The sequence below is a fragment of the Quercus robur genome, chromosome 6 (genome assembly GCF_932294415.1).
Source record: "Quercus robur chromosome 6, dhQueRobu3.1, whole genome shotgun sequence".
Classification (NCBI taxonomy): Eukaryota; Viridiplantae; Streptophyta; class Magnoliopsida; order Fagales; family Fagaceae; genus Quercus; species Quercus robur.
In genome coordinates this window covers 1926980-1999068 of record NC_065539.1, presented here as the reverse complement: position 1 = coordinate 1999068, position 72089 = coordinate 1926980, and the positions used below count along the sequence as shown (strand labels likewise).

Sequence of the window (72089 nt, the reverse complement as noted above, 5' to 3'; positions counted from 1 at the left end):
CACATCCACTTTGAGCTTTTTTTTTTTTTTTTTTTTTTTTTTTTTTTTTTTTTTTTTTTTAATGTCAAAATTCAAATTCAACTATGTAAAATTATATTTTTGGTAAAATACATCTATGAGAAAGGTTTGGGCTAATGTTTGAAGGGTTTTACTGATGTATGCTTAGGTATATGTTAGTAAATTATTTTAAGAAATTTTTTATGAAAAAAAGCAAAATAATTGATTTGATAATTTTTTTAATTTCTCATAAAAAGTTTCCTATTATGAATGATTAATGTATACATTAACCTCTTACCCATGTTTAAAAGTTCTCTTGCTCATGAAAGTTTTCATTGGCTTACTTTTCCATATTTGGATGTTATTCCTATACTATTTATTACCAAATACTCGTTTATGCATTTAATTGTCATAAATCATTATATAATTACTATATAAGACTGCATTGTGGTAGTTAAAATTACCACAAATTAATTTGTGTGAAAAGAAACGTAGTTTGAGCTTAAGGAGCAAATTGAATAATTTTAAAAAATATCTAGGTAGTGTATAGTATTAACCCCAACTGAGAGTGATTTTTGAATTTTGGTATGTTACTGTTAAAATTAAAATTAACTAAAATAATATTTTACTTTATTAGATAATACCGTAATAATTTAAACCAAACTAATAATTTTATTTTGAACACAAGTCAACTTGAGCTCATCAACAAATAATTAGATAATATGTTTAAATTTGATTCTTTTTTTTTAAAAACAAATTCAAATTTATTCACAAGTTATCTCATAAACTTTTTTTTTTCATATATAATAAACATTATGACTAAAAAAATTTATCCTTTAAAAAATCTATGCTAATATTTAATGAATAAAATATAATTGAAATATATTATTTGAGTTAATTAAATAAAATATTTTTTGTTTATTAACTTATAAAATTAGTTGTCATAGTTGTCTCCTTGCAATCGAAAAATTATTCAATTTCCAAGCATATTTTCCTCTAATTCCACAAATAAATTTTTTTTATACAAATAAAATTGAAAGAAGAAGAAAGCCACAAAATTCCCCTTTAAGTAAAAGGGCACCCTTATTATGTTCAAAGTACAAACTAAAAAGGCACGAATCTCCTTCATGGACCATCCTTAAAGAACTGAACAGATTGATTTTTTTATTTTATTAAATGGAAACAGAAATACCATCCCATCAATTAACAAGTACGAAAATGTTTCCATCAAAAAAGAAAAAAAAAAGTTTGAAAATGTTAATTTTTAGCAAATAAATAAAATTTTTGAAAATGTTACAAACAATTATGGAGTCAGCTTCAGTTAACATGGCTTTTTGACTAAACTATACATAATGATTAATGACTACAGCTCATTAATTCAGTCAAACCCAGAGAAAGATAGAGTGAGAGTACGCAAAATTTAAATTGAAGAAAAAAAAATTTTGAATCCAATCATAGAAATTTCTTACATCTAGCAACAAATCCTTCACATCTGCCTAGTGAATAGACACCAAATCAATTTCTAACAAAAAAAAAAAAAAGATCGAACAGCTAAAAACAAAGGAGGACAACAGAGGATGAGACCATAAATCCATAGATCAAGATCAAGAAGCCAAAATGCAAAGCCCAGTTCCTCTTGAACTTGCCAAAGTAACTCTCAGGAGGCTCTTGGTAGTGAATCTCAAACTCATCGTCACCAACACCTTCAAAGTGGTCACCACCGCCGGCAGCACCACTCGCTCTAATCTTCATCTCCCTCAGCTTCTCAGTGGCCAGCCCAAGCGTGAGCTTGTGGCAACGCCTCTGGTACTTGAACCCATTGATGCACCTCAGGGTTTGCGCCACAGACACGTAGAAGATCAGGTGGGAAAGCGAGAGGAGTGTGATGGGTACCCAGCAATGGCGGCACTGGAGACGAGGGGACTGAGCTTGGGCCAAGAAGACAAGGCCCAAAAAGATGAAGAATAGCTGGAAGAGCTTGTGGAGCTCCTTCTTTTGGAGGTCTATGGAGCGCTTTTTCTCGAGGGTCTTCTCGAAGTGGAGCTGGATTATGGTGTTTAGAGCCTGGAAGGCTGTTTCTTTTGGGATTGCTTGGTGGTGGTGGTGGTGGTGGGTTTCGTAGTCTGCCATAGATGGTTGAAAGAGAGAGAGATTTGAATGAGTGACTGTGAGACAGTGAGACCTAAGAGAGTGACAACGCAGCTGTTTCACAGCCTGTTACTACTTGTGATTGGTGAAAAGAGTTTGGCTCGGATCTCAGTGATCGATGTTTCTTTGTTCGGTGTATACTCATCGAACGGTCGGGAGGAGTGAAATGATGGGTGCTTTTGTAACTTTTTTTCGCATTTATTTTTGGCAGTTCCTACCGCCTAGCCAGGTTCACTCATCGCTAACAACATTAAATTATGATAAAATCCCTCTGGCCAATATGAATTTCATAAACGGTCGTTTTTACTGTAATAGACGTTATAGACTAATAGTATATTTTTATTAGGGTTCTACTCATCCATTTAAAAAATCTTTTTATAAAAAAATAAAAAAGTGATTAGGTCCGGTAGAATACCTTAAACATATATTTTCAGTTTTTAAATTTCATTACATGTATTTTCATACACTTTTCATTAATATATATTTCAAAAAAATATAAACAATATTACTCAAGCTCCTCTACCAAACGGCTCTAACTTTCTTAACAATTTTTTTCAATTTTCAATAATCAATTTTCTAAACATTAATCAAACCTTTTTTTTACTATGGGTAACGCTAACTAGTTGACTCATGAGGAATTGGTTTATGTCAATTTTTTTTTTTTTTTTATCAGTTTTTTGACTGGTTTTATAGGGTGCGGGCTAATAGAGCAAAATCGGCTGAACGGTAGAAGCAATAGAGGCGCCTAAGGCCTCAAGTAAAAAAAAAAAACTCCCTAAATTTTAATAAATAGAGTTATAATCAATAAATAAAATAATATTTTTTATCAAATGAAAAACAAACAAAAAAAAAAATGTTACATCCACAATATTTTTCATAACACCTTTACAACAAATACTAAATAGCAGATTATTACAACCTGTTATTAATGGCAAAAAAAATAATAATTGTGGTGTTTTCAATTAGAAAACAAGAAGCAACTTAAAACTTAGGATTTGTTATGAAAAAAATTGTGTATGTTGCACTTCTAAAAAATAAAAGAGAGATGCTACGTCCACAACAATTTTACAATATTTTCACAACAAATCACAGGTGGTTAGTTGTTATTAGTTCAAATTTGAACCTAACACTAAGATTACTTTTTTGCCACAACAATAACAACCTGCCACTTAGAATTTGTTGTAAAAATATTGTGAAAATATTGTGGACATATCATTTCTCAAAATGAAATAATAATAAAAGTTGAGTTAGCAAACTTTTACTAGTTTCCATTTAGGTCTACCATTAACACCACTCTTTACTTACAACTGTCAATATGCCACATCAACAAGGGTGAAAAGTTTTTGTCAAATTTTTTATGTCTATAAAATTTCTAAAAAAAGAAAAAAAAAATTAAGTAGTTCATATTAATTAGTAGTAATTTTGCATCTAAAATAAGATAATTAATTTTCGCCATAAGCCCCTAAATGCATCAAACTACCCTGTAATAGAGCCAAATTTTTAAGTTACATTTATTACTTTAGCCATATTTTTAGCATCTCTCATCAATTTATGACAATTTTTTATTAGCTGAACTCCACAATAACTCATACTTAAAAAGCACTTAAAGTATCGTTAATTTTTTTTCATTCATTATTATTATGCTAACTAAGATTTAATAAAGATGTTCACCATTTTTTTTAGGACAATTGTTCACCAACTTCTAAACATTCTCATTTGATGATGTAAAACCCCCTGATAATGTAACATATATATCGGTTATCACTTTTATGTATATTTACATGATTATTATAGCAACATGCAAATAGTTTTTATTAATACTTTTATTCTGTAATCTAATTTATGTCCTTCTCTTTTGTTGTAGCTAAATACTTTCCCGCTACAAAGTGCTTGAGAGTTTAGAAGAAAAATGGTGTGAGCTACGAGATTAGCAGCATCTTGTAATTATTTGTCTAAAAAAAAAATGTACTCTCTCCTTTCTTGCACTCTCCATTGGCATCTATGTGAGTTGTTGCTAGGTTGGGGTGGGTTTGGTTTTTAGGTTTTGGATTTTTGGTTGCAATGATGGTGGCTGATTTTGCTGTGAAGTGGTGGTTTTTTGGGTTTTACTATTGTTAGTGTGGGTAGAATATAGATTGTTTTAATATAATGGAATGCCAAAAAAAAAAAAAAAAAAAAAAGACGTAGAGTGTGTTGTAAAAGTGGTTATGTGAAATAGATCAATTGGCATTTTGATAAGGAAAAATGCTTTTTCTTCTTCTTATTTTATTTTATTTAAAAAAAAAATTACAAGTGCATAAGCCTTGTGATTTTTTATTTATTTTTGGAGTTAAGATTCCACTCGTATTTCACCACTTTCTTTCATTCTGATGGAGGGATCTTGAATCTAAGACTGGTATGAGATAGACTGGTCCAATTGCAGCCACACTTCAGCCCCCTCGGCTTGCTATGCATTGCTCAAGCCACAGTTGCTTGCCCATGGCAAAGTCTACCGACACAAACCCATGGTTGTGCCGCAAGCCATGACCCCAGGACCATTGCATAGCTTGCTGGCACAAGGGTTTTCGGGACTAAATGTGAGGTTTGACCAAATACATTGTTTTTTTTATTTGAGATAGAAATTCTACTGTCTAATCTAAGTGTATGTATGTGAAGCTTCTTTTTTGAGACTTGAACCTCAACTCTTCCCCACTCACTCCCCCATGAACTTGTACTTATGGGATGACTATCAGGTCAAAGTATGCGGTAGTACTAAATACATTGTTAACAACCTTAGTTCCCATAATGTAAGAAATTTTGAAGTAAAATATAACCATGTAATTATTTTTATATGGTTTATCAGGTTTTATACCATTTTGACTTATAACCATGAATTTTGGTTTGGATTAGCCCAGGTTGGCAGCATGGTGAGTATTATTGAGTGCCCTGCCCTCGGCCTTGTGAAGGGTATGTATGAAAATGGGTGCATCCAAAGGAATTAAAGCTGTGCAGTGTGAACTGAAAAAATTTACCCAAATTCTTCTGCCATAATCGGTTAGCATATGGACCAGTACAACCCAACCTTTTGCCCAGTCTAATATCACAAGGTTTAGAAAGTGACTCTGCTCCAAGTTTTACTCCAGTTGGCTAATATGTAACTATCCCATGTGACTAATTTATTTTTATTTTCCTTGGCTTTCTAGTTTTTATACATCATTTGGTGTGGAGTCATGCTAATTAAGGATACTATGAGATATTATAGTGAATATTAGATTTTTTTTTTTTTTTTATAGACATTATCTTGAATATTGAATGACTTTTGATGACTTAAACAGTTAAACATCAAATATGATTTTGACCCTCTTCATCCCCTCTAATCACTCCATACCCTATATTCAAAATCCCTACAAAACAAAGTATCCTTTCTTCTGTTTCATCAATGGAGCACAACCCTGAAGCTATAGGCCCTGCAACCACAACTACTAATGTTAGTCTTTCTACAATCCATGCTACCTCTTCTGCAAACACAATTGAGAGTGTCACAGCTGCCTCCGCCAACAATGCTACCATCACTTCCATCACCAACACCATCACCAGGATTAAGCATGTAGCTGATTTTGAAAACTTGACCAGCTTTCTGATCGTCAAGATTTTTATTTGTGGAATGTATTCAGTAGGTGTTTTCTTCATAGGGGTTTGCCAGTTTTATTTATGAGCTTCACCCCAGGGTCCAAGTGGACTTAACCTCTTTCCTATCAGTTTCCTATATTTTCTATCCACAAAGCACCACAGCATTCAACATGGTTTTCTCCTTAAGAAATACAAGGTCGCATGCAAATTACTCATTAGTATTCTCAACTATGTGCCTGCATCATGATCACAAGTACCTCTCTGATAAAAGACTTCCATCTTTTGTTCTAAAACCTAGGGAAAAGACACAGCTGAAGGCAAAGTTTTGGCTCATTGACAATCTTCTTCCAAGTGATATGGCTAGCGGGAAAGTGAATTTTGAGGTTGAGCTGATGGCTGTCGTTGTTGTTAAGCTGACCCTTGGTTACAACAGGGGATATTTGGTAAGGTTTGTTTGCTCTAATTTAAAGCTTGCAAATTCTTCTTCCAAGGTTGGTGGGAATTGGACAATGCTGGGTGGTACCAAGAATTGTACAGTAGTGTCAGGACCATGGCCTCAATGGGACTATTATTAGTATTAAGTTATTTTTTCCTAGGAACTCATCTCTCTTTTTCTATTTCTTTTTTCACTTTTTTGTTTTTGGTTTACTAGAATTGGGACAATGAACTATGTTTTTACAGTTTTGTGTGGAATCTCCTTAAACGTCCTTTCATCTTGTATGAACCTATTTGTACCTCGTTGCAAAGGTTCAATTCACAACTATCTTGCTGTGATTTTATCATATTTGGGCTCAAATTTACCCTTGCTTGTTGCAGAATTTAGTATTACAAAGGAATAGTATAATATTCTCAATTATATGGTGTACTTCTACGAAGTTTCTATATGAAACTTACTCCAGGATGAGGGTAATTAGATCACATAGATTATCATATTCATATGGATGAACAATGAATTTATCTTCACTCAAATATTGCTCCAGTTCAATGAATGCATCATATTAGAATTCAAAATTGTTTGCTGAAGCTCCAAAAACGTTAAAACCATGCTCTTTGGTACCATTAATTTACCATGTTATTCGATGGTCTCACTCCATTTCAAAAGAAAATAAAGAAAATGTTAATACTTTTTGGATTGGATAGCCATGTTGTGTACATGGATTAGCAAAAATTAGTTCGACTGCTGAAGTTTTGTTCCAAACTCGGTAAAGCATGTGTCTAATGCTCAAGCAATGAATGGATCCTACCAAACTTTGTTCCAAACTCGGTAAAGCGTGTGCCTCAAGCTCAAGCAATGAATGAATCCTACCTACTTGATCAACTCTTTGTGGGGACCAAGATGCACCGTGGTGCCAATATGCACCATGGGACTTCTTGCAAAAACAGAAGATTTCTTAGGTGAAAGTCACATCATAATTCTAAACTGCATAGAATTTTCATTTTGAATGATTTGGAGGAAAATCCTTCCAACTTACTATGTGTTAATTAAAATGACCATCAATATGTTGTTAATTTTATGTCTTTTTTAATGATTATATAAATTATTTAAATGATTTAATAAATTATGTAATTAAATAGATAAGATGAATTGATGGTCATCTAAATAGCCATATCATGAGATTTAGGGGATTTTTCTGAACAGATTTAGAAAAAAAAAAAAAAAAAAAAACTTTTATCAAAGCATAAGTTCAATGTAAATGGAAGACTAATATTATTAAGATAAAAACTAATGGAATCAATTGTCACATCATAGCCACGAATTTAATTTATTACCTCACGACCAATATGGTATGGTTTTCAACACCATCTTTCTTTTCTTTTCTTTTTTTTTTTTTTGACATTAAAACCATCTTCATAAGGTTAGGGATTGTAAAAATTAAATGAGACTTTAGTACTTTCATAGGGGCAGAGTCAAAAAAAATTTATTTGGGAGGCCATGTATATATACGTCAGTACATGTTTGATTAAAAAGAGTTAGTGAAAAATATATCATGTACTATGAGAAAGGAGTAAACTAAAACCAAGAATCACTTTTTATCTTCTTAGTTTTATATTCTATTTTTGATAAGTAACTTGTTAACATAATGAGTTATAATTAGATATAACTAATAATTAGTCCGTACGATGCATGGATAATATTGTAATGTTTTATATAAGATAGTTTTGAAAAATGTTATACATATAGTATAGCATAATTGTTATAAAACTTTGTTAGTAATGAATTCATCGTAAGAAGCAAAAAGAAATTACTTGTAGGAGTTTCAGCGGTTTGATGGTGATGGGAGGCTAGTGTGACAATGGTAGCGGCCCCTCAAATTCCTTTTTTTCTCTCTCTTCCAAATGCTTTGTCAATCTCAAGTCTTTTATTTTGGTAATAGTGAATCATTGTTTCATGTAACAATCCAACACATTTTTTTGTCTCTCTATCTCTCCTTAGGGCCTTATCTAGTTAATTATATTAGGTTTTTTTTTTCTTTTTTTTAATACTAAAATGGTAGGTATGCTAAAAGAAATGGAAAAGAGATAAAGGTGTGGTGTAAGTTTAGGCAATTAATGAGAGATTAATGAGATAACAGTAAATATAAGTTAATGTAATATTTTGGGTAATAGTAAAAAGAACTTAATAAAAAGAGGTAAAATAATTGCTAAATGCAAAATTAAAGCACCACATGGCATTATTTACATTTATTGCTTTTGTACTTGCTTATGGCTTAGAGTAGTGTTCTGGTTTATTGCGCTTGCTTTACTCTTGTTCCACACTTAAATAAGTTAGAGTAAAATCAATTAAACCGTAATTTAAAATTGGGGGTCTAAACAAGCATTAGTGTTTTCACACTAATTGAGCTAGTTGAACTTTCAAACATGTTACGAGAATTGAAACATGTTATTGCAACCTAAGTTTATTGCAACCTAAGTTTTTGAATTTCAAACATGTTGCATTTATATTGCTACATTACTTCTTCCTTTATTAAGATCAGATCATGATTTAGTATTTTCCGTTTTTCTGGTTGACAGTAAGCATATTCTCCTTATTATTGTCATATTACACATGCCTGCCATAAATTTTTTGTAACAGTTTCATCTGCCATGGGCACGTGTCCAAGGTCTTAGTAAATGGGCTCTAACTTGTGCACAAGCTGGCTTGGGGTGTGTTGCAGTCAAGATACTCCTGACTCTCCTACCCAGAACCATTGGGCCATAACGTGGCAGGAGGCAGCCCAGCCTGCAATTGCGAAAAAGGCCCACCACACCACACATTTCTCAATGGATGGATTTGATTTTTTTTTTTTTTGGAGAAAGTGGATGGATATGATTTAATTCTAAGGTAAAGTTATCATAATTAATAACTCTAAATATCTTAGTCCTAAAAATTATGTTGTACGTGTTGTTCTACCAAGTAGACCTCTCTCTCTTTCTCAAAAAGAAAAAAAAGTAGACCTCTCTCTCACAATTATTTTGTCCTTATGTTTTACACACTTAAAATTTGTATGTCATCTAACAAAAAAAAATCCTCACATTAATCTAAGTATATTATTATTATTATTAAACCTAAATAAAAAATATTACAATGATTAAGCTAATTCTACTCTTGGGAGAATTTTATTTTCAGTGCTTTAATGTTTTTTTTTTTTAAATTGTTTTTTACATGTTGTGATTATCCTAGATGAATACCTTCCCCCCCCCCCCCCCCCCCCTCTTTATGCCACATGAAGAACTCTTTACAGGATGATTTGGTGGCATCTGTTAAAGTTAGAAGGGAACTAAGCTATACCTTAACTAGTATGATTTATTAATATGAGAAAATGAGTTCAAATTAATCTATCAAACAAAAAAGATGAAAAGGGCATTTTAAGCTAAAAAATAAGCTATATTTGCCTCATCACATGCGCTTTGCACGTGCGATGAGACTCTTTATTTATTTATTTTGAGTTTAATGTAATTTTTCAATTTAAATTTATCTATTGTCAGTGAGGTTACACATGAATGGATTTTTAAGAAACTAAAATTTATGATTTAAAATAGAGTAAATTACTAAGTTTAGTGTGTGCTAGTTTTTGTTGAATTACAATTTTAACCCTATTTTTTATTTTTTAAGAATAAAGATTATCTAATTAGCTTAAAGGTATTTTTGACATTTTCTAAAGGTATAACTAACTTTCTGAATTCTCTTAATATATAAAGATATATAGAGCTTAAGAGATGATTTGACTAGGTCAATTAATCAATGTGCTGATCTTTGATTTTCCCTTTTCTCCATAGGACTTGGCCTTGATGGCCGATTCGACTAGCGCGCCAACCCCCCACCCCCCCCCCCCCCCCAACACACACACACACATATATAATATATCTTCTTCTTCTTCTTTTTTTCATTTGTAACTGGACTATGATGCCAGCAAGTCCAAACTCTAAAAGCAGTGGGATTCGGGCACTAAGTGTGTTCTTGACAAGGTTTAAAATTTGGTTTATTTAATTTATTGATTAATTTATTTTACTAGGTATAATTTTTAAAGTATAAATTTTTTGTAGATATAATTTATTCAAATCTTACTTATTAAAACAGATCACATATGAACATCAAATCATAAAAGGTGGGCTTAGAAATTGTAGTTGTGCCAAATGATTGCACTAAATTGCAACAATTTTAAAGTTGGGTTTAGAAACTATGGTTGTGCCAAATGGCTGTACCAAAATGCAAGAATTTTTAGATAGAAATAAAACTTTTATCAATTATCTACAATTTTTTATTCTTATCAACTCTTCCTCTATAGCTTTATAATTTTTTTGGATAGACATAAATGCTTAATTGTGGATATCAACTTCTCTTTCTTTTTTATTTTTTCTCTTCACTTTATGAATTATCTACAACTTTTTTAATACACAATTATCAACAATTTAAAGTGATAATTTATCTACTTTTCAAATTATCAATAGATATACATGAAAAAGTTCAAGTTTTACAAAATTTGAGTTTTTTTTTTTTTTCTTGGATTAAGTGTTTGAGTTTGATTTTAGAATTGATTTAATTTTTAATGATCCTCTTAGGGCCCAATTGATAGGAGGATTTTTGTTTTTGTTTTCAAAATAGTATAAAAACAATTTTCAAAAAATTGAACTTGAAACTAGTTTTCAGATAATAATTTTTATATTTTATGTGTTTAGCTCCCACTTTTAAGAATAATTTTCTCAATACTAAAAACAAAAATAATTGTTTGGGAGACTATATCATTTTTTGAGATTTAAAAAAAAAATATTTACAAAAAGTAACATATAGAATTTGTAGATTACTTTTTTTTTTTGGTGGATAATGATAAGGGAATAGAGCTCATCATGTTTTTTATTTTTTATTTTTAATGATAAGTTTCAAATTTGAAGTGTGAGAATTCTTTTTGTGATAAAGATAAAATTCTTAATTTAAGAGATAAAAGAGTTTGGACAAATATGTGGGGTCCACTGTTTTCAATTTATTTACAACTATGTTATTAAAAACATTTTTTGTATCCTGAAAACACCCTTTAACTGTTTTCAAAATCTTGTTTTAAATCAAGAAAATAGGATATAGTTTTTTGAAAACTGTATTTAGAAAATATTAGCTAAACAATAAAATTCAAGTGTGGGACCTACCATTTTATGGATTGCAAAATAAAAAACTATATTTAAATTAATACCTTTACCGAACAACCCCTTATGGAGATAGTTTGCTTGAGATTAAAATTCTATTTCAACTAAAACTATGAGTATTGTTTCCATATATATTTGCTACATTAGAGTTAGCCAAATTAGCAAAAGAAATTGAAAAATTGATACGTTCCACTTGAAAAAAACTTTCTTTCCAAAAATGCATTAGCAATTTTGGTGGCTTCCCTATCATTTTTTTTTTATATGTTCTGCCTCTGATCATGTTATGGTATTCACTTTAATTAAAATCTTTTTTATTTGAGATAGTTAAAGTTAGAAGGGAACTAAGCTATACCTTAACTAGTGATTTATTAATATGAGAATACGAGTTCAAATTAATCTATAAAACAAAAAAGATGAAAAGGACATTTTAAGTTAAAAAATAAGCTATATTAAGAGATGATTTGACTAGCTCAATAAATCAATGGGCTGATCCTAGACTTTCCTTTTTCTCCATTGGATTGGGCCTTGATGGCCGGTTCGGCTGGCTCGCTAAGCCCATATACATACATACATATATATATATATATATATATATATTCTTTCTTTTTTTCTTTTTTTTCTTTTTTTTCACTTTTAACTGGAGTTACTGGACTATCATGCCAGCAAGTCCAAGCAGTGGGATGTAATGATTCAGCTTCGAGGATTAATTGTGTTCTTGACAAGGTTTAAAATTTGGTTTATTTAATTTATTGATTAATTTATTTTACTAGGTATAATTTTTAAAGTATAAAATTTTTGTAGATATAATTTATTCAAATCTCACTTATTAAAACAGATCTCATATGAATATCATATCATATACTATACTATATAATAAAAGTTGGGATTAGAAATCGTGGTGCGTCAAGTGGCTTCATCATATTGTATAAATTTTTTAAAATTTTTAGATTTAAAATATATATATATATATATATGTATATAAAAATTTTCTTCTCCTATAATTTCCAAATTGATAAAAATATTTATTTGATTACAATCCAAATTCTTCATCTTATCCATGTAATCCTTATTTTTTTTAAGTATAGTGTATTATATATATATATATATATAAAAAAAAAAAGTCTAATGCATCTTAAATTGCAACGACGTATGCTACACTAAAAATAAAGAGGTCTAATTCGTCTTAAATTGCAGTGACATAGACATAGTGTAATCTAATTCTTCTCAGTTTTTAAATACTACACTTAAAAAAAAGGTCTAATTCATATTTTTTTTAGATTTAAAATGATAAGACACGTTAAAAAAAAAAAAAAAAAAAATCCTTAGAAACATGGATAAAATAACTAATTTACTTAGATTAGGATCGTGTAACCATTAATATTTTATTTAAAATTTAAAATTATAGATAAAAAAATAATTTAAGAAAAAAAAATATACGCTATATATATATTTTTGGGGATAGAAACATATTTTAACAATATATATATATATATATATATAAAATTGATTAGAATTTCACATAGGATAGGTGTTTCTTTAATTCCAAACCATCTAATAATTTCTCTTATAATTTAACTTCAATATAATTTGAAATTCTATGTCTAATAGAACTCTCCCAAGTCCTAACTGCCAAGTTTTTTGGATAAATATGCATCCTAAGTGATGAGTTTTACGTTTTTTTTTTTTTTTTTTAAAACGTTAATTGTTATAATTTTTTTAATACATATATTTTTCCTAATAATTCTATTTCTCTTATAATTCCTAAATTGATTAGAAATCTAACATCTTCGCAATTGAAAATTTTCTATATATACGGTTCTTTTAATGTATTCTTATATTGATTAGAAGAGAATTATGTTTATTTTTTGGCAAATGAAATAGCTTTGGTTAAGTTTCCATAGGGTTTTAATTATTAAATTTATGAATTTTTTCATATAAATATGTTGTGTGATTGCTTGATACTTTTAAGAACAATAATTTATATGCAATTTATATAATCTATATTCAAGTGATTATTAATTTATTATTTTTCAATAAAATTATACTAAAATTTTATAATTAAAACCATGCAACGCACGGGTATAATACTAGTCATATCATAAAAGTTAAGCTTAGAAATTGTAGTTGTGCCAAATGATTGCACTAAATTGCAACAATTTTAAAGTTGGCTTTAGAAGTTGTTGTTGTGTCAAATGATTGCAACAAAATGCAACCATTTTTAGATAGAAACAAAACTTTTACGTTTTTTTTTTTTTTTTTAAAACGTTAATTGTTATAATTTTTTTAATACATATATTTTTCCTAATAATTCTATTTCTCTTATAATTCCTAATTTGATTAGAAATCTAACATCTTCTCAATTGAAAATTTTCTATATATACGGTTCTTTTAATGTATTCTTATATTGATTAGAAGAGAATTATGTTTATTTTTTGGCAAATGAAATAGCTTTGGTTAAGTTTCCATAGGGTTTTAATTATTAAATTTATGAATTTTTTCATATAAATATGTTGTGTGATTGCTTGATACTTTTAAGAACAATAATTTATATGCAATTTATATAATCTATATTCAAGTGATTATTAATTTATTATTTTTCAATAAAATTATACTAAAATTTTATAATTAAAACCATGCAACGCACGGGTATAATACTAGTCATATCATAAAAGTTAGGCTTAGAAATTGTAGTTGTGCCAAATGATTGCACTAAATTGCAACAATTTTAAAGTTGGCTTTAGAAGTTGTTGTTGTGTCAAATGATTGCAACAAAATGCAACCATTTTTAGATAGAAACAAAACTTTTATGAATTATTTACAATTTTTTGCTCTTATCAACTTTTCCTCTATAGCTTTATAATTTTTTTCGATAGACACAAATGCTTAATTGTGGATATCAACTTCTCTTTCTTTTTTATTTTTTCTCTTCACTTTATGAATTATCTACAACTTTTCTAATACACAATTATCAACAATTTAAAGTTTTAATTTATCTACTTTTCAAATCTTCAATAGACACACATGAAAAAGTTCAAGTTTTACAAAATTTGAGTTTTTTTTTTTTTTCTTGGATTAAAAGTTTGAGTTTGAGTTTAGAATTGATTTAATTTTAATGACATTCTTATGGAGATAGTTTGCTTGAGATTAAAATTCTATTTCAACTAAAACCATGAGTATTGTTTCCGTATATATTCGATACATTAGAGTTAGCCAAATTAGCAAAAGAAATTGAAAATTTGATACGTTCCACTTGAAAAAAATCCTATTTTTTGAAAACGCATTAGCAATTTTGGTGGCTTCCTTTTCATTTTTTTTATATGTTCTGCCTCTAATCATGTTATGGTATTCACTTTATTAAAATTTTTTTTGTTTGAGATAGTTATAATCTCGCAAACGAACCCTTTGCCCTTAGATCCCAAGCACTTTGTGCATGGAAATGTGTCAATTCAACTACAAGGCTCTTGATATTCACTTTAATTAAAATCATTTTTAAGTTATAGATTATCTTGAATCTTTGAAGCCCAAGCTATGAAGTTTCAATATCTTAAAACTTTACCCTTCAACATGTTATCTCGAGTGCAAAGGCCACATGAATGCTATTACATGATTATATCTATTCCATTGAAGCTTCAAGAGAGTGGATTACTTAAGGTCTAGATGCTACTCTTTATATATATATATATATATATTTATTTATTTATTTATATTTATATTTATATTTATATTTATATTTATATTTATATTTATATTTATATTTATGTGGATCTCATATTTATGCCACAAGTTTTTTATTATTCCTTTTTTTTTTCATTTATTTATTTCATCATTCTTTTTTGAGGTTCTTAAATATTTAATTTTGTAAATTATTTATAAAAAGGTTATATGAAACTAAACATGCATAAAGGCCCGGTATGTTTTTTATTTTTATTTTAGACAAAACTTAGATACAATACCTTAGATGCAGTTCCTTAGGTACACCTTTCAAAATTTAGCCACGTGTCTATTAAAATAATTCAACTGACGACGTTAACATCTCTTTGTTTTTCTATTTTTATTCAAGTCGTGAAAAACACTTCTTCATAGATTATTCACTAAACTCTCACACATAGCTCTTACATAAAATCCCACAAAAATACAGAGAAATGATTGAACAGAATTACAATCAAATTTGACACGGAATTAAAGCCAACATATACATAGTTGTAAATCACAACTTTACAATGTTCATATGTTATGTTCATCATCTCCATCTTTTCAATATTGACACGCTCTTGTTTGCGTATACTGTATGGTATAGTATTTGTTTAAGGAATGGAAATCACAGTTTAGAAGACCAATTTATTTGACAAGGTGGATATTTAACACTTTCCCATCTTGTAGTTAAACTTATAGCTATAAGTGCCTTAAATGTTGCAGCTGGAATTGCCTAGCGCATTAACCTTGAAACCAACACCCATCACCTCATTATCCTCTGAACTTAGATCAAGGGTTCTTAAATTAATTTCTTATTCATGTAATTTTACATTTTATAGAATGTAATTAAGACCAAAGTCATGAAATTCTTAGATTGCCTGTAATATTTGGAATATTATTTTATATTTAATGTATCATGAGACTTCCACCTTCATTTTTGTCACCGTTGTCCTCTGCATTATTAATGAAATTATCCCTATTCGCTTTTAAGCAGGCATGTTGCCTATAGAATGACGCCAACAAATTCCTGAATTATCTCAGAGCAAAAATAGCTTTATCCGGCCCCTTTTGCAAATTTGCAAATGATCCTTGTGCAAGGGCCCAGTTCATCACATCCGCATTACTCCACTTAAATTAATAGCAAACTAGCAATGTTGCATTCATTTTCAGCGTCAAAACAGACACATACTTGATACTTCTCAATGCAATTGTACAACTTGCCCGTAGCCGTAAGACTGAAACAAATTGCTCTGCATCTGACGACTGCACGCAAATAAGTCACCCTGATATATAGAATCAAACAAAGGACAGTGCATACAACTTGAAGTTTTGCTCATTTGTGAGAGCTTCATTTCATTGGATTATTTTCGAGCTTAAAAGATATTATGGGCAGAACACCCATGACATGCAGCATAACAGCGGACAATTACATCTTTCACTTGAGCAAAATCATAAGACCAACCACATGCAAATATCATGAAACTTACATGTGTTTTATATCTAAAGCAAAATCAGTACATTTATTCACTTAAAATCCAAACTAAGCTCATCTTAGGTTCAAGAGCCAAATAGAGGGGAGCACAAAATGATCAACAAACTGCCAAACGTGTCCATTGAACCAGGACAGAAATTACAAAGATCTATTCTTCTTGGACAACAACACTGATCTCACCCTTCTCCAACAAGTCATAAAATTGCCTCACTTTCCTCTGCTCATTCCAGTGGTGCATTTTCCAGAGGCTACCTGCAGCCAAAGCAAGTGCCATCCCAATGCATAGCTCCTTGACAACACTAGGTCCTTTCAAGGTGGCATGAGCAACCCTGGAACCAGCCATTTTGCTTATTTGTTGGAAGCTTGTAAAATCTGCAAGTAGAAAACATATAATTTCCAGTTTTTATTTTCTTGTTAAGACGCACAATGTTCAAGTAACAAGCCAATCAATTAAAATTACTCAGCAAAAAATTATTTGTGAATAAGCAAACAAACTACATTTCTATTTCATATCAGATCAATCAACTAGTGTCTCTGCTGCATAATATATTGCAGATTGACATCAGTTTCAGTGCAGCCTGGAAAGAAACACAGACAAATTAGACATTGCACTCTACTATAAGGTGAAAATCTTGATACAAGGTGCTGCTAGAATCAACGTTAATTACAACCTGACCAGCATCATACCCAGGCATTGAATTGTATAATCAAGAGCAGATTTCAACCAGGGAATCTAATATATTTGTTTATAAGAAAGAAAATTTTCTACTCTTCACATTTTCTGGGAAAAATTTTAAACTTCTTTCAGCTATTTCAGCACAATAACCTTTATGTACATCATATAGGTCTGTCATAACAAGTTCAGGTTATAGTTCAAAGTTTTTCTTGTCCAATTATCAGCTCCAAGAAAATATATAGCCTCCTTTTATATCTTTCTAAGAAAACCTAAACGAAACTGTTTGATTATGGAATATACACAGTCTGAGTGCAGCCCATTATCAGAACCTGGACAAACTAGTTATTGAAAATTCAAATAACCGACAAAGCAGCAAAATAGCTAGGCAATGAATAATTTCGTTTATAATCAACCAAAATTCCTAATTCACAACGCTGAATTCGAAATACCTACCAAGCTCGCAGGTCTTCTTGAAAAATACTCAGCCAAACAAATACAAGCAAAACTGTGCATCTTTTTATTAAAATAGAAAAAAAATATAAATACATAAAAAAAAAAAAAACCCACAAATTTTCAGGCAAAAATAGGTACAATAAAATCAAATCCAAAAATTTTCCACTTACTTTTACCGGTTGCAAAATCAGGAAAGATTTCAAATCCAAGCATAGAAGTGTATTTGCGTATAAAGCCCAGATGGGTTTTCATTTCTCAGTCATTAAGTCTTAAATCCGATACCCAATAATTCGATTTAAACTATTTTCAATCATTTTCTCAACAACCAAACAGAAGACAAAAAACACAACAGAAATATATTTCAGTTAATCTACGAGAAAATTAAGCAACGAGATAGTAGAAACGAAATGATACGTAGAATAAACAAATGAAATAAGTAAAAAGACAAGGATTGAGATCATAATTTAGGGTTTACCTTATGGGTGCACTGAGGAGGCCTTGGTTGAATAATCAGAGCGATTTGGGAATACCACAGAGGTTCCTTCCTATAGGCCCTTTATGAGTTGGTATAGGTTGAAATCTCTGTTTTGCCCTTTGTTAAAAAAGCGATACATTGTATAGCTTGGCAATGCTACGCACAGTTTAAAAGCCTTTCCTTATAAATAAATAAATAAAAAAAACCGGTTAATATTAAATAAAAGAAACACCGGTAAATTTTTTCAGATTTGGGTATGATATGTTACTTTTAATTGAGTTTGCCTGTTGGATAGGTTTAGATTTGATTTGTTTTTGTTTTGGGTTTTTAAAGCATAGAATGATTGAGAGAGGGAACTGTAGATTGTTGAAACCGGCATGGGTACATTTTTCTCTCTCTTTTTTATTTTTCCAGATTTGGGTATGCAATGTTACTTTTTATGGAGTTTTTTTTTTTGTTGTATAGGTTTAGATTTTATTTTGGCTATGATTCGTTTCTGTTTTGGGTTTTTGAGTTCTCCATGAAATTTTCATATAGAATTGAATGTTACGCTGATATTACTTTTTTCTTTTTCAATCTTAATTTAGGTTTTTTTTTTTTTTTTTTTTTTTTGTCGGAACCACATGCACGCTGCACAAACAGAGGCCGCATACCCATTACCCCATAATCGGTAAAGTTATTGCTTTTTTTTTTTTTTTTTTTCAAATCTGGGGATTGAATATGATTTAGGTTTGAATTCCTTGGTTGGATTGGTTTAGATTTAGATTTAGTTATCTACCATGTAGGAAAAATACCCACTTAAAAAACAAACACTAAAACAAACTTGAAACACCACACTCAAAGAAAAACGATGCATGTATTCGAACCCAAAGAAAAACGATGCATCTATTTGAACCCAAAGAAAAAAGATGTATCTGTTGCTGTTTCTGTGATGTATGTCCATGGCTGTATTTCTGCTGCTGCATATTCTGTTTTCTACAGAACAGGTTTTGGATTTTCTGCATAATCTGTGCTTTCAGGGGGGCTGAGTGTAATATCTGTTGCTGTTTCTGTGATGTATGTCCATGGCTGTATTTCTACTGCTGCATATTCTGTTTTCTGTATAACAGGTTCAGGATTTTCTGCATAATCTGTGCTTACAGGGGGGTTGAGTGTAATATCTGTTGTTGTTTCTGTGATGTTGTCCATGGGCTGTATTTCTGTTGCTGCATATTCTGTTTTCTGCAGAACAGAAAGGATTTTCTGCATAATCTGTGTTTACAGGAGGGTAATTGTAATATCTGTTGCTGTTTCTGTATTCTATGTCCATGGGCTGTATTTATTTTGTTGCAGATTTTGTTTTCTGCAGAACAGGTATTTGTTCCCCTATGTTTATGCTTACAAGGTTGTAATGTGTTTGTACATGTATTTCCCTTTTATCAAATAAAATTTCTATATTTATCTCAAAAAAAAAACTTTGTAAATACTGCCCACTGCAATTTGTTAGCATCATTTGGTTTTGTTGAACGCCTCATAGGTAGTTAGCATATCTTCTCAAACTTTCAAATGTCATTTATCAGAATTGTTAATTTTATTTTTTCCATTGGGTTCTCTACAATAAAATGAAAGGTATGATAGCCTAAATTTTCCTCTTTATTTCATTGTTCAATAAAATCTCTTTTCCATTTGCAATGGCTTTGATTTAGAACAAAGATTTCCTTAACAACACCACAAATAAGACTATAAGTGCAAACGTTTTATGGGAAAAGAAAATCTTAAAAAAAGAGATTTTAAGAACTTTTTTTTTTTTTTTTGATAAGTAATAAGAATTCATTGATAGAAAAAAAAATACACCCAAGCACACAGGTAGTATACAAGGGGGAGCAAGTCAAGAATGAAAATTACAAAGGTCAAGTAAATCCAAAATAGAAAAAGGATGGTTTCTCCACACAGAGAACCATTCAAGTAAGGTTCGGAAGAAAAGAAGCTTGAGGTCAGGCAAAGCACGCTCAGAGTCTTCAAAACATCTACTATTCCTCTCCTTCCAAATACACCACATCAAGCAAAGAGGAATGATCTTCCAAATAGATGGGTACATTCAAGGTTTTACTTTTAAGGTAGAAAACGTTGGAGGAACTGTTGTCGGGAGAAAGGAAGGAATTAAACAAATGGGAAGTAAAACCAAACTTCAAAACATAGATTTATGACAAAGAATAAAAAATTCAAAAACAAAAACGAAATGAAGATTATCAAATTAACACAGTCATAGACTATTATTTTCAAATTAAGCATATGGGCCAACATCAAAATGAAGATTATCTATTATGTGACTAATTAGTGAAGGTGAGGGAAGAGTACAAAAAATTAAAATTAAAACTTACTAGGAAATGAAAGAGGAGCCAGTTGTTGGCATTTAAGGGCCTTGACAGACCCTCTTTAACTTATAGCTTTCTTTTTTTTGCTAAATTTTAGTTGACTGTAGATTTAATTTTTAATTCTTTTGCTAAATGTTTTCTAACTGCAGATTTTTTTTTTTTTTTTTTTTTTTTATAGTTTTTGATAGGATCTAACTGTAGATTGGTCATGAATAAATGTGCCATTTTATTGGGTTTGGGCTGGTATATAATCTGTTAGGAATTGACATGTCACATATATATCTATTTAATAGAAAGGATTTGATAATCAATTTATTGCTTAGCTATAGATTTGCAATTTATAAATGTCATGTTACATTATTGGATGGCATTTTCCAAAAAAAAGTGGGTGAAGTAAATTGAGCTAAGTGTAAATTTGTCTTTGAAAATATTTAAAATTCACATAGGAAAATCTACTGAACCTTGGAATTTTGGTCCACCTTATTTATGTTTGTGTTGTGGTTCAATTTTATGGTATGAAGAGAGAACAGTAAAATCTAAGAGGCCTAAGAACCCAAAATTCTCTCTCTGTTGTATGGAGGGTAAGGTTAAGTTGCCTTTGCTTAAGAAAGTACCTCCTCTTATTGATGCACTGTTGCAACATTCATTTTGTTTGACCAAGGAGATGAGAAAATTGTATCTAAGACTGCAAAAGAACTTGTAGAGATGCAAGCAGAGGCAATTTCAAATAGAAACGCCAATTATATTTCTTTATTGTTTGAGAGCTGAACTTTTATAAACCTTTACCAATGTTGTACACATACATATCATTATATACCATTTAAAAAAAAATTAATTTACAAAGGTATGTTACATGTTTTCCATAGCTTTTCCTCTTACATACTTTATCTTTATTAATATTTTCCTCTTATTGTCTCGGGCTTCATCATGTAAGAATTCTATAATTACTAATTACAATTTTGAAACAAAATTGTATATTTGGTTTGTGGTCTTTAGCATTTTTTAGTTTTTCTTACGATTTTCATGAATGTTGTTACCTTGGTATGCTGTATTGTGAAATTTCTCCAACGTAGTCTTTCTTAACACAGTAATTGCATCCTATAAGATTTCAACCTCACAAACACACAATAAAAAGGACTGCCCATTATAATCTTGATATGATTGCTCGATTAACAGTAGAATACAATTACAAAAGTGAATGGTTAGAACTTAAAAGTATTTATGTTTTTCTGCATAAGGTAGTGTTCTTGAATATACATCTTTATTACTTATCAAAAAAAAAACTTTAAGTAAATTATTAATTAGAATGAAGACATGAATGTGAATGAGAATGTAGAAATTTACTTGAAATTCTGAGTTAAAGAAATTCTTATTTTTTATTAAAGACAATAATATATCCAATATGGTTTATATATTGTATCTTAAATTTGAGGTTTACATGGTTTGATTGATTCGGCACATTACTATTTATTGTTGAAGAGAAATTTCAATTTTGAACATTTCTTAAAATTAGATAAATTTTCATTAGAATACTCATGATATTTGACAACTTCTAGCTTGCAAGGTCAGTATAGTACTATGAATGCAATAAACTTATTAATATATATTAAAAAAAAAAAAAAAAAAAAAAAAAAAACACTAATGGTACAAGTTATGAGCTATGTATGTATACTTAGCTAAATTTGTGACTATGTGTATACAAAAATTGAAGTTGGATGTAAATGTCCTACCAAGGGAGATTCCGAATATGGTTGGGAACAAATATTACTTCCAAACATGTTCTAGGGATTCACAAAATTAGAATGTTTTCAGTTAAAATTATTTGTGCCACACTCATTTTTTTGCAGCATTTCTGTTTGGAATTCCTAATCTGCACATTATTTACTATGCACACCTGCTTGGTACATAAGAAGTTCTCATCAAATTAAAAATAATATATTAGAACTTCTCATGATACCTTCAAAGCCAATGTAGTACAATGAAAGCAATCTAAATTTTGCTTATGAGAGAATTGTAACTTATTGTTTAAGGATTTATTAGATGTTTGTGAATTCTTGAAGCACCTTTTAATCTAAGTGAAAATTATTGTAGAACACAAAAGACAAATTTGTAAGAAAAACAGAGGAAAGTGGTTTTCTATTTACAACTGCCATATCTGCTGAAGAGGAAAATTAGATGATGATAGCATGCCAATTCAAATGCTTCACAAACAAAGCAAGGCTACTAAACAAAATGCATTGAAGAAGAAGAAAATTTGAGGAGGAAAAAATAACAACTTATTAATAAGTTTTTCTATTTTAGAATTGTTATGATAGAACATTATAATATTTAAAGATTAAATATCCCAATGTATTTTATAAATATCATAGTTACAAGTAAAACAAACCAATAGATGTACTATATTACCCGGATGAAATTTAATGTATTTTTTATTATATTCTTATAATAAGTTGATAGTATTTTAAATATGTAAAATGTTTCCGTGCATTGCGAGTGTTAAACGATTTCTATTGAATAATTTTTGGAATTTTTTTTTTTTTTTTGGTGTATTTAGGATTTAAATCTGTCAATGCCTTACGCTACAAAGTTCTGTTTAATTTTAGGTTTTTGTTTTCCCTCTTACCTGTTTTATTACTTTTAAAGAGGGGTAGAAATTATGGGACTTCGAAATTTGAAAGTATATAATGTTCTTTTTACAAAGTTTATTATTTCATAGATTTTAGTCCATATTTCATAGATTTTGCATGTTTTGATTGTGAAATTTAAAAGTATAATGTTCTTTGTACAAAGTTAATAACTTTTTAGGTTGTGGCATAAATTAATTTCCTAAGAGATTCCTATGTGTTGGTTTCGGTGTTAATTAAGGTATTCTAGAGACTCATAAGCTGCTGCAAACAAACCATTCAAGAGACTCATAACCTGCATCAACAAATAATAGTTAGCACTTATAGTTTCTCCCAAAAAAAAAAAAAAAAATAGTTAGCACATATATCTTTAACTAACATTACCTCCAAAAAATAATGAGAACCAATCTCGGCTAATCATGATATATTTATCCCTGACAAGGGTGTGAATGAAATGATTCATCAAACTATTATATATGTACGTAATGATAAGCAAATGAACAAATACATTTTAAGTACATAGTAGAGAATCAAATGCAAATATGGAATGAAGACTTAAAAAATATTAAACCCGAAATGATAAATTGATTTTAATCTACATAAACATTAGGAGATATCTCTTTTATTTCAAATTTTTATATGTTCCTTCAAACCATCACACAAATTATGATACATAACTCAAGGGCTCTAACTAATATTTTTCTGACTTTCTATTCCATAAACCTGTAACCATTTTTTTCCTATGAACTTTTTGGTTGTAAAATTTTCTCTAATCTCATGGTTTGATTCATTGTGGTTCCTAGGAATGGTAGATTTAGTATTTGAAATTGTCATGCAAGTTTTAGTTCGATGTGATTCATTGTGGTTCCTAGAAATAGCAAATTTCTTATTTGAAATTGTCATGTAAGTTTTAAATTGGTGTGTTTCAACCTTATATGTGGTTTTTAATTTTTAATTTTTTTTACTTAGGTTAATTTGTTTCTATGTATTATTTTTTGTAGATTCTTGCTTGAAGTAGTAAATGCTTCAAAAATAAAATGACATTTGCAAATTGTTAGCAAATTAGTAAAGGGCAGAGTATTGAAAACCAAAATCATAGAGCACTCTACTACAGTGCAAAGTGCGCTACGCAAGCCATAATCCAAGTATAAATTTTATAAATGTGTTTTTTATACGATAGAAGCTTGACAAGATGCTCAAAATAAGTCAAGCTTTAATTGCTTAAAGTCAAATTCTTTTTTTAGACGCTATTTGCTTAGATATACTACATTATTTAAGTTTAAATGTAGGCAGCGGAAGTATGATAACTAAGTTTATGTTGGATGCAAAGTTCATTAATATGTAAAATGATCCCACGCATTGCGCGGGTTAAACATTAGTCTATATCTATATCTATATCTATATTTATATATAATAGTAGAAGCCGAGAGAAAGTGGATTCCTACAATTAAGGAGGTGTTGACAAATAGGATAACTGCCTATCTAAAAGTCAGACACGTTTAAGTTAAAAAAGCGATACATTACATTGTTTAGTAACGCTATAATACCGTTTAAAAGCGATAAATTATAATGTTTGACTACGTTAAAACACTGTTTGGGAGCCCTTAGTATAAAAGGAAACTAACCGCTTTAAAAAAAAAAAAAAAAAAAATGATTGCTACGGAGAAAGGAGAGACAGATCGAGAGAAAAGAGAGACAGAGAAATAGAGAGGCAAAGATAGAGAGAAGGGCGCCTCTGCCATCACTGTAAGGGCGCCACCCAAATCTTCTGCCATCACTGTAAGCATCCACTCACTACCCGACTAACGGAATTGCTAGGTAAAGTTCTGTTTTAAATTAAAAAAAATTAGGGTTTTTGGTTTTTATTTAGAGAATCAATTGGGTGTTAATTATGATTTAGATTGGTATTTTGGGTCAGATTTGGTTTTGATTAACAGATTGGTATTTTGGGTCAGAAATAGAAAGGCGATGAAACAGAGAGAGGCGATGAAATACAGAGAGGATAAGGCCTGGGACATGGAGAAAGAAACAGAGAAAGAGGCAGAATGGTAAACACCGCATCGATTGGGCACCGTACATTGTTTTTTTTCCCCCATTTTTTAGATTTGGATATGAAATGTTACTTTTGATTGAGTTTTTTTGTTGGATAGGTTTTGATTTGATTCGTTTTTGTTTTGGGTGCTTGGATTCTCTGTCAAAACGTTTTTTTGTCAAATGTATAAACATGCAAAAACTCTCTACTGTTTTTTGTTTTCTGAAACTTCTCACCGTTGAGTTTCCCCTGTTAAGACGTCTAGGATTCTTCTTTGACCCCTTTTGAAAAATAGACGGCTTTATTCTCATTCTTTGATGCTTTCGTCTCAAATTATCATCTCTGGTTCTTACAAAAACAAAACAGTCAGTTCTATCATTGTTTTTTCTACAATTTGGCATGGACTACAAAAAAGCATAGGCATAGGGGAGATGGAGAGACATCTTAGGCCAGCACCACTGTCGAACTCTAACCACCAAAAAATTTGCATCCCTCAACCGGTGGTACACTATTACAGGGTGAGTTTTCTTTTTTTGCTTTATTTGTTTTTTTAATTTTTTTTATTATACAATTTTAAAAGAAAAAACCAAAATCTTGCGATAAATTATAAATTACAACCACTATAAACTAAATATGCAGCGGAAATTTAATTGATACAGTGATTTGTTTACGAATGGGGAAAACCTACACGGCAAAAACCCCACCAGGTGATTTTTAGGTCACTACTTTCGAAATTCCACTATTATCACAACAAGCAGTTACAAGTAAATGAATTCCAGTACCTTATACCAACCTATAGTTGAACCCTTACTCCAATACCCAATTGGACTTGTTCTGTAGTGACAATTTCTCCTTTTGATGCACGGCTCCCAAGTACGTGACTAACCAATTGCGCGGATCCTAGTATGCAACTTCAATCACCAACTAAAGAAGATTGTTGGCTACAAAGTTCTTCAGTTCATCCATGATGAAGATCAAGAAGATACTTGGTTACAAAACCCTATGGTGCACATACACAGCAATTTCTTCAAGAATGATGAACTAGGACAAAACTTTGTCTCCGGTCATAATTTGCTTGAGCAAACTTTTCTCAAAGTTTGTGCAACTTGTGTACTCTTTAACGGTTCTTAAAATAATCCTTTTATATGTTTAGGGTTAGGAGAAAAGAAGTCCTAAAGACACATTCACGGATTCCAAGAAAACAGATTAGAGTTTCTGTTTCTTTCTTAAACCTCGACAGATAGGAGTTGTCGAGCAGGTGTCGAGCACACGGGTTGAACAGCTTCTTAAACTTCGACACATGCTAGTTGCCAAGCTAGCTGTCGAGCTTTAGTAAACTTGCACTTCTCAGCTTGTTTCTTGGACAGACTTGATGACTTCAACACTTGATCTTGAAACACAGTTTCTTGAAGTATTAAGAACACCTAGATCTACCCAATTATAAGTAAAGTGCGTTTTGTTAAAGGATTAGCCAATTACGTAAAATAATGACATATGTTCTTAACAAGTGAAACACATATGTCCTAACACTATCATTCATAAAGAAAATTTGGAGAGGGTTATTTGATACAAATTGCTTAGAGTGAATTTGAAATATAATTTAAGAAATTTGACACAAAATTAGAGTATATTAACCTAATTATATATATTGAACCTTTGTTTAAAATTGTTTAATATTAACTTAAATAATTCCTAGAAGCCTTTAAAATAAATAAATAAAATCAAGTTACATGATTGTGTGTTTAGGTAATGATCACATAATGTATATGACGTGTATGAGGTAGAGACTTACTTCAGGGACAGTGGACCACGTACTGGAGGACCATAAGCACCTACTGGCGGGCCACGCTTAACTTTCGAGCACAAAAATGGGAACCTGGCCCATGCCCAATACTGGACCAACAAGAAGCACTCACCAATTTGACTAGCTGTCTTATCGCTTGCCCTGCATAACTCTCTGTACAACCATGCAAGGCAAGCACTTCCCTAATTGTACCTTCGTGGGTTACGAAGGTCTACAACTGCTACACCCCCATTAAATGCACCTTATCACTGGATTTGTCTATGAAGATTGTGTCCCCCAGTAGCGCTAGGATGTAGCATCTTGCGTACTTATAGAGCTGATCCTTTTTAGCATTAAGCGGCAATGGACCGGCAACTTGCTCCAAAAGTCGTTTGATGACAATCCTCTGGCCAATAAGCACCTTTGTATCATCATTTACAAGTTCAAACCCAAAGAAGTCCCGGCACACATGCCGCCATTCTTTCTGCGTGCTCCCTATTATAACCTCACCATTAACATGAAGCCCGAGAAAAACCTCTACGTCCTGTAATGTGATGGTGACCTCACCATGTGGCATGTGGAAGGTGTGAGTCTCGGGCTACCATTGCTCCACTAAGGCTGTTATCAGCCTATGGTCAATGTCTCTACCCAGGGTCCTGAGGAGTCCCTCCAAACCAAGTCATTTAATGATGTCAACGACTCGGTCGTCTACCATTGGCTCTAGATTGGTGAACTTTTCACTATGGCTGCGGCAGGTAAAGGACCCGGATCTTGCACAGAACAAATCCATGGATTAATGTATGACAGCAGGTGTGTGTACATTCTATAAATTAAATGGGGTACCATAAGAATGATACAGTTCAGAACAACACAAATGGTTTTAGTGTTGTGTTTTACCTGCCCATTCCAAATAGCTTCTGACCAATATTCGGCCTGCAAAGTCAACACCAAATCGTCAATGGGTCCAGGCTCTGCATGGTCAATCAATTCAACATTTGCAACAGCCATACTACACAAGAATGATAAGCAATTAGTTTGAGATTATGATCTCTATATTTTACTAAGTTTAACATGATAGAAACTAGTAATATGCTTCCAAAAATACAACTTAATATACTTATTATCTTTCACAGGTTCCTTTTTAAGGAGAATGAGCATATATAAACCAAATTCTTACCAAAAATTATCTTCTACCACTGAGAGCTCTCTGAATTGCTGCAAGCACTTGCAAGATTGTAAGACTCCTTTTATAGAGCCTAAACCTTGGGTGAAATGTAGCAATGCTTAATTGCAGCTACAAGAGTTGTTTAGGATTAGATCCTAGATAAGCATGTCAAGATTTTGAGGGGACATATGATGGTTTCTATGAACTGACGATCTAGGACTCCATTTTATATTTGGAAACCATAATTTTTCCTTGATCTACACTAGGTGAAAAACTGTAACATTCAGCTTTAAAATATTATAATCTCCTTGTGATAGGTTAGAGTGTTCAAAGGTAGAACTAGATACCAACTGTCAATGACGCTGCTTTATTAGGTCATAAACCAAATATATATAACATCTCACATACAAAAGTAACCCTGTATCAAATTTAACTCAGAAAATGCAATTAGTGTAAGACTAGCTAGTTCCTTCTAATCCAACACCATAAAAAAAAATGCATACGTATAATCTGTCATGTGAGCTAGTGGGCATCAAAATTTAAATTCTAGGGTGAACTAGTGTAGAAACAAACTTTGCTGGACTTTCTCTTCCGGTACAAACAGAAAACAAAATCAGGCAATCCAAATGTTCTTACGTGGTATAATCTTCACAAAATAGTGACTAATCGAATTGCATAAATATATAAGCAATTTAACAGGAAAACTATGGCATAGAACTTACAATGAAGGGTATGAATAGGTAAAATGATTTGAAACCAAAGAAGGATATAACAGACACTATATATGGTGACCAATCAGTATCAATCAAATATTTATGAAATAAAGAAAAAAAATACTAAAATTATGAAATTGATACTCTTGCCAAAACCATGAATGTGAGAAATCCAAATGATAAGAAACAAAAACTGAAGGAAAAAAAAAAAAAAAAAAAAAGTGTGAAAGAGAGGGACCCAATAGCCATATCAATCAATAATTACACATTCTCCTACATTCTTTACCAACAATAGAAATACAAGTAAAACAAAACAAAACACACAACACCAAATGCTATGATTCTATAAAACCCAACCTTAAAAAAAAAAAAAAAAAAAAAAAAAAAAAAAAAAAAAACAACAACAACAACAACATTTTACATGCAGACAAACCCACATGAAAAAATCACAAAATAAGAAAAACAACTGAAGCTAGTGCGAAGAAAATGTACTTCAAAAGTGGGTTTAGGAGAAGAAAAGCACACTTGAGAGAACTGGAGAAGCTCGTGAGAGTGGCGGTGCATGAGAGTGGAGACTAAGTGAGAATGGAGAGGGTGAGTGAGAGAGGTGTGAGAGTGTCTGTGACTGTTTAATTTTGAATCAACCCTTTATGAAATCGAGTCTTAGAGACTTGGTTTCCAAGAGGCTTCCACATGGATAAACCACGTCATTCTCAGAAAACAAAAATCAGCACTCAAAGGGTTGAGATATAACTCGAGCCTCTAATACTCAAGTTCCAGGTGGATGCCACGTGAAAAAACGCCAAATCAGAACATAGAAACCGAGTCTTTGAGACTCGATTTACAAGTCTTAAATTGAGTCTTTTAAACTCGAGATGTTAGTTAAAAATATAGTTTTGAAACGTTGCCTACTAACTATACAGTTTGGCAATTGGAGTTAATTGCCAATTTTGGCCTTTAAACCTGGTCAAGGTATTCGATACCGACTTGGCAATTCTCAAAGCCTAATCTGGATCTGGAATCAAAGTCACAGTTTTCAACCCAAAAAGCAAGTCCTTCCCATCCACATGGGTTCAGAAAACATTGTAGCCTACCACCCTTCAACCCAAATCGAAGCCATTGCAGTGGGCTACGAAGTCTTTGTCAACCCACATAACACGACTCAATACCTCATGCCCACCATAAAAAATCTTATGGGTTTTTGACGTGTAAATTCAATTTTATGGGTTTATAATGTGTAAATTCAATTTTATAATATTCTAATTTATAAAATACCACATCAGCTAAATAAATGTCATGTCACTATCTTGTTAGCCACATAAATATTAACACTAACCATAGTTAATAAAAGGACTAATAGTGCTTATTTTTTAAACATGAGGGACTAATGGTGCTCACTTGAAACTTGAGGGATCAATTGTGCTTATAGGATAAGCTTCAGGAACTAATAGTGTAGTTTCGCATTGTTATTTGATGGTGGTTCTTATATAATCCCAAAAAAAAAAAAAAAATTTGGTACAGCGATTTTTAATTTTGTATACAATAAAATATTCTTTTTTTTTTTCTTAAAAAAAAAAAATATTCAAAAACTTAGGTTGCTTTTGAAATTCGACAAAAAATTAGCTTAGGTTACTTTTTAGCTTATTTTTGCTCTTAAAATGGGTCTCATTACACCAAAAGTCAACTTTTAGCTTTTTAACAATGTCTTTTTAGCAAAAAAATTTAATTTAAAAATTAAAAAAAAAGGGACGGACCTAGATTAATTTTTTAGACAAAAATAACACTAGTTATTCATTTTATCATTCTCTTCAACAAAGCATCTCCTACCCCTCACCTATATTTCTCATCTCTCTCACAATCAATCAAAAAAAGACAAATACCAAACTCTCATAAATCTATAACCAAGTTCCCAACTCCCAAGTCCCATACACACACAAAGTCACAGACTTGATCATATCGCATAGTGCTCTCTCTCTCTCTCTCTCTCTCTCTCTCTCTCTCTCTCTCTCTCTCTCTCTCTCTCTCTCTCTCTCTCTCTCTCTGTGACAGAGTCTAATGGCTATTTGCTCCACCAAGTTTGTGTTCCTTCTCTTCCTCCTCTCAGCCATACATAGACAACTTAAATTTCGGTCAAACCTCAAGTGGGCAAAGTGTCAAATTTTAAATCACAGGTAAACAACTTAAATTTCAACCAAAACACAAATGAGTAAGTTGTAATTTGCTCTTTAAAAAAAAAATTTATGAAAAAGTGATTTAACTTTCTTGACAACTTTTCAATTTTCAATAAACAGTTTTCTAAAGAGTAACCAGACCTTTTTTTTTTTTTTTTTTTTTTAAATTATTAGCTAACTTATAAGGAATTGGTTTATGTCAAAAAAAAAAAATTTTTGGATTTTATATCAGTTTTTTGACTAGTTTTATAGGGTGCGGGCTAATAGAGCCAACTTTTTAAGTTACATTTGTTAGGTTCTAAGACTTCAGGAACTAATGTATTAAAACTTCAATTTGTAATATGTTGGTAAACCATGATTAAAACATAGAGTCTAGGTTTAGGCTTGCTCAAAGTATTTTTAATTGTAAAATTGGCCGAGTGATTGCAGAAAGTATTGGACAAAATCTACAAGGCTTGATCGATCGAAAATTAGATTCAATCGATCAAAACTCGTGCAGATTTAATTTTCTGCAAAATTTCCAATTCAGCCCAAGCCCATATGATGTGTAGGGTTTTGTGTTTTACTTCAAGATAAAAGGAAAAACCCTAACTACGTTTTAAAGGTTTTTGGAGAGTTGTGTGTTGAATCTATTGTGAGATCTAAAGGTGTTTACCTTCATACACACACATAAAATTGTTAAGATCAAGATTCACGTCAAGAACTTGATGATTTCTTCAGTTGCTGCATAAAGAACTTTAAAGAAGATCTGAAACCCTTGAGTGGAGCCTCAAAGTCACAAGTAGGAGAACATGTGGTTGCTGCAGATCAAGGAAAGAAGTAGTTTGTGGACTCGGAGCTGTCACGTGGTCGTGATAGTAAGTTTTCCACTCGAGATAGTAATAGGATGTTAGTGGTCTAAGTTCTATTGTAAAAACTTCAATTCTTTCATAGTGGACCTATTTTTACCTTGAGAATAGTTAGGTTAAATCCTCCCTAGGTTTTTTACTGGTTAGGTTTTCCTGGGTTATCATATCGTTGTGTTCTTTATTTTTCCACATTGTTTACATGATATGATTTTATTGTGTTAACCTAGAACTGAATAATTTATCTAAGTAATCACTATGCTAAATAACTAGGTTAAACAACTTGTATTAAGGGGTCTAAAAACTTACAACATTTATTACTTCAGCCATATTTTTAGCATCTCTCATTAATTTATGTAATTTTTTTATTAGCTACTCCACAATAACTCATACTTAAAAAGTCCGTTAACATTTTTTATTAATTATTATTACGTTAACTAAGATTTAATAAAAAATTCACCATTTTTTTAGGACAATTTTTCACCAATTTCTAAGTATTCCCATTTGATGATGTAAAACCCTGATAACGCAAAATGTATATCAGTTATCACTTTTATGTATATTTACATGATCACTATAGTAACATGCAAATCACTTTTATTAATTTTTTTTATTCTTTGTCTTCTAATTTATGTCCTTCTCTCGCGCTGTAACTGAATTGGCACATTTCTACATACAAAGTACTTGAGTGTTTAGGAGAAAAAGAGTTTGAACTGCAAGATTAACAGTATATTGTAATTATTTCCTTAAAAAAAATGTTCCTCTCTCCTTTCTTGCACTCTCTCTTGTCTTCGAATAGTTTGCCAAGGTTGTTGGTGGCCATTGGCATCTACGTGAGTTGTTGCTAGGTTGTGAGTGGGTTTAGTTTTTAGGTTTTGGATTTTGGATTTTGGATTTTTGGTAGCAATGATGGTGGCTGATTTTGCTATGAAGTGGTGGTTTTTTGGGTTTTACTATTGTTAGTGTGGGTAGAAAATAGATTATTTTAATATGATGGAATGCAAAAAAAAAAAAAAAAACAGATGTAGAGTGTGTTGTAAAAGTGGTCATGAAAAATAGATTAATTGGCTTTTTGATAACGCAAAATGCTTTTCCTTCTTCTTATGTTATTTTATTTTTAAAATAAAATTTACAAGTGCATAACCACATTCTTTCATTCAGATGGTGGGATCTTGAATCTAAGACTGGTAAGAGATCGACTGGTCCAATTGCAGCCACACTTCAGCCCCCTTGGCTTGCTATGCATTGCTCAAGCCCCAGTTTCCTGCCCATGGCAAAGTCTATTGACACAAGCCCATGGCTATGCCGCAAGCCAAGACTCCGTGACCATTGCATAGCTTGCTGGCACAAGGGTTTTCGGGACTAAGTGTGAGGTTTGACCAAATGCATTGTTTTTTTTATTTGAGATAGAAATTTTACTGTCTAATCTAAGTGTATGTATGTGAAACTTCCTCTTTGAGACTTCAACCCCAACTCTTGTCCCCTCACTCCCCAAGAACTTGTACTTATGGGGTGATTATCACACCAAAAGTACGCGGTAGTGCCAAATACATTGTTAACAACCTTGGTTCCTATAATGTAAGAAATTTTGAAGTAAAATATAACCATGTAATTATTTTTATATGGTTTATTAGGTTTTATACCATTATGACTTATACCAATGAATTTTGGTTTGGATTGGCCCAGGTGGCAGCATGTTGAGTATTATTGAGTGCCCTGCCCTCGGCCTTGTGAAGGGTATGTATTAAAATGGGTGCTTCCAAAGGAATTAAAGCTGTGCAGTGTGAACTGAAAAAATGTACCCAAATTCTTTTGCCATAATCGGTTAGCATATGGACCAGTACCACCCACCCTTTTGCCCAGTTTAATATCACAAGGTTTAGAAAGTGACTGTGCTCCAAGTATTACTCCAATTGGCTAACATGTAACTATCCCATGTGACTAATTTATTTTTATTTTCCTTGGCTTTCTAGTTTCTATACATCATTTGGTGTGGAGTCATGCTAATTGAGAATACTATGAGATATTATATAGAATATTATAATTTTTTTTTATTTTTTTTATACACTATCTTGAATATTGAATGACTTTTGATGACTTAAACAGTTAAACATCAAATATATTTACCAAGCCCAGTAGTTTTCATCAGCATTTGATTTTGACCCTCTTCATCCCCTCTAATCACTCCATATCCTATATTCCAAATCCCTACAAAACAAAGTATCCTTTCTTCTGTTTCATCAATGGAGCACAATCCTGAAGCTATAGACCCTGCAACCACAACTACAAATGTTAATTAGTCTTTCTGCAAACCATGCTACCTCTTCTGCAACCACAATTGAGTGTCACAGCTGCCTCCACCAACAATGCTGCCATCACTTCCATCACTAACACCATCACCAGGATTAAGCATGTAGCTGGTTTTGAAAACTTGACCAGCTTTCTGATCGTCATGATTTTTATTTGTGGAATGTATTCAGTAGGTGTTTTCTTCACTGGGTTTGCCAGTTTTATTTATGAGCTTCACCCCAAGGTCCAAGTGGACTCAACCTCTTTCCTATCAGTTTACAATATTTCCTATCCACAAACCACCACAGCATTCAACATGGTTTTCTCCTTAAGAAATACAAGGTCGCATGCAAATTACTCATTAATATTCTCAACTATGTTCCTGCATCATGATCACAAGTACCTCTCTGATAAAAGACTTCCATCTTTTGTTCTAAAACCTAGGGAAAAGACAGCTGAAGGCAAAGTTTTGGCTCATTGACAATCTTCTTCCAAGTGATATGGCTAGCGGGAAAGTGAATTTTGAGGTTGAGCTGATGGCTGTCGTTGTTGTTAAGCTGACCCTTGGTTACAACAGGGGATATTTGGTAAGGTTTGTTTGCTCTAATCTAAAGCTTGCAAATTCTTCTTCTTGGTGGGAATTGGACAGTGTTGGGTGGTACCAAGAATTGTACAGTTGTGTCAGGACCATGGCCTCAATGGGACTATTATTAGTATTAAGTTATTTTTTCCTATGAACTCATCTCTCTCTTTTTCTATTTCTTTTTTCACTTTTTTTTTTAGTTTACTAGAATTGGGACAATGAACTATGTTCTTACAGTTTTGTGTGGAATCTCCTTAAGTGTCCTTTCATCTTGTATGAATCTATTTGTACCTCGTTGCAAAGGTTCAATTCACAACTATCTTGCTGTGATTTTATCATATTTGGGCTCAAATTTACACTTGTTTGTTGCAGAATTTAGTATTAGAAAGGAATAGTATAATATTCTCAATTATATGGTGTACTTCTACGAAGTTTCTATATGAAACTTACTCCAAGATGAGGGTAATTAGATCACATAGATTATCATATTCATATGGATGAACAATGAATTTATCTTCACTCAAATATTGCTCTAGTTCAATGAATGCATCATATTAGAATTCAAAATTGTTTGCTGAAGCTCCAAAAACGTTAAAACCATGCTCTTTGGTACCATTAATATACCATGTTATTCGATGGTCTCACTCCATTTCAAAAGAAAATAAAGAAAATGTTAATACTTTTTGGATTGGATAGCCATTTTGTGTGCATGGATTAGCAATAATTAGTTCGACTGCTGAAGTTTTGTTCCAAACTCGGTAAAGCATGTGCCTAATGCTCAAGTAATGAATGAATCCTACCAAACTTTGTTCCAAACTCGGTAAAGCGTGTGCCTCAAGCTCAGGCAATGAATGAATTCTACCTACTTGATCAACTCTTTGTGGGGACCAAGATGCACCATGGTGCCAATGTGCACCATGGGACTTCTTGCAAAAACAGAAGATTTCTTAGGTGAAAGTCACATCATAATTCTAAACTGCATAGAATTTTCATTTTGAATGATTTGGAGGAAAATCCTTCCAACTTACTATGTGTTAATTAAAATGACCATCGATATGTTGTTAATTTTATGTCTTTTTTAACGATCATATAACTTATTTAAATGATTTAATAAATTATGTAATTAAATAGATAAGATGAATTGATGCTCATCTAAATAGCCATATCATGAGATTTAGGGGATTTTTCTGAACTGATTTAGAAAAAAAAAAATTATCAAAGCATAAGTTCAATGTAATGGAAGACTAATATTATTAAGATAAAAACTAGTGGAATCAATTTTCACATCATAGCCACGAATTTAATTTATTACCTCACGACCAATATGGTATGGTTTTCAACACCATCTTTCTTTCTTTTTTCTTTTTCTTTTTTTTTTTTTTTTTTTTTTTTTTGACATTAAAACCATCTTCATAAGGTTAGGGATTGTAAAAATTAAATGAGACTTTAGTACTTTCATAGGGGCAGAGTCAAAAAAAATTTATTTGGGAGGCCATGTATATATACGTCAGTACATGTTTGATTAAAAAGAGTTAGTGAAAAATATATCATGTACTATGAGAAAGGAGTAAACTAAAACCAAGAATCACTTTTTATCTTCTTAGTTTTATATTCTATTTTTAATAAGTAACTTGTTAACATAATGAGTTATAATTAGATATAACTAATAATTTGCCCGTGCGATGCATGGATAATATTGTAATGTTTTATATAAGATAGTTTTGAATAATGTTATACATATATTATAGCATAATTGTTATAAAACTTTGTTAGCAATGAATTCATCGTAAGAAGCAAAAAGATATTACTCGTAGGAATTTCAGTGGTTTGATGGTGATGGGAGGCCAGTGTGACAATGGTGGCGGCCCCTCAAATTCCTCTTTTTCTCTCTCTTCCAAATGCTTTGTCAATCTCAGGTCTTTTATTTTGGTAATAGTGAATCATTGTTTCATGTAACAATCCACAACATTTTTTTGTCTCTCTATCTCTCCTTAGGGCCTTATCTAGTTAATTATATTAGGTTTTTTTTTTAATACTAAAATGGTAGGTATACTAAAAGAAATGGAAAAGAGAGAAAGGTATAGTGTAAGCTCAGGCAATTAATGAGAGATTAATGAGATAACAGTAAATATAAGTTAATGTAATATTTTGGGTAATAGTAAAAAGAACTTAATAAAAAGAGGTAAAAAAATTGCTAAATGCAAAATTAGAGCACCACATGACATGATCTTATACATTTCTATATGAGGTCTCTGCTTTTATATATATATATATATATATTAATTCTTTCATATATAAAATTATATAAAGCTTAATAGGAAATTGTAATACAAAATAGAAAAATTCAAAAAATTAATTTTTTACTAAAAAAATTGTATGAAAATTAGGATGTATTTAAAGCCTCTATACATCATCATAACAAAAGAGAGAACACTTTAAATACGTATTAGAACCCTAGTGCATGGATTCCTAGGTAACTTGTGTAAGTATGTGAGTTTGGTTTCTAAAAGTTTGATTTATCAGGGTTATAATCCATATCCCTGATATTACATAGATTTTCATTGGTGTTATCCATGCATGTAAGCCCGGAGTTGGCTAGTTTAGATATTGCTATCTTATGTGGATATTTTACTTTCTTGTTCATGTAAACGTGATTTTGCTAGTCTCAAATCACATGTAACTATAACGCGAAAACTTTGAGGTTTTAAGTTGTTTTTGAAATAATCTACATTCTTATTTCTCTTCTAATATTCGTATTTTTCTAAGGGTAAGGTATATGAGAAGCAGATAGGACACAAGACTGACACGTAACCATTTTAAGACACATGTTGTGCCTATGTCACCTCCACTGCACACTAGAGTCAAATCAATCCTTTTTATTGTGGAAACACATTGTATATGCAATTTTTTTTTTCAAGTGAATGGATTATATGGTGAATTTTCCTCTTTAAATGACAATCCTTATAGGAAGTCCACGACTCCTTGGAATTCGAAAGATCCATAACTATCTGACCTCAGATCTCAAATTCTCAATAAACAATAATTCTACACATTAATGTCTAATAATCACTTTACTGTTAACAAATCTAAGAGCAAATTGAGCTTGGTCTTTGGTTCTCTTTAGTCTTTACCAAATTTTCTAACCTTGGAGAGAATTGGAGTTCGAGTAGGAACAACGATGTCTCAATTAAGAGGATTTTGGCAAAATTAGATGGTTTAAATGAGAACACACTCAACACAGAGAACACAAAATAAATAAATGCAAATAAGATAATCGAATATCAAAATGGCTGAGTATGATTGTGTTTGTGTTTTTTCCTTCTTTTTAGTTTGTCTTTCGTATTCCTTTAGAAATCTGTTTTTAGTTATCTTGAAAGAAGGGTTGCTTCCCTTTACCCTCTGCGCATCATTGCTCGATAACTTACTTGAAAGTTGCATCATCTTTTGATTTTTGATTTATTATTATCATTTTATTAGATATAAGATGAGAAGGGTGTGATATACCCAATAATACTAAATACACTCTCCTGTTCCAATAAAAATTGTCTCTATCTATTAGTGTGTCAATTGTTTCATTATTTGGATTCTTAACAATTCCTATTTTTCAAGTGTAGACATCATTCACATTGCACTTTGGTACATTGCAACTCGCTCTCACATAAGAATGAAGCCCATCCTTTTGTGAGATGAAACGTAATAAATTAGGTGTACTGAATAATTTCACATTCATTAGGCTATTTTCTAAAACTTGGCCATTCATCATCCGTTATGCCACTGTACACGTGTTATGCTACTGTACACATGTTGACAATCGGTAATGTTTTTGTATGATTATCATGCAAATGTCAATTGAACACATTTCAAATGAAACTTATGTGGAAAATGAAATTTGATAACAAAAAAGAGAACACTTTAAATACATCTTGGAACCCTAGTGCATGGATTCCTAGGTCACTTGTGTAAGTATGTGAGTTTGGTTTCTAAAAGTTTGATTTATCAAGGTTATAATCCATATCTCTGATAGTACGTAGATTTTAATTGGTGTTATCCATGGATGTAAACCCAAAGTGGCCATTCATCATCCGTTATGCCACTGTACACGTGTTATGCTACTGTACACGTGTTGACAATCGGTAATGTTTTTGTATGATTATCATGCAAATGTCAATTGAACACATTTCAAATGAAACTTATGTGGAAAATGAAATTTGATAACAAAAAAGAGAACACTTTAAATACATCTTGGAACCCCAGTGCATGGATTCCTAGTCACTTGTGTAAGTATGTGAGTTTGGTTTCTAAAAGTTTGATTTATCAAGGATAATCCATATCTCTGATAGTACGTAGATTTTAATTGGTGTTATCCATGGATGTAAACTCAAAGTTGACTAGTTTAGATATTGTTGTCTTATGAGGATATTTTATTTTCTTGTTCATGCAAATGTGATTTCACTAGTCTCAAATCACGTGTAAGTAACTGTAATGCGAAAACTTTGAGGCTTTAAGTTGTTTTTGAAATAATCTATGTTCTTATTTCTCTTCTAATAACCGCATTTTTCTAAGGGTAAGGTATATGAGTGGCAGACAGTAGGGGTGTATACGGGTCAGATTGGGCGGGTAAAAACCAATATTTTTATCTAATCTGCCACTAGCGGGTTGGGAAAATTCCAATCCACCATCGACCCACCAAAGTCTAAATCTGGTGGATTGGTTACAAATTTTGGCGGTTTCAACTCGGCAGGTTAGGCGGATTGTGCAAGTTGGCATTAACAAAGTTATTTTTTAAAAAAATTATCACAATCTACAATTTATTCTTGCATAATCTCAAAATCTAACTAATGCACACAAAAAATTAAAGGTTGATTTCATTGAATAATCTCAATTCCAAAACAAACATAGGGTCAATAAAAAAGAGATATATCAACTCTAATAGACCTTGTCTCCACAAAAAGGGAAAAAGAAAAGGAAAAAATAGTAAGTTGTTGCCTTACACCTGAGGGAAATTAAATCAACAAACCCAAAGTCTTAACATTCCCAAAGTCACATCAAGGATTCAAAATAATAACATACCAAGATAACAAATAAACTTCAAAATGGTATGCATGGTCTCAAGATTTACAAGAATATATGGGACCCAAATCAAGAAGACAAACAACATACTCAATAAAAATATAGATACAACCATTAAGCAATACAAGACATAAAAACAACTACCATTGTGTTTGTCTAGGAGAGAACACAGTTGATGGAAGGTGAAGAATTGAAAGGATAAAATAAAAAATAAAAAATAAAATAAAAAAAAGGCTTCAAAAAGGTTGAGGAAGAAAAGGACAAAACAACATGAAAGAGGGAGGGAGAGGAAGTGGCTGAAGGTGAAGGCTAAATAAGAGTGTATGTAGTATACTGTTGAAGTGATTTTAGGGTTTCAATGTTGACTTTTTATATTTTGGACAAGGAATTGATTATTGATTAGATGTAAAAATTGATTAGGTGAATTGATTAACTTTATATACAGAATATACGATTGATCAATTTGAACTAATATATACATTTTTTATTTATGTATAATTAAGCAGGCAAGTCGGGTTGTAGCGTATTGAAAATGTTTCAATTCATTATCCAACCCAATTCGCTATTTTAGGCGTCTAATCCGCCCAACCAAACTGCCTAATTAATGACCCGTACAAGGCAAGCGGGTCAAATTCGAGTCGAGCAGGTTAGCGAGTCAAGTGGATATTCTACACACCCCTAGCGGATAGGACACAGGGCTGACACATAACCATTTTAAGATGTGTTGTGCTTATGTCACCTCCAATGCACACTAGAGTCAAATCAATCATTTTTATTGTGGAAACACATTGTATATGCATTTTTTTTTTCAAGTGAATGGATTATATGATGTATTTTCCTCTTTAATTGACAATCCTTATAGGAAGTTCACGACTCCTTGGAATTCGAAAGATCCATAACTATCTGATCTCAGATCTCAAATTCTCAATAAACAATAATTCTACACTTTAACGTCTACTAATCACTTACTGTCCACAAATCTAAGAGCAAATTGAGCTTGGTCTTTGGTTCTCTTTAGTCTTTACCAAATTTTCTAACCTTGGAGAGAATTGTAGTTCGAGTAGGTACAACAATGCCTCAATTAAGAAGATTTTGGCAAAATTAGATGGTTTAAATGAGAACACACTCAACACAGTGAACAAAAAACAAATAAATGCAAATAAGATAATCGAATATCAAAATTGCTGAGTATGATTGTGTTTGTGTTTTTTCCTTCTTTTGAGTTTGTCTTTCGTATTCCTTTAGAAATCTATTTTTAGTTACCTTGAAAGAAGGGTTGCTTCCCTTTACCCTCTGCTCATCATTGCTCGATAACTTACTTGAATGATGCATCATCTTTTGATTTTTTATTTTGATTTACTATTATCGTTTTATTAGATATAAGATGAGAGGGGTGTGATATACCCAGTAATACCAAACACATCCTCCTATTCCCATAAACCATTGTATTTGTCTATTACTGTGTCAATTGTTTCTTAATTTGGTTTCTTAACAATTCCTATTTTTTAAGTGCAGGCATCATTCACATTGCACTTTGGTACATCGCAACTCCCTCTCACATAAGGACGAAGCCCATCCTTTTCTTTTGTGAGATGAAGCGTAATACATTAAGTGTACTGAATAATTTCGGCTATTTTCTAAAACTTGGCCACTCATCATCCGTTATGCCACTGTACACGTGTTATGCTACTGTACACGTGTCAACAATCGGTAACGTTTTTGTATGATTATCATGCAAATGTCAATTGAACACATTTCATCCTTTAATGAGTAATTTTCAAAACTATAGTAGTAAACAGTAAACAAGTTCAAAACTAAAGACATACATAGCCCTCCTGATGATGATAGCTAAATAACTTCCCAGGATCTACTGGACCTCAATACCACCATGGTACAGCAACTTCGGCAGTGTTTTAATACAAGTGATTACACTGTGATGTTATCATGAACACTGTAGAAGACAGAATGCATAGACCATATAATTTCAAGGATTAATCAAAGAAAAAGTGATTTGCTTTATCGTCCTTTGTCAATCATTACATTATTGCTCGCCCACGAGTGATATAATCACTTGTTTAACCAAATAATGAAAAGGCAGCTACAACTGTTGCATCATTGCTTATGCTAGTCTCTATTAATACAAACAAATACAACCAACCATTTTTTACTTTTGCACACATGGGGGTGTGAACTTTCAAAAGAAAGCTGTATTAAATTACACACTAGCCTCCTAAATTTACTTATTCCACTCTCTCTCTCTCTCTCTCTTCTTTATCAACTAATGATGAACATATACTACATAGATAGAAGATGCCGTTTCCCATAAGATATCACAATGAATTTCTCAGCACCACAAATTTCACCTACACTGCCGTGGGGTAGCCTCAGTAATGACCCTGACCCACATTCCAAAAATAAGCACACCAACTTCAGTTCTCACAGAACGGGTTCCCACCATGTCTTCTCAGCCCAAATTTGCCGTTGAAGAAGGATCACTTGCTACAACTTGATAGTTATCCCCATCTTCATCTTCCTTATCTCCTTCAATCTCATTAACATTTTCTCCCTCACCATCTTCCGTTAGTGACTCCGTCCTTTGTCTCTCTTCTTGTCCACTCATCATATGCATCAAAAGCTCCTCAGGCTTCAACTCGCAACCAGAATTAACGGAATTTTCAACCTTCTTAGTCTTCCCACTATACAAAGCATCAAGCTGCTGAAAATAAGGACATGTTTTTGAATCATCAGACCTTTTCTTATTGCTTTCTTTTACCCTTTTGAAGTACTTGTTTATATTCTCCCACTTCTCTTTACACCTCTTTGCATTCCTATCATAACCAAGCTTTTTCATTGCCAATGATATCTCCTCCCATAGAGGTGCTTTTGGCCCATTTTCTTGATACCGAAAATCAAGATTAGTCCTCAGCTTAATCAAGGCTTCAACTTCATCTTTAGGCCATCGAGCTGAACTCATCTGAGGCCATCGACCTGAGCTTATCTGAATAGAATTCTCACCATTATCATTTTCTTGCCTCTCCAAATTATTCCCACCATTGTCATCTTCTTGCCTATCCAAAACATTCTCACCATTTTGCTTTTCTTGCTTGTCCATAACATTTCCACCATTATCATTTTCTTGCCTCTCCACAAATTTCTCCACTGGTATTGTGACCATTATCGCCTCCTCAGGAAATTGCACTGAGCTTGCTTGCTCAGAAAACTTCTTCAAGAATGCAAGCACGGCTGCATCCTTAGCTGCGGCAATTGATCTTTCTTGAACCAAAAGCTCCCGTTCTCTCTTAATCCTATCCAATTCTTGAATCTTCCACTCCTCTTCTCTTGCTATACGATCTTGCTCACACTTCTCCAATACATCTATAAACTTCCTTTGCAAATTCTCTTGCTTCTCTATCACTTCCTTCATCAAATCCTCAAAATACTCTGTCAACTTCTTCTTCTTCTTTCTCATCCCTTCCGATTCTTTACTGGATGACGACGTGGTTGGAGTGTAGTTCTCCGCTAAATTTCCATTTCGAATGATAGAATGTGGGATTGCATTCTGAACAACATTCCTAGGCTCCACTGTCCTTACCACCATCGTGGTTTCAGCCAAAGAAGCCGGAATTTTCTCCGGGGAAGGAGAAGGAAGTTGTGTGTGACCATCTAAAGCCTGTAATTGCTCGAAAAACCTATAAGCCTTGCCATTGGGTCGGCTGGACCGGACATCCTTGGTCCTCTTGTGATACTTGTAAATGTTCTCAAACTTCTCCTTGCATTTCTTGGCACTTCGATTATACCCAAGCTCAGCTAATTTCCTGAATAACACAGTTCCATAAATCTCATTGTTGCACTCCAATTTTTTTTAAAAAATTTAGCAAAAACTAACTCTCTCTCTCTCTCTCTCTCTCTCTCTCTCTAAAAGAATGAACTAAACAATCAAACCTTTAAACCCACTGAACATAACAAGCAACTGGGTATTAATTCAGTGCAACTGGGTTTTGATAATACATAAAAACAAGTTGATCTGTGCTAGGAAAATAAAAAATCATTCTTTTAATAATAATATTATATCTGGGTCATTTAGGACCACTCGTTACCAAGCGGAAGTAACTAGATTGAACTTAGAACCTCCACTCAAACCAAACCCACTCATGTAATAATAATAAAAACAACATCAACTTTGTATTTTATATACTTGCATAACCCAAAAGTCTTTCAAAATTTCCCAGGAATCAAACAGGGAATAAGAAAATATAAGCAAAGTGAAAATGAAAAAAAAATTTTAAAGTGAGTGAGTGAGTAACCGACCTGGAAACCTCTTCCCAGAGAGGAGCTTTGGAAGAAGCGTCTCTGAAGGCATCGTCCATTTCAGACCTTATCTTGAGCATAGCCAAAGTCTCTTGCCTCGGCCACCGGTTACCGCCGAAGCTCCGGTCGCCACCCTCTTCAGCTCCACCACCAACTCTCTCTTCCTCTCCAGACCCAACCGACACCGACCCACCACCCTCATCGTTCTCCCGGTTGCCAGTAGTAGCGGTATTGCTCTCCGGCACAGTTGAGATTTCCAACATGGTGGTAGTTTGGTTTCCCGGAATATCTTTTTTTTTTACAGCTTGGGGTGAAAAATGAAAAATATATATATCTAAATTCTAGGGTTTTGGGGAAGAGAGAGTGGGAGATGTAGAATTTAGAAATAGAGAGAGAGAGAGAAGTGGGTAAAGGGTAAGTAAAATAAAAAACTTAGATGGGTTTTTTATTGAATTCTCTTTGGTTGAGATGGGCTTAAAGCTTTGGGTTCTCAAAAATTCTACCATTCTCATCGGGTTAAGTAGGTAAACAACAACAAGGTGAATTTTTTATATTTTTTTATTATTTTTTTTTGGTGAGTTGTGGTCTGGTGGACTAGATCTAGCTTGGGTTTCAAAAGTTGTCAAAATTTGATTGGTTGTTGTTGATTTTCATGTTGTCGAAAAATTTGACTTTAGGGATTTGCCGGTTTGGATACAAAATCTTGTATTTGACTTGTGGTCAAGATTAGTGGGCTTTTTTTATTTAGTTTAGTTTTTTCTTTTAGTTTTTTAATCTTTTGGAATACAGTAATAAATAAAAAGTCGTAAGATAGAAGGGTAAAATTGGAAAGGTGGTGAAATTTTGTTGTTGGAGTGAGAAGTGTGTGGTGTGGGCAGCAGCTATAAATTTTTAGTTATGAGGAAGCCACATGTCCACGTTGCCCACTTTTTTGCCTTTTGGGACTTTCCGTTTTCCCACTCGGCTTTGGTACCCACTAAGTTGTGAAATTACTTTTTTACCCTTATTCATAACTTTTTTTTTTTTGGGGATATGTCGATATTTTTGGACTTATACTCCAAGGAATTCAAGCATCAATTCTCTTTCGCATCGGCCGTCCTTTTGAGAAACTGTATTTCTTTAAATATAAACAACAAGTAATTTGACAAGTTCTTAATTTGAATAGTGGTGAGATTCCTTGACAATTCAGAAGTTTTGATAGAAAATATATATTTCTTATTGCAAAATAAGAAGATTCTGTATGTTTTTTTAATAATAATGATAATAAAATAGATTATATTAATATTAGTACACAAAAAAAAGGTAAGAAAGTCTTAATTGTTGAAGTTTCTTAAGTACTTTAACCAAAAAAAAGAAGTGGCTTAAGTACATGGTCCTCTCAACCAAAAAAAAATCTTAAAATTAATGGGTGACAATTGTACACTGATTTTTCCCCACACCCCTCTTTTTCTTCCCTTCTATTTTTGTCTTTGGCGTTTTAGAGGAACATTCTCATTAATCATTGAGTAAGATGATAAGTTAAACTACTTTTGCCCAATCTATAATTTTATATGAAACTACACCTCATCTTGATTGAGAAGAATATGAGAACTTAGAAGGGATCAAGGAAAAAGATGGAAGAAAATAGTGAAAGTGAAAGAAGGTATTAACAATCCGTAACGTAAAGAGAAATTAGGACTAAGCAATTATAAACAATTTTGACATAACTAAAAAAAAAAAAAGTCAAATCACAAGTATAAATGTTTATGAGATGTGAGAGGTAAGGGTCGAGATTCAAATCTCCTAAAGAAAGTTTCACACACGTATACACTTAAATTATGTTAGAGTAGAATTTCTATCTTATATAAAAATAAAAATAAAAAGTCGAAAGTCAAATCTAAAAATAGAGACTCAACTATTAAACAAATCAAGTTCAATAAATCATGAATAATTATATGTTTGCAAACAAATTTATGAGTATAAATCATAATTTAAGCTATTGAATATTTATATATATATATATAAAATATTGATATAGACTTAAAATTTATTCGTACTAAAAAGTTCAACTTGATAGGTTTGATTTACAATCTTGAGAAAAATCCTATATTCTTATTACCAATACTAGGGCGGCAAGGCATATCAGCATATGTGCGATTGGATGAAGGTCCACGTAATCTACTTTGCCTAAAACGATAAGGAGAGATAAAAATAAAGTTTTCCTATCAAGAAAAAATAAAGTTCAACACGTAATCTGTCATATTACAGAGTGGCATCCAATATCTATAAGAAAAAGGTATGAATACAAATCAATTTACTTTCCTATCTATATTTCTCTTTATCGAAGTTTCAAATATTAAATAATTACACATCTTTTTTTATTTTACTTTTAAACGAAGAAAGATAAGCTAAAAAGAGAGATTAAGATGAGTTTTGCCGACCCACAAACTCAATCATAGAATGGTAAAACTAAATTATTTTTTATCTAAAGACAAAGAGTGCAGAATTTGTTTACGTAATTGGAATTTCATGCATGTCTTTTCACATTACCGTCAAGTAATGTTCAATTTTTTTTTTCTTTTTCTTTTTAAATAATGTAAACCATAGATTTTCAACCAAAGACACTAAAAAAGGAGGTGAAAAGTATGTGGTCTTAAAGCACACCACGCCGAAAATGGGACCCCTATTTGATTGTGACTATCCCAATTTGTGGACATGTCTTCGCTTTGCCTTGGTCCAAAAAATATCTCCCATTTTTTTCTAAATGCTGTGGATTTTCCTTGATCTTATCGAAATAGTTGAATTACTGTAAACTAGTTGTTTATTATTGCAAGTTGAGATTACAAGTGGTGCACTTTTATATTTACATAGTTGCAGAACCGTAAATTACTTTACAATTTTTTTAACGACTTTAATGTAGTAGATCGTAAGTGATTAACCATTATTTATATATAGATGTTCCATCATTTTTTTTTTTTCCAATTACACTTGATTTGTCACGTTACAATTATGCTAAGAAGTTGTGAAAATTTTGTGGTCTTAGACTTTTTGCTTTCGTATTTGCTTGTTTCAAAATTAATGGGAGAGATCGACATGCGGTTCTAGATGGCGTTGATGGTTTCGCTAATCATGGATTAAGCAGCAATTGGTGGTTAAATCACATGGTTCAGTCAAAATATGTAGGAAAATCACTCATCCTAAGGCCATTTTGGTCATATTCTCAATTATTATTTATGGTAAGTATTAGCAGTAAAGACATTTTCTCCCATCTCCATTGTTGTTCCACGACCACGCACTCACGCAGCTATTAAAAATGTTACTTTCTTGGTAAATCATTAATTAACATTTGAAGAGTCTGATACTTTGATAAATAAAATATTAAAAAAAATTTAACTTTTGAGCGGCAAATTTGGTGGAGGGGCCGGCATGGCAACCGGGTCAAACTTCATTTTTCACATGAAATAAAAAAAGTTATATAAATTTGAAAACGTGTCCTTGTATTTATTGACATAAAAAAAAATAAAAAATAAAAAAACTTGTTAAGTTCTACAACAAATGATTTGATATAAAAAGAGTATTGTAATTGGGTGTGTGTATAAGTACCAATAAAAAAAATTGCGTATTGTAATCGTTCAATGACTAGTGAATTGAATAATTTGAAGTGTGGACAAAAACAAAAAATTATTATGCTTAAGAGAGAATTGTGGTAAGTGTATTTTATGAAAGAATGTTGGTGAAAATCCTTATTATTAATGAAGTTATACAATTACAGTTGAGGTGATCCGATTTAATTGTTTGTATGATTGTTTATATCTTGATCAGGATGCAATGGCTTGATCACGAGTTACTTTATGTGTTGTTTGTTAATAAATCTTGTAATCTAGATCCCGGTAGAGCTTTTAGAACTGTGTAGTGTATAATACAAAACTAGACATTTTTTTTGTATAGAAATTATACTAAGGAATTATAATACGTTTTTTTATTTATATTATTTCTTTATTATTTTTCTTATTTTTTCTATGATATGACAATTATAAGTATGGTCAATGAGACTACCCTTTTATGCATTGGTTTCTAGTTAACTAGACTTTGCAAAATTATGTTCTCTCTATTTTATGCACTATAATGAGGCAAAGCTAAAACAAAAAAATTTGATTTTTTTTTTTTTTAAGTTGTTAAAAACTTTAGTCATGGGTTAACTTGTTTTTACTTTAATTAAAAAGAAAAATTCAGGTTCGAGTAAGCGCTTTATCCTTTGCATTCAAGTCAAGAGCAATTTTGCTATGTCTAGATGGAACATAAATTTTTTTTTTTTTTGGGGCAATGATTAAACTATTTCTTTTAGAACCATACCATTTGTCATAATTTTTGCCATAACCAATAGTTATGACACAAAAATTGTGTCCACAGAATTTCTCAAACAAAGCTTATGTGGAAAATAAAATTTGATAATACTGTTATACAAGTCGGTAATCCATGCAATACACAAGATATTTTAAGATAATATGATTTTATTTCTTTTTCTTTTTTATCTAAATATGGAATTTGATAATTGGTAGTTATTAATAGACATTTCTTATTACCACAAAAGAAATATATATATATACACATCTCTTATGATTATGTTTGTATATGGAACTATATATTCTAGCATTAGACATTGATTATAAAATGGAATCTTATATTATACCATTTAAAGAAATTATGATGTATCAAGATTCTACTCTAGTGGAGGGTTTAAATATAAAATAAAATTTAATTTCTATTAAAAAATATTAGAATAATATGTAAAATTGTAAATCTCAAAAGTTATGTGGCATGATATTATAAGTCAAACAGAAGTTAAATGGCTTTGGTTTTATATAGATTATTATAGATGATGTCAAAAATTTTGAACTTTAAAATAATATATTTTGCACCCTTGAGGGAAATCATAAATTGGTTAATATAATTATAAATTAGTAGATTTTAGTAAAATTTTATTTATATTTATTAAGCCACGTTAATTCAAACAGTAAAAAATATATATTAGCACCCAAAACATTAAAAAAAACATACTATATTGGTGGTGCTAAGTTAAAAAATTTAGCACCCAAGCTACAAAATACTATAGCTACAAAGTGATAAATTTTAATGTTGTTTATTCCGTGACCCAATTATTTATCATTAAAATATTTTTTCGCTCTCTTAGTTGTATTGTAAAGAATAAAAAATAATAATTTTTTTTTGGTAAAAAAATAAAATCTTTAATATTAGGTGTATTATAAAATGATGTGTTAAAATAGATAAAATAAAATTTTAAGTAGTTAAAAGCTAAATTTTTTAGTACTACTAATGTGAATGCTCTAAGTAAAGGTTTTTTTTAGACATTTGGAAAATTGGTTAGTCAAACTCGACCTACTAAAACACTGGGTCAAGTAGGGATTCGCGAGACAACCTTTTTGGAAAGAAATATCTTATTTCACATATGATTTTTGCTTAATATCATAATTTTTCATTGTTAAATCCTCCATCTCCATTGTAGCTCAACTTAGACTTTTTCATGTTTCCAATGGAAACTTTCAAGGTCCAAATCTCCCTTTCTCCATCAAAAATATCAAATTATAAAAAAAAATCTCTTTCTTTGATTCTCACTTTCTTTGTTTCTTTTCTTCATTGTTCTCAATCTTCAAATCTTTTGAAAGTTTTGGTAAGAGTTCTAACTCATCACTCCCTAAAATTTTGACACCAATCCTAGCTAAAATCCCAAGGAAAATAATTTTATCCTACACGAAACTAAATAAGAAAGTTAAGAGATAGTTTTCCAACTCATTTTAAAGTTATTACCAAATATAGAAAAATGTAAAAAATTTAAATTAAAAAAATGATTCATTTTCTAAAAAATATTAATGTTAAAACAAACCGTGTAAGCCTCAATTGCAACTACAAATGCTCTTAAAATCTCCCTCTAAATCAACATCCTACCGCTCATCAAACCCTATATTAAGTAATTAAGATGTTAGAAATAAGGAGAAGAAGGATTAGTACCATGACCACTAAAAAAATTCGTAGGCTTGCAATGCCTTCGATAGTGATAAGCAAGGTCCAACCGTAAATGACATTCGCCCTTTAGGCTTTATTTCTGGTAGCTTGGCAATGGTGATTGAGGCTTATAGTAATTGCAATGTGGGTGCTCAACAGATGAAGGAGAAAAATAAGAGAGAATAAAAAAATACGATAAAGTTTTAAAATGAATTATTTTATTAAATATTATTTTAAAACTGAATTTTTATTCTTTCCCATCTAACCTAGCTATTAAAATTGTGACAGAATGACCAATTTGGTCATTTCTCTAACGTTAGGGACTTATAATTTTAAACTAGAACTAGAGGGGCCAGTGTAATTTGGATTCAAACTTCAAGAGTCTTTTTGTATTTTTGTATTTTTTTGTTAGAATTAAAAAGTATAACAAAGAAATCTAATCTATTTAAGTGACTAATGGTCTAATCATGTAGCGATTGATCACTTAATCATTTAAAATTATGTGACTGAACATTTAATAATCTAAAAGTTATGTAACATATTGTTTTTAACAATAAATTTTGAGTCCCCCAGCACCCATGGCCCTGCCACAGACTTACAGGTCTCTACATGGCACTAACATTACATTGGAGATGATATGGTCCCTGAGGAACAAAGTAGTGCACAATGATAGGCAGGTGAGCTTGCTTGTTGAGCTCCACAGTTTAGAAAGAATGTTTAGGTCTATTTGGATTTAGAGGAGAGAGAGAGGAGGGGAGTAGAGTTGGCTGAAAATAGACTAATTTTAGACCAATTCTACTCTACTTTACTCTACTCTCCCGTTCTCTCTCTCAATCCAAACGGACCATTAAAGAGCATGTTCTTGTAATTGAGATTTGAAACCAATGTGCAACATAGTCCAAGACAAGTTGACAAGTTGTAACTCGTTGGAAGGTCCATCAACCAAATGGGGTAATAAAATTTTGATGTGGCGTGTTCAAATGAGACTGCGTTTCTAGGGATGAAAACTGAGATATTTTAAAGGTGTGGGCTAGAAGTAAAATGGTGTGTTATCTTATGTTTGCTGAAGGTTCTGCCATAATTTGAGCTTTGTAGCTGGCTAGAGATAAAAAGTTCCAAAGTATAATTGTTGAGGGTGATTCTAATATTTGTGTTTATGCCTTAAATAAGAATCTGAATGAGGCATGTTAGGAGATTCAACCACTGTTGAAGGATGCATTAGTCTTGGCTAATTCATTTGTGTGGTGTTGTTTTTGTTGGATCAAAATAGATGCTGATTTTGTAGCTTATGAACTAAGTATGTTTTGTACTCAAATATCTTTTATTTTTGTAACTATCTATCCCTTCCTCCTGCTATCATGGTGGCTTGGGAAAGAGATGTGTCTTTTCTGCTCCTTTAATGAATATTAATATTACTCTGTCTCTTGTCTCTGTGTGTTGTGTGTGTATCTCTCAGTTGTGCTTTAAAAACACAATACCTTCCAACAATCTCCACGAACCTTAATAATCTTAGGTTATGTTTAGTAACAGTTTTTATTTTCTATTTTTAAAAACTTGTTTTTGGGAATATATATATATATATATATATATATAAACAATTTTCTTATATTTTTGAAATAAAAAACATGTTTGGTTAGTTGAAATTCAAAAGATAGTTTTTTGAAGAAAAAAATAGAAAATACTAAAATATATTGTTACTAGGATTTGAATTCTAATGCTAAATAATAAAATGAGACAGATTCATTAAATTAAATGCGTGTTTTCATTGATTTTTGAAAATTAGAAATTGAAAACAACTTTTTGCATGTTTTCAGTTTTCTTCACAAATTAAGTTTTGAGAATAGTTTTTGTTTTCTGCCTATTTTTGGTTGCCGAACAGGTTTTTTAGTCTTAAAAATAGAAAATTATTTTTGGAAACAGAAAATAAAGGTAAAAAACAGTTACCAAACATAACCTTAGGTATCCTATTCATCGCTCATACTCCTTTATCACTTACCTATTGTTCTTAATCAATACAAAAAAAATTTATATCTTAAAAAAATGATAATAAATTTAGGGACACAATGTTCTTTATATTTATATATAATTGATATGGTCTTTTGTGATTGGTGCATGATAAAAGTAGTGTCAATGGTAAACATAAGTGAAAATAATATCATTTGGATGATAACAACAGTAATAAAAAGAAAAATAATAATGAAAAATTTGTATTCTTTTCTATATATAAGTCATGGACTTGAGTCTAGGAAATCAACCTCTCAAAAATAAAAATTTTGAAATAAGAGAGGTTGTCAAATTGAGGATCTTATGTAAGAGGAGGTAGGTAAGATCATGAATTAGAGCATCCACAGCAGTAGAGCTATATTTTTAGCTATTTGGCATCACAAAAAAGTTACTTTATCTATTTTACCTACTCACATGCTGCAGCAGTGGATTTATTTTAGCTTTCAACACAATAAAATAATATAAACATCACAATAAAATAATATATCTACTATAATAAAATAATACATCCCACTACAAAAAAAAAAAAAAAAAAACCACAAATATTCAAACCAGCAATGTGAACACAATTTTTTTTTTTTTATTACCTTTGAGCTACAATGCATAGTTATCTTTAGCTGTGCACTATAGCTAAGAAGCCAAATTTTTTTGCTATAGCTCCACTGCTGCAGTTCCAAATAGCTTTTTAGCACCACTGCTGCAAGTGCTCTAAAGATTAGAAGGTGGATTTTAAGGTCTTACTTATTTTTTATATTTAAAGTAAAAAACATATTGATAATGACTTTGTATTTTAAATAATCATATAAATTGTGAATTCATCCAAAAAAAGACAAAGATTTGTATCAATGTGATGTGATTTGTATACAATACGTCATTACGTCTATACTAACGAAACAAATATACTTAAATTTTAACATAATGTATTCAAAAAGTTTAGTAGATGTTTAATTAGCAATTAAGCAAGGACGGAGCCAGGAGTTCTATTGAGAGGAGGGGAAGTATAAACAATTTTTTTTTTCTTGAAAATTCAAACTAGCATCCATTTAGTATATCAAATGGAAAGACACAAATATTTTTTAATAAATTACGAAACAATTATATATCAAAAAGGAATATAGCATTATTTTAAATCTCAAAAATCATCATAACTAAAATAATTATTTCAAACCAAGTATGACAATTGTTAACCATAAATTTATAATTTGGAATAGTTTCAGTAAGTGTCAAATACCACTTCCTTATTCAGCCAAAAAAAAAAAAAAAAAAAAAAAAAATACCACTTCCTTATACATAAAAAAATCTCATTAGGAACTTAAGTAATTGTGTTTATGTGCATCAACCATTGAACAATGTGTAATGTGTCATGACTATGACTCGCTTGGGTGTGGCATTTTTAATCTTACCATCTACTAATTGCTAAACATAACAGTAACCATTCCACTAAACAAAAAGACAAAACATCTCAACTGAATTAATTGTTCAGCTACTACAGAGCAACTCCCAAAACTCATTATACAACACTTTATAACTATTAAAAAAAAAAACAACTCATTTCAAAGTCAAAAAAAGTGAAGTAGTAATAATAACGTTCAGAGAAAGAGATTAGACAATAAGAAATTAAACGACACAAAAAGAAAGAGAGAGCAACTTAGCAAAAAAAAAGATAAAATAAGCAGAAACGGCGGCAGTGTCATGAATGGATCAAAGAGGGCAAAATCACACTCTCTCTCTTTGATTCGAAGATCTGATCAATTCAGATCTAGTAAAATTATTAAGAGCTTTTTTCTTGTTTATTTGGGCTTTACTTTTTATGTTGTTTGGGCTACTTTTCTTGAATGTTGTTTGGGTTAATTTTTTTTGGTTAAAGAGGTCAAGGTTATATTTTTAGTTGTGGGGGAGGGGGGGGGGGGGGGGGGGGACGGAAGATCAATTTTCTTAAGCCCAAATTCAAAAAACTCATAAAATATTATATACTTCTCTTTTGTTTTATAAATTCCAGGGGGGGCCATTGCCCCCAAGGTTATCAAATAGCTTTTTCTTTTCTTTTTTTAAACGAGGTTGTGCGTGTGTGTGTGTGTGGGAGATTTTAAGTTGATCTAGGATAAATTTGACACTTCCTACTCATAGGCATGTTTGGGTCATTGGTATCCTTTGGGCTTGAACCGTTTGATGGGTGTACTTGGGCCCTTTTCAACCTATCCCAAAATTTAGTTTTTATTGGGATTAGTAGGATCTTATATAATCCCACAATTCTACACAATCCTTTTTATGATTCTACCAAACATGCGATTCTGCTATGATCCTAATCATTTTAGTCAAGTGGATACATAAGATCATACAATCATATGATCCAAATCAAAATTTTGACAACTATGAGTAAAATTGTCTATCATGACTTCTCTCAGACTCCACAAAAGTAAGAGTTTTGTGCACTAAGTACAATATTTTAAGCAAAGTTTTTTTTTTAATAATAAAAACTATTTAGTATAAAAGTATAATAACCCAATGAAAAAAACTATTTAGTATATTTTTTATAATAACTTTCCCCCAACATTTCACTCAAAAAGAAAACGAAAAAAAAAATTTTCCACCAATATTTATGTGTGGAGGGCAATGCATCCTTAATATAAATTAAAACTTAGTGGGCTTTTATAAGTGGGTAGGCCTAATGCTGTCCACCCTAATCGAACCTCACCCCCAAAAATTGACCTAAGAGGCCGAAACTACAAAATCATCGAGTCAGAGAACTCACAACTTGTAAGTCAGAACCTCACACACACAGAGCCAGAGCCAGATATGGGGGTGACAAAGGAACAAGTGGAATCTTCATTGAAGTCAAAGATGAATCCTTCACATCTCGTAAGCCCTAATTCAATTTTTTTTTTTTTTTTTTAGCTTCATATAAATTTGTTGTTTTCTTTTACTTTGTCTTTAGTGTTCATCTGTATATTAATTTCAGTTCAGTTCGTAATATTCATATAAATTTGTTGTTTTCCAATAGTATTTTTTATAATCTTTGTCGATAGTAGGTATATAATATTAGACGAATCAAACCTAACCTTAAAACCACACTCGTTACTAGGTTTGGGCTTTTATGTGATTCAGCTGAAATTCTACATTCAAACCAAAATTAGATGTCAGAAAATTGCTTTAATAATGTTAATTAACATGCGAATTGCCATACGATCTAAATTACATCATCATTGTTGTTGTTTTTGTTGTTGTTGTTGTTGTTGAATCCTAGTATGGTAGGTGAATTCACATTGGAACAATCATAATGCCGACAGTACATATTATTATTTCAAAGTGCTGTGAACTCTAAGGAGGCTGAATGTCATCGTTCACAAAATGAAACCGAGATCCTTGACCATGGTATAAAAGGTGTAGGAAGGTCTCTTTCAGATTAAGGTTGTTAGGCTGCATCAATTCAAGCAACGGCGGGTTAAGTTTTTTTAGACCAAGTATTGTTAGTTTGTTACTACTACTGCTTCTAGGTTTGGACATGGCTGGTCCGTGTGGCTTATGCTTTCTTTGTGGGGGTAAAGTTGGCTTCTATGCCCTTGGAGCTGGAGGTGTTGCAATGCAATCGTTTGTGCCATTTGCTCGGTGTTATGCAGTCCCACTTGGTGAAGCCATTTGTTCAAGGGGTGAGGGACAGCACCTGTTTTTAAGTTTGGGTGAGAGTGATCCATGTTTGAGTTTAGTTGTAGGCGAGAGGGAGAAATTCGGGGACGTTTTATGAAGTGGAAAGGTTGCAGTAGCATGTTCAGAGGCACGACTATGCAATTCTTAACAGAGTTCCACAACTAATGGAGAATGCTTATTCTAATAAAATATTGGGTTTGTTATAATCTGTTTTAAAGCTTTTTCTTCTTCTTAAAAAAAAAAAAAGAATAAAAAAGAAGAATAAAACATATTTTGTTCTACAAAGAATGTGAGTTTGTATTGTTATAATGAGTAACAAAATAAAATTTTGGGGAAGACATTTATTAATAAAGGAATCTTGTTATCATATTTGGCCTACCCACTATGAAAATTATTAAGTAGCAGATAACAAAGATGTTCTGGGAAAAGATTTGATCATAAGAAATTAAACAAAATTATTAAGTAGCAGATAGCAACTATTGTGATCAGTTATGCTCCATTTAGATGGACAGCTAGATATAGTCTGCAATTTACTTGGAGATCTTGGTGGTTGTACTACAACCAAAGATATTTAGAGGAATTAAAAAGTAAGTTAAAAAAAAGAAGAGATAAATTGTAGAGTGTGCATGCAGCTGTTACACAAGATAATAAATCCTGTCCAGGCCATTTAAAACATATAGATTTTTTTTTTTTTTTTTTTTTTTTTTTTTTTTTTTTTTTTTTTTGTAATAATAAATAGTTGGGATTGGGGGCGGGGGATTTGAATTCTGGATGTTTCCGTTTGAAACATGAGAAGGGGCTAGTTGAGCTACAAAACCCCTGGATTCTTTTTTTTAATAGTTAGTACTTTCTTGTGCACTTTCTTTTCCATAAATACTCAAATTTTAACATTTCTATTTGCATTCCTTATATAACTTGTTTTATTGGATTTCCTTTTCATATTCCCTGTAAAAACTTTTGAATCTGTCACTTGTTCTCTGGCAATTTATTCTTCTATTTTCTTGTTTCAGGAAGTAATTGATACATCTGGAGGGTAGGTTCTTTCTTGCAGACATATGTATTTTGAATTCAGAACTTTTCTCTGCTTTGTTTTTTGTGGTGTTTATCAAACTTGTTTTACTCAATTTTAAGTGATTTTCAGTTGTGGAGCAAGTTTTGCAATTGAAATTGTATCAGAACAATTTGAAGGGAAGAGGTTGCTGGAGAGGCACCGATTGGTTAATGGTGCTCTGGAAGAGGAAATGAAGGAAATTCACGCTCTATCAATAAAGAAAGCTCTGACCCCTGAGCAGTGGAAACAACAGCAAGAGCCTGAAAAATCTAATACTGCTGCTTAGAATGTTGTTGTAAGTAGTCAAGACATTCAGAAAGTTTCCTTCCCTCCCCCAAGCAAAACGTGTTGTGGCATGGAATTATGAATATGTCTTGGGCTTATTGAGACTTGGGACAAAGTACATCTACCAAAATTTTATTTACCATCATTTTACTTGGTTTTTGTTTTAGAATTTGTGATGTGATGTGCATCAAGAATTGCATGGCAGAAGTGGCCCGAGTTTTTTATTATTTACAGAATCCAACTGTTTTAAGGGTATCTATGTTCAACCCTATGAGGCTACCTTTAGATATAAAAAGTAAAAAAACTATTCTAAACTCTAAAAGCTAGAGCAATGCTAGATACTTGCAAATTTCACAACTTGTTGAGCTAGCGACTTTTAGAGGTTTCGAACTTAGAATCTCATAAATTTCTTTGGGTTTGTTAAGTTGACAAGTTATTATTGATATAACATTACTTTCACATGAATCTATTATTAACATCAATTTTATTATATATCAATCATATCATGTCATATCAATGGTTGGGGAAATTTTAGCATGCAAATTGCTATATGATCCCTACCCTGGCTGGTGTCATATTATTGTCTAATTTATGGCTTAAAATCCAGAAGGGCATTTCTGCAGGAATTTATTACTCTTCTAATGACACCCCAGTGATGACCAATTAAATGGTGCACCTGCTCTTCTAATGGTATGGAACATTAGCATTGCACTAATTGAGTTCAGAGTAAAAACAAAAATGCACGGCAGTAATACTAATTAGTGTAATGCTGTGGAGAGCATGATTTCCATGGTATGGGACACCTTTGTGGAGAGAGTAAGCAAGGTTAAGCTGTTCTTGTGTTCTAAACAAAAGGGTGGAGCTCAAGGTCAATGGACAGCAAGCTAGGATTGCTATATCTTGTTCACTGTTTGACTCTTTCTTTGAAAATATCTCCACGGGTTGGGGGATCTTGTTCCTGGTGTTTAAATCAAAGCTCTTTTCTATGGGGGAGAATGAGTGAGAGTCAGAAGAACTACCACTAAAAGCCAAAAGGTGGGGACTGATCATCATTGAAGATTAGGTTGAAGTGATTTTTCTGGGAGAATCAGGTTTTGATAAATGCTTTTCTATTTACGATGTAACGTTGTACTTATGCATAAGTTGAAACCTCTCTCTCAAAAACATAATTTCACTTATATACTCTATAGCTTCTAATATAGTAATATGCTGTCTTTGCTGGAATATGCCACTACTGACATGTACATACTACATACATACAACTACACATATGGGAACTCACAACCACATATTTTTAAATATATCCTCAGATGTTGAAAATAGTAAAAAATAAAAATAAAAAAATGTTTAAGAGCAAGAGGTAGAGCAAACAAGGAGAAAATTTCTGCCAGTTATCCTGTCTGGTGAAACCAATATTTCTTATTATAGCTGTGAAAGTTTGGAGCTGAAATCGTGTAACATGATTTCAATTAGAGTGTGGTGTGTAAGCGTGTGCATTATAATTTTAACGATTTCTTATTATCATTAATATATGTAACTCTTTGCCTAAACAAGCTTCAGACTTTCCACAGATGAGCAATGACATTTAGAAAAAATATAGTAGCACAAATTATTATACAATTTTTTCTTTGCTATAACGGTGATGTAATTGAGTGTGAGTCGTGAAGAAAAAATAATAAGTCTATGAGTATGAAATAAGTAACCACCCATAATTTATCATGTTAAAATTATGGCAAAAAATTGTAAAATAATTTATACTTTTAGAACTACTTTTGATTTAACCCGGTTGAGAAGGAAAAGTACATAAATTTAAAAATTACTTAAATAAGCAAAGTAGATATAAAACAAAGTGCTGTTTACCAAAATAAATAAACCATGGGCAAAAACGTGGATCCACCTTTTTCAGTACTTCTTGTGATTGATAACCCGCGGCTGTGGTGGACTTTCTAACAGGTACAGGAAAGAGACTTTATTTCTTCTTAATTAATGCATTATCCTTCTACCAGTGAACAAGATATAGCGGTCATATATCTTGCTTTCCATGAGCTTGACCTTCCATCCTTCTAACTAAAACACAAGAGCAGCTTAACTTTTTTTACCATTAATCTCTGATTCATGGCCACTAAGCTTGTTCAACAACCAATCCCAGCTTCCCATGTCATTCCTCCAAAACCAAGAGCCACAAAAATCATTAAAACTCTCAGATTATTCTCAGCCACACATTCAAGGACCAAGAGCCCCATATTTGGCGAGTGCATATCTAGTTTTAGACCCATTTATTTCACCAAAGTTGCAGAACAAAGCCCTGGCATGGTTGAGGATGAAACACTTGCCCAGGCCAAAACAGAGCTTTACCAGGCAATACAAGGTACTCCAACTTGACTTCTATGCTTTAACCTCATTGATATAATTCATTTTTATATTTCTTTACTGTAATGAACATAAGTGAACAATTTGAAGTGATGTTTAATATGGATTGCATATAAACATCTTCCAAGGATTGAATAGAGGGATATTTGGAATCCCATCTGCAAAGAAATCTGAGATTGAAGGTTTCGTGAAGCTGCTAGAATCTCAGAATCCAACTCCAGATCCTACTCTGAAACTAGAGAAGGTATATTATCTTATATTACAATAATGTTTGTGCAATTGGGCTTGAGATTTGTAGTTAAAACAATATTTTAAAGGTTATTTCCATAATTGGAAGTTGAAAGTTAGTTGAAGATAAGTTCTTTTCTATTTTATAAACTTTATTTCTTAAATTGGAAGGTGGGTGGATGCTGGAAACTTGTTTACAGTACAATTACAATCTTGGGTTCAAAGAGAACGAAGCTAGGCTTGAGAGATTTCATTTCATTGGGAGATTTTTTCCAGATCATTGATGTTACTAAGGTATAAATCTTTCAATATCATGTTTAGTTCTTGTAGCAAAACTATAGCTTTAATCTTTTCGAGTTCAATATTGGACAGTGGAACAGTTCAAAATTTAGCATATTCCAAAAAGATGGTATCTTGAATATGTCTATATTTCTTGCTCAACCTTCTTTATAACTAGCCTCGTCACACGCACTTAGCACATGCAATGAAGTTTTTTTACTAAAAAAAATTTTGTGTTTTTATTTTATATATATAATTTTTATTATAAAAATCTAATTTATAAGTAGAAAAAATAATTTAGAAATTAACAACAAAGCAGTCCTATTTTTTAGGTAATGTTTTAGTGGGAGTTAGAGTTGCATTTTTACTGAATTGTCCATTAGTTTTGTCTTTACTAGGGTATAGGGATATTTTTGAACTAAAAAATGAAAAATCCAAACAAGGGAAGTCCCTTAAATAATAGTATAAATACTTCTGACACCACTTTTAACCACAAAAAGAGTGAATTTTTTTTTGTCATTTAAGTCTTTTGGTGTGATTATTTATGTCTTTTACTAAAACTATCTACATTTCTTATAATGTGCCAAATTGGAGGGAAAAGCAGTGAATGTGGTTAAGTTCAGTGCAAAGGGGCTAAATCTGTTCAATGGAAAGCTCACGATTGAGGCCTCCTTCAAGATTTCATCAAAAGCAGTTAAAAAGCTACACTATTTTTCTGGTTACTTTCTACTTTTTTTTTTTCTTTAATTCAACAAACAAACACTCATAGTAACCTGCTTTTGTTCCATATTCTACAGAGAGTTGACATTAGTTACGATCAGTCATCAATCACTCCTGTCCAGGTATGCTGCATTATCAATTTCAGTTCATTTCATTGTTTATGTTTTTGTTTTTAGTAAGGAAAGAAGAAAAATAATGACACATAAGATTTCTATTGAGGAGCTGTTGGCTATATATAACCTTGAAATTGATTTTTTTTTGCCTTTGTTAAAACAATAGTTGATGAATGTGTTCCGGAAGAACTATGATATTCTACTTGGCATCTTCAATCCACAAGGTTGGCTCGAGATTACGTATCCTTTGTCACCCTTTTATATGTAGTATTTACTAATTATTGAAACCTTTATTGTACTTGTTCCTTAATCTAAACTCCTTTAGATATGTTGATGATGAATTGAGGATAGGGAGGGATGATAAAGGCAATATCTTCATATTAGAGCGTACAGGAGATAATGAACCCTAAGCCTTGCTCACCGGCACTGCCATGAGTCCCCAGTTTTTAGAAGATCATTATTGGAGGGTTTAGGCTTTTAGCTCATTTTAACGTGACAACCATCATTGCATTGCTTCAAAAAACTTTTGATTGCAACTCAAAAAATTGTATTAAAAAGAAAAAAGAAAAAAGGTGAAGCTGCTTATCTGCAGGAACTTTCTCAAAAAGAAATCTACTAACAAATTTTAGTGCATAAAAATTTATTTCTTGGAATATGTTAGAAATTCTAGATTCTATCCAGAACCTGTGTCTGCTCAAGTTCCAGTGAAAGGAAGTGGTATAAGTTTTCATAAATTTTTCAGTTCAATAATACTTTGAAGCAATCGTATGGTTGCCTTACCTCATCCAATAATGGAGCTAGGAATTTGTCTGGGAGGTCAACAAAAAACAAAAAAAGTAATGATTAGGGGGTTTGTTTTTTAATAATTTTTTATATCCTATTGTCAAAAGACTTATAGCTAAATTCATTGACACCGCATGATTTTTGTAAGACATCTCGTTGAATTATCAAAAGAAAAATACTGTTTCATGTATATATATAATCCTATATTTCTATTACAAAACTGTATTTTTGACAAATTTGTGTCCAGATTGACAAAAAAAAATAAAAAAAATAAAATGATATCTTTAACCTATCTGTAATCCACCATCATGTAGGCACTAGATAGGTACGAAGAAGGAAAAAATCTAACTATTTCATTTTAAATTGTAGTCTACACTCTTAAAGAAATTTAAGACCCCAATCAAATTAACAAATTTAAAATACATATATATTTTAACCTATTAATTGTCTTGATTGTGTGGAATTATTATTATTATTATTATTTTTTTTTTTTTGAGAAGGAAAACTGGAATTTTTATTAACTTAAGCTGTCTAAATCAGCTTGAACAACAAAATGAAATTGTAATTGAACATCCTTCATTCACACTAAGTAATCTGGTATGTTAACAGCATATTTAGCCTAATTATGAACAACAGAGTTACCTTCTCTCCTAGTATGAGAGTAAAGAAATTGGAAATTGTGTGGAGTTACTTAAATTGAAAATTTTACCAATCTGAACCCCCACCCAATCTAAATTGAAAAGAAAAAAAAAAAAAAAAATCCACCCAAACTCACCAAAATAATAAAAACCCAAATTGGGCCAATTTGTCAGACTGATGCTTTGAATCCACACCTCTACCTTGGCCTTTGATGGTGCACAAGATTGCCTATTGGATAGAAGATCGTCCACATCATAAGAAGAGCTGCAAGTCCCTAAGATAAGGCGCTAATATCATATTCAAATTCAAACAAATAAGCACAAAAGGAAATAATGGATCATCTGTGAAGATATCATGCAAATTTGTCACCTCTCTAAGAGGATGGGAGTGGGACTAAGGTGATTGGCTACAATCAAGGGCAAATAATCAGCAAGATCATCCCAAAAGCCCAATAAATATGAGCAAAAGCCTAATCTCAATGTTAAGGATATAAAAAAGTCAACAACTTTTGTCATAACTTGTCATGTGGTGAGCTGTGAGTGATAGAGAAAAATTAGTGGATCCTCACCACCATTCACAACTCACCACATGACAAATTATGGCAAAAGTTATGAACTTTTTTATGTCCCTAGCATTGTTCTTAACTAAAAGATAGTATACATATTTCTGACTTAATCGTCCGGGGATCTTAGAGTCGGCACCACACTAGAGTCACCTAATTCTTTTGTTTTTTCTTTGATTATACAATATGTAATGAAGTCGAGCTCTTCCAGATCTGCATCTACCCTGCAACAATTGATTCTTCAGCCTTCATTATCATAATACTGTGCCTAACTGTCTATGAGCTTCCTATTTCTGACTAGTACTAATTTTCTTTGTAATAAGGCAAGATACCAAGCCTACGTATACCGTTTACTACCATTATAAAATGAAGACAAAATTGAAAGTTCCACATATATTGACCTTTCTTAGAAAATTCTAAAACTTTAGAAGTTTCATTTTTTGTAAAAGGGTGAAAGTTGAAACATATACATTCAAATTTGACCAAAGTGCCAAAGGCCAAAGTCCGAACCATAATTTGCGCCGCCCTGACTGTTCGCCAAGGGCAGCAGAGGCCTACAAGGGACCATCCAAGTCAAACCCACCAAGTTAGGCTTTCCCAACCCACCGAAATAGGTAGAAAAAGTAGTTTCTTCAGGGCCAAGACTGTGCTCTGACCTTGTTCCAGTCCAAGTTCACGGCTATATATTATCATCAAATCAAACCCATATAACTAAGTAAACTAAAATAAATTCTAGGCCCATAAGTCAATATTTCTGACCAACCTTCTCAAAAAAAAAAAAGGACTAATATATGTTCAACCCAAAAAAAGAAAGGTCTAACATATGTGACGAATTTGCACTTCCGTCATTTTATCTGGTCGTACACTCCTACCACGAAGTGTTGGTTTCTCTCTCTCTCTCTCTCTCTCTCAAGGAATGGTAAGAAATTTTTGTGGCTCTTCTAGAAGACATTACTATTTACTATTACAGTTACTTCCATGACTTGTTACTTTTCTTATGAAAGGTTTTTTTTTTTTTTGGTTCATAATTCAATAATTACAATAAAAAAGAGTGTTTTGAAGTTTGAACATTAGATATATCATTTGGAAACATATCAGGAGACATTAGACTATCAGTTAAGGTGATAAGATCTCCTCCAATTAAACCATTCAATTCCCTCTAATTTTTATTTCAATACAAGACATGTGGCATATAAAATTAAAATAAATTAGGTGCATCACAAAAAATGACTGAATGTTCTAGACCAAAATGGATCGAAGTGGACAAAATAAGACTGAATAGGATCAAAGCGAATTGAATAAGATCAAATTAGACTGAATAAGACCAATGTAGATAGAATGGACCGAATAGGACCGAGTGAAAAGAAAAATACCAAAGTAGACAGAATAAGACGAAAATGGACCGAATAGGACCAAAGTGGACCGAAGTGGATTGAATAGGACCGAATAAGACTGAAGCAGATTGAATAGGACTGAATAAGACCAAAGTCAACAGAATGGACCGAATTGGATTGAATAGGACCGAAGTGGAATGAATAGGACCGAGTGGACCAGAATTTTTTTTTTTTTTTTTTAATTTATAAATATTAGTCTTTACTCTTTAGACACCTAAAGTAATTTTTTTAGAAATATTAAAAAGATATTATCAAAGGGTTTGAATTTTATTGCTTTTTTTTTTTTACATACATTTTATGTGCATGACTCCTATGTAATATGTGTGATTCTTATTACTAAGTAAATTAGACTATATAATAAAATGTAAAAATATAATCTATAGTCTATTTATTAAATATTTTGAAAAAAAAAGTTGAAAAATGACCACTCAACTTTGTAAATAGTCTTCTATATTAAATTTAGTTCTATAATAAATTTTTTAGAAAAAAAAAAATTATCAACATAATTTTGTGAATTTCAGGACTTTCATATGACAATATTTTGTCAACACTTCTAAAATGCTTGAATATGCAAAAGGTGCCCTTAAAAATTAGAGAGAGAAAAGAGAAAGCAAGTAATAATCAATAATTGCATCAACCAATAAACAAAATTTTAATTATATTTATCTTAACAATTTACATTTCCTAACTCTTTTAATGGCATGCAATGCATGTACCAACACCAATAGCCTAGATTCTTACCATGTAATTAAACAGGGTATTACTAGGGTAAATGCGTTTATTTTTATGTAATTATTTATAGGTGTTGCATTATTATTTATGTAAAATGATTTTTTTTTTTTTGTGTGGTTATTCTCCTAAGATTCACATAAAAAATGATTTAGAATATGACAAAATTGAAACCAAGTCAAGCAAATGACAAACTTAAATTTAATAACACGCAATTAAGAATATAAAAAATAATTACACACTTACGTTAGTAGAAATATTTAAATATTTCACATAGCAATCCAGCCGCCAGGCACCAAATTCTCCGTCTTTTAATGGAAAAGTCCATGCCCATCCATTTGACGGTTTAGGATGGTCCCGATGGATTGACTGTTTGGAAAAAATGCTAATGGATTGACTGACTTACGAAATCAAAATGGTTCTAGTTGCAGTTGAACTACCCACTCCCATCATAATTAATCACGGTTCCTTGCGCCTAGTCGCATGAATAGTTGAATACTCAATACATTGAGATATCTTTCAGTCTCCATATAGAGATTACTAGAGATTGAATGTTTCAGACATTAATGAGAGTATGCTCAACATGGGGAGGTTCTCTTTTATTGTACTTCTAGCTCTTGTTGATTTCTTCCTTGAATGCTCACATTTTTGCTGGTGTGCAAGTGCAACCTCAACTATTGCCTGCATAGAAGCAGAAAGACTGGCTCTTCAAGACTTCAAAGACAGCCTAACCGGCAACCTCAATCGGCTCTCTTCGTGGACAGGCCAGGATTGCTGCAAATGGGAAGGAGTTGGCTGCAACAACAGCACTGGACATGTCATCGAGCTTGACCTCCGAAACCTGGTCTATCCAGATTCATTAGGATATGTTATTGAAGTTTCCAACCGGTTAAAAGCAAAAGCTGTTAACCCGTCTTTGCTGGAGTTGACATATTTGGAGCACCTGGACTTGAGCTGGAATGATTTCATGGGAAGCCCAATTCCCATTTTCCTTGGTTCAATGCAAAGATTGCGGTATCTAAATCTCTCTAATGCACGCTTCAATGGTGTAATCCCTCAGCAACTTGGTAATCTGTCTAAGTTGCATGCTCTTGATCTTAGTAGCGGTCCAAGTGAGTATGATTTTCAGCTCTCAGTAAGAAACCTTCAATGGCTTTCACAAATTTCATCTTTGAGACGCCTTGACTTGAGCTGGGTGAACCTTAGTGCAGCCTTTGACTTGGTTCAGGTACTCAACAAGCTACCTTTTTTGGTTCATTTACGCTTGTCATCATGTGGACTTGATGATCACGTTAGTCAGTTCCATGATTATGTTAATTCCATGTTTCTTGAACACTTTGATATTAGTGTAAACGCACTTCAGGGTCCCATCCCTGGTGTTATTAAGCACATGAGTGTGCTCAAAGTCCTTGACCTTTCAGCCAATGTCTTTTAACTCTACAATTCCTCTGTGGTTGGCTAACCTGACAAACCTTGTGCATCTCAATCTTGGCTTTAATAATTTAACAGGTGAAATTCCAAGAGCCTTGGGGAACCTCACTTCTTTGGTTGTACTAGACTTGTCTTTTAATTCATTAGAGGGGGGCATACCAGGTTCTTTGTGGAATCTTTGTAGTTTGAAAGTGTTGGATTTAGCCAACAACAGATTAAATGAGACAATATCAGAGCCTTATAAAACTATATCCGGTTGCACTGGAAATGGTTTAGAGAAATTGAGTTTGAGATGGAACAAGGTTAGAGGTCCTTTGTCTGATTGGTTTTCACGGTTTGCAAATCTCAAAATCCTTGATCTCGCGAACAACTCGATCTATGGTCCAATTCCAGCATCATTTGGGAGATTGTCCAACTTGAGAATGTTAGATCTTTCTCATAATAGTCTAAATGGAACAGTTCCAGAATCTTTTGGGCAACTTTCAATGCTTGAGAAGTTACTCATGTCCAGCAACCTCTTGCAAGGAACCATTTCTGAAGTTCACTTTGCAAATCTCTCAAGATTAGAAGAGCTAGACATTGGTTTCAACTCTTTGGCTTTAAAAGTAAATTCTGACTGGGTGCCCCCATTTCAACTCAATTATATAAACATGAAATCTTGCAATATTGGGCCTCAATTTCCTGCTTGGCTTCAAAAGCAAAAAAGGGTTATCACATTGTATCTCTCTAACACTAGCATCTCAGATGTTCTTCCGCAGTGGTTTCCCAAAATGAAATTTTCCTATCTGGACCTATCCTTCAACCAAATCAGGGGCAGGCTACCAGCATTTTTGAAACCAGATACTCTCTACATGAATCTATACCTGAGTTCCAACAAATTTGAAGGTCCCTTGCCAACTTTTCCTTCCATCCTAAACAGGTTGGATCTCACTGACAACTTAATTTCAGGTTGGATTCCAGAAGACATTGGCAACATGACGCCTACATTGGACAATTTACTTCTCTCTGGTAATCAAATAAGTGGTCCAATCCCAAACTCATTGTGCAAAATAAATACCCTGCGAGTTCTTGATCTCTCCAAAAACAGGCTATATGGTGACATCCCAGATTGTTGGAGCAATTTCAAGATTTTGGTTGTTCTAGATTTTTCAGCCAACAACCTTTCTGGGTTCATCCCAACCTCATTTGGAAATGCAACATCACTGCAATCTTTGCACCTAAGCAACAACAGTCTTCAGGGAGAGCTTCCGTTATCATTGAGAAATTGTACAGGCATGGTTATTTTCGATGTTGGTGAAAATAAATTATCCGGAAGTGTGCCTAGATGGATTGAGGAGAGTATGTTGCGCCTTGAAATTCTTCGCCTACGATCAAATATGTTTGATGGCATTATTCCTTTAGAAATATGCCAGCTCGCTGAGCTTCAAGTACTTGACCTTGCACACAATAATCTATCAGGAATTATCCCTCCTTGTTTTGGCAATTTGAGGGGTATGATTTCTGGAAATGGGACAAGTAGTATTGGTATTTATAAATGGTCAACTACATATGGTGAAAACATGGTTCAGTTCATGAAAGGGAAGGAGCTCGAGTACACCAAGACACTTAAGTACCTAATTAACATGGATCTTTCTGTAAATAAATTGACAGGAACTATCCCAGAAGAGTTAACAAACCTTGCTGGACTACGCGGCTTGAACTTGTCCAATAACCATTTGAAAGGGAACATGCCTGCCATGATTGGCAACATAAGGTTCTTGGAGTCCATGGACTTCTCAAGAAACCAGCTTTCTGGCTCAATTCCACAAAGCATGTCTGCACTTACGTCTCTAAGCCATTTGAACTTGTCCTACAACAAACTATCAGGACGAATTCCATCAGGCAATCAGCTGCAGACCCTTGATGATCCATCCATTTACATTGGCAACTCTCAACTCTGTGGCTTTCCACTATCAAAGTGTGTGAGTGCGGAGCCACCTCAAGCTGACAATGAAGGGAAAGATGAAGGAAATGGACCTGAGATAGAATGGTTGTATATCTTTATGTCTGCAGGGTATGTGACTGGACTATGGGGAGTTCTTGGTGTCATGATGTACAAGAAGAATTGGAGGGATGCTTATTTCAAATTTGTGGATGATATCAAAGAGAAAACAATATCAAGATTTAAGGAGAAGGTAGCTACGCCAAATAGAAGGTCTGGGACCAGGAGCAACCACATGGAATGGAGCTGGTAAGCAATAGCTTTAGTTACCCAAATTCTTGGGAAGATGTCCTTTGTTTCTACCTATGATGATTTCTCCTCCATCTATATGTGGGTGATAATTTCTTATATAAGCTCTATCTTATATTTTGTCACTTTCTTGGTAAACATTGAGATGATGATACAAGGTAAAGACTGCACAGGTGAAGACAGTTGTTGTTGTTGTTGTTTTTTTTTTTTTTTTTTTAAGTTTTTTTATGGCCACATTATGTAACTATTGGGTATGAATAAGGTAGAAGCAACAGCCAATTCTGAATTAGCTAAAAAATACGAAGTATTTATCCCAATACATAGAGAGAAACTATTTGCACATTTGCCTGTATTTTTTTTTTTTTTTTAATAAATGGCAATTAAAGTTACTTTCCACCAAAAGCATTCGATCAAGAATCATCTTCACTTTCCAAGATTGAGTTTGTGTTATAAGCGCCAGAATTTTATTTTATTTTTCTTATAAACAGCAAACGGGGGGGTATAAGGAAAATTGGAGTATGTTACTTCCAATTTTCAATCAAATGATTTGAGTTGAAAATGATGCGGGCAGTTGTACCTTGTGATTTTTGACCATATGAGTGACCAGACGAGAAAAGAGAGTTGGAAATTTGGAGGGGAAAACTGTGAATCATAATATTAAGAAAATTTGGAGGAACAAACTTCATCAAAACAACAAAAGTTGGAGACATTTATCGCATTCCTTGCCAAACTATAATCTAACATGATTATGAAAAGTAGAGAAATTTTTTTGAAAAAAGAAGTATTGTGTTTATACTTTCATAATCTAATCTAACATCTAATCAAATAAGTGAAAAATGAATAGATAAAAAAAAAACAATTTTAAACATAAAATTGATTTGTTTTCTTAAAAATCTCAAAAATAAACTAATGAGATAAAGAAGAAGAAGAGAAAATAACTTTTATTAAATAATTAATATTTCCGCTAATTTACCTTTTGAGTTCTTGACAAAAATTGTACTGTTTTCAATTTGGCACAACATAAATTATATATATTATATTTGTGATTGTCCCTATAATAAATGAAAATATCATAATGAAATACATTACTATTTATTAAATTAGTCCAAATTGCAAAAAATAAGTTTAATAACATTTCCCTAAAAAAATATTATCATGCACAATGCACAGGTCCACGACTAATATGATATTATGTTCTAGCCAACCAAATGTTTAATAACTTGAACTATTATGTTAACCCCTAATACTCTGTTAACTTCAATTGTTTGAAATGCAATATTAATGATTTCTAAAAAAGGTACACGTGTTGGTAAATTTATTTAGCACCAACAAGTTCATGAATATCATGCAACGCTAGTACAATTTTCTCCAAACTAAACTAAAAAAAAAAAATCAATATATTTACGCTAATCTCATACTTAACATGACTAAAAAATAAAAAACATAAACATAAACATAATAGTAACTATAATAATAATAATAATAATAATAATAATAATAATAATGATGTGCTCTTTAGCTTTCTAAAATATCACGCTTTGATTTTAAACATATATTGTGGGGTTAGAGAACTTATGATCCGGCCCACGCTTTACTAGGGCCCAAGGCCCGTGCCGAGGAAGGTATTTGCCGAGGACGAATAGGGAAAGGCCGAATAGCCTGGGGGCACAGTCGAGGATGACCCTGTCCTCGGCATTCCAAGATTTCAAAGGGAAGAGCAACATCTCGTTGAAGGCTGCCCCCAAAAAGCCCCCTAAAGAAGAGGCAAGTAGAATGGGACCCACGTGGGGGTACGGTGTGGAATTGGTTCAAGGTAAATACGTCCCCTTCGCATTAAATGCGCCCGCAAACATCTTAAGCATATTAATGAGAAAAGACGCCTGAACAGGGTGGCTTCGGTCATCGCAACTAAAAAAAAGCAAGGGGAGGCAGCCGATGGGACGAGTACTTAAGTAGGCACCTGCCTGACCAACAAGTGGAGGGCTAGGATCAACCAAGAAGGGCTATATAATGTGAAGGTTGATGCGCCAAGAAAGGGGGCTGGGAAAAAAGGCCAAGAACCAGAGCCTCCCAGACCGTTTCAAGGAGAGGGACTCCACAAAGCGAACATGGCTTACTTTTGTATGAACACCATGGTTATCCACCGACCAGCGACCAAGGTCTAGCCTTCCAAACCCACGCTCTACAAATGATATTGTTTGGGCCTTCTCTACGTACGAGCCCAGTATCATCTTGGGGTCGTCACAAATTGAGTCCTTACAATTGGCGCCATCTATGGGAAAGGCTGTGTGTTGGCACAGGTGGTGGGTTGAGACAGTCCCCCCATCATTTCCAATAGCCAGTTGTAGTGTTCTAGCATAAAGTTCCATTAGGGGCTACGTTTCTTCAATAGGGGCTACGCTTCAAAGCGTCAGTAGTGCGAATGGTTCTAGGGGCTTGGCCGAGGAGCTAATCCCCCTAAACCAATGTCCCACGCCATAGTCGAGGGGTTAATTCCCCCAACTACTTAAAAATCAAGTTTTTAACAGAACCAAGGTATTGCATGGTCCTCGGACTCAAACCTATGGGGAAACCAACTACTTAAAAATCAAGTTTTGGACAGAACCAAGGTATTGCATGGTCCTCGGACTCAAACCTATGGGGAAACCAACTACTTAAAAATCAAGTTTTGGACAGAACCAAGGTATTGCATGGTCTTCGAACTCAAACCTATGGGGAAACCAACTACTTAAAAATCAAGTTTTGGACAGAATCAAGGTATTGCATGGTCCTCGGACTCAAACCTATGGAGAAACTAACTACTTAAAAATCAAGTTTTAGACAGAACCAAGGTATTACATGGTCCTCGAACTCAAACCTATGGGGAAACCAACTACTTAAATATCAAGTTTTGGACAGAACCAAGGTATTGCACGGTCCTCGGACTCAAACCTATGGGGAAACCAACTACTTAAAGGAAATTTGGACACCGAGTTGGTCCTAACGACACATATGACATTTCAGGTGATGCCTATATCCCCACTGAAATAGGTTCAGACACGAGTTCAATACCCTATGAGTGCGGGTGAGCTAGCATTCCGAAACATGATCCTAAACATGTCATATGCACAATCATTCATACATATTAAGATAATTAGCTCAAAAATCATCAGCGATAGTAAGCATTGACGAGGGTAACTAACATGTAATCAAACGGAAAGAGGAAGAAAAGAATTTCATATGCGTGTTCAACAGGTTCAACTACAGGCAAACTACAAAGTTTTCAAAATAAAAGAAAAACTAGTTAATCATTGAACTAAAAATAAATACGGAGGTTGGCCGGGGTTTCTACTTCTTCAGTTCTGTGTCGGCCACATCCTGGGAAGGCAGAATAGGACTAGCTTCGACGCCCTGGAGGATAGTCGCTTCTGGGGAAGGCTGAGCGGGATCGGTGTCGGTACTCTTGGGGACCTCAGTAAGGGGAATTGCCTGCAGGGGCTGGGCAAGGATGGCTGGCTCTTCGACATCAGGGATCTGAGCGCTAACCGTAG

General features: G+C 32.4%; 6 protein-coding genes and 1 long non-coding RNA gene across 7 annotated transcripts; 4 read left to right on the top strand and 3 right to left on the bottom strand.

The window, feature by feature from the left end:
• Positions 1–1416: 1416 nt before the first annotated feature.
• On the bottom strand, positions 1417–2378 carry LOC126690535 (uncharacterized). Its single transcript, XM_050385724.1, has one exon. It carries the CDS (start codon positions 2125–2127, stop codon positions 1549–1551), a length of 579 nt encoding a protein of 192 aa, XP_050241681.1. The 5' UTR covers positions 2128–2378; the 3' UTR covers positions 1417–1548.
• Positions 2379–16535: 14157 nt separating this feature from the next.
• Positions 16536–16927, bottom strand: LOC126690534 (cytochrome c oxidase subunit 5C-like). Its single transcript, XM_050385723.1, has one exon. The coding sequence runs from the start codon at positions 16896–16898 to the stop codon at positions 16704–16706; it is 195 nt and encodes a 64-aa protein (XP_050241680.1). The 5' UTR covers positions 16899–16927; the 3' UTR covers positions 16536–16703.
• A 1908-nt stretch (positions 16928–18835) lies between these two features.
• On the top strand, positions 18836–19613 carry LOC126690533 (uncharacterized). Its single transcript, XR_007644653.1, has 2 exons — positions 18836–19145; positions 19269–19613. It is a non-coding gene; the product is annotated as an uncharacterized LOC126690533 (long non-coding RNA).
• Positions 19614–41779: 22166 nt separating this feature from the next.
• On the bottom strand, positions 41780–44595 carry LOC126690531 (trihelix transcription factor DF1-like). Its single transcript, XM_050385722.1, has 2 exons — positions 44097–44595; positions 41780–43603 (listed from the first exon to the last, which is right to left on the bottom strand). Exons 1-2 carry the CDS (start codon positions 44357–44359, stop codon positions 42253–42255), a joined length of 1614 nt encoding a protein of 537 aa, XP_050241679.1. The 5' UTR covers positions 44360–44595; the 3' UTR covers positions 41780–42252.
• A 10186-nt stretch (positions 44596–54781) lies between these two features.
• LOC126690530 (protein BOLA2) lies at positions 54782–57336 on the top strand. Its single transcript, XM_050385721.1, has 3 exons — positions 54782–54959; positions 56756–56778; positions 56887–57336. Exons 1-3 carry the CDS (start codon positions 54897–54899, stop codon positions 57080–57082), a joined length of 282 nt encoding a protein of 93 aa, XP_050241678.1. The 5' UTR covers positions 54782–54896; the 3' UTR covers positions 57083–57336.
• Positions 57337–59021: 1685 nt separating this feature from the next.
• Positions 59022–61575, top strand: LOC126690529 (fibrillin-5, chloroplastic). Its single transcript, XM_050385720.1, has 7 exons — positions 59022–59449; positions 59580–59695; positions 59851–59973; positions 60553–60651; positions 60756–60800; positions 60958–61031; positions 61117–61575. Exons 1-7 carry the CDS (start codon positions 59197–59199, stop codon positions 61199–61201), a joined length of 795 nt encoding a protein of 264 aa, XP_050241677.1. The 5' UTR covers positions 59022–59196; the 3' UTR covers positions 61202–61575.
• Positions 61576–65481: 3906 nt separating this feature from the next.
• On the top strand, positions 65482–68563 carry LOC126689582 (receptor-like protein EIX2). The gene is made up of 2 exons (XM_050384819.1): positions 65482–66292; positions 66408–68563. The coding sequence occupies exons 1-2, from the start codon at positions 65482–65484 to the stop codon at positions 68561–68563; spliced, it is 2967 nt and encodes a 988-aa protein (XP_050240776.1).
• The last annotated feature ends 3526 nt before the right edge of the window (positions 68564–72089 follow it).

Coding starts and splice junctions, on each gene's coding strand:
- LOC126690529 (XM_050385720.1), top strand. CDS start 59,197: ATGGCCACTAAGCTTGTTCAACAACCAATCCCAGCTTCCCATGTCATT. Junction 59,450..59,579: donor GCTTTACCAGGCAATACAAG/GTACTCCAACTT, acceptor ACATCTTCCAAG/GATTGAATAGAGGGATATTT. Junction 60,652..60,755: donor TCAAGATTTCATCAAAAGCA/GTTAAAAAGCTA, acceptor CATATTCTACAG/AGAGTTGACATTAGTTACGA.
- LOC126690534 (XM_050385723.1), bottom strand. CDS start 16,898: ATGGCTGGTTCCAGGGTTGCTCATGCCACCTTGAAAGGACCTAGTGTT.
- LOC126690531 (XM_050385722.1), bottom strand. CDS start 44,359: ATGTTGGAAATCTCAACTGTGCCGGAGAGCAATACCGCTACTACTGGC. Junction 43,604..44,096: donor CTCTGGGAAGAGGTTTCCAG/GTCGGTTACTCA, acceptor TGTGTTATTCAG/GAAATTAGCTGAGCTTGGGT.
- LOC126690535 (XM_050385724.1), bottom strand. CDS start 2,127: ATGGCAGACTACGAAACCCACCACCACCACCACCACCAAGCAATCCCA.
- LOC126689582 (XM_050384819.1), top strand. CDS start 65,482: ATGGGGAGGTTCTCTTTTATTGTACTTCTAGCTCTTGTTGATTTCTTC. Junction 66,293..66,407: donor TGGTGTTATTAAGCACATGA/GTGTGCTCAAAG, acceptor ATAATTTAACAG/GTGAAATTCCAAGAGCCTTG.
- LOC126690530 (XM_050385721.1), top strand. CDS start 54,897: ATGGGGGTGACAAAGGAACAAGTGGAATCTTCATTGAAGTCAAAGATG. Junction 54,960..56,755: donor AGATGAATCCTTCACATCTC/GTAAGCCCTAAT, acceptor TTCTTGTTTCAG/GAAGTAATTGATACATCTGG. Junction 56,779..56,886: donor GTAATTGATACATCTGGAGG/GTAGGTTCTTTC, acceptor AGTGATTTTCAG/TTGTGGAGCAAGTTTTGCAA.